This window comes from Ruditapes philippinarum, unplaced genomic scaffold (genome assembly GCF_026571515.1).
Source record: "Ruditapes philippinarum isolate M1 unplaced genomic scaffold, ASM2657151v2 ctg3188_1_1_1_1, whole genome shotgun sequence".
NCBI classification, from domain to species: Eukaryota; Metazoa; Mollusca; class Bivalvia; order Venerida; family Veneridae; genus Ruditapes; species Ruditapes philippinarum.
Window position 1 is genome coordinate 70,885 of NW_026863678.1, and position 68,802 is coordinate 139,686.

At 32.6% G+C, this 68,802-nt stretch overlaps 3 protein-coding genes across 3 annotated transcripts; all 3 read left to right on the forward strand.

Annotated features, from left to right (window-relative positions):
- Positions 1 to 6,929: 6,929 nt before the first annotated feature.
- LOC132722963 (uncharacterized) lies at positions 6,930 to 16,037 on the forward strand. The gene is made up of 6 exons (XM_060707585.1): positions 6,930 to 7,028; positions 7,665 to 7,738; positions 8,034 to 8,075; positions 11,697 to 11,881; positions 15,323 to 15,483; positions 15,813 to 16,037. The coding sequence occupies exons 2-6, from the start codon at positions 7,720 to 7,722 to the stop codon at positions 15,871 to 15,873; spliced, it is 468 nt and encodes a 155-aa protein (XP_060563568.1). The 5' UTR covers positions 6,930 to 7,028; positions 7,665 to 7,719; the 3' UTR covers positions 15,874 to 16,037.
- A 5,146-nt stretch (positions 16,038 to 21,183) lies between these two features.
- On the forward strand, positions 21,184 to 34,857 carry LOC132722968 (uncharacterized). Its single transcript, XM_060707589.1, has 3 exons — positions 21,184 to 21,317; positions 30,479 to 30,663; positions 34,693 to 34,857. Exons 1-3 carry the CDS (start codon positions 21,275 to 21,277, stop codon positions 34,855 to 34,857), a joined length of 393 nt encoding a protein of 130 aa, XP_060563572.1. The 5' UTR covers positions 21,184 to 21,274.
- A 28,215-nt stretch (positions 34,858 to 63,072) lies between these two features.
- LOC132722959 (uncharacterized) lies at positions 63,073 to 68,547 on the forward strand. The gene is made up of 6 exons (XM_060707580.1): positions 63,073 to 63,114; positions 63,466 to 63,530; positions 63,991 to 64,032; positions 66,464 to 66,663; positions 67,013 to 67,173; positions 67,926 to 68,547. Exons 2-6 carry the CDS (start codon positions 63,512 to 63,514, stop codon positions 67,984 to 67,986), a joined length of 483 nt encoding a protein of 160 aa, XP_060563563.1. The 5' UTR covers positions 63,073 to 63,114; positions 63,466 to 63,511; the 3' UTR covers positions 67,987 to 68,547.
- The last annotated feature ends 255 nt before the right edge of the window (positions 68,548 to 68,802 follow it).

Genomic DNA, 68,802 nt, shown 5'->3' on the forward strand with positions numbered 1-68,802 from the left:
GTAACTTTTATCAAATTGTATGGAGAGAAGAAAGATTATTGCTTGATTCCATTACACATTATAATAATGCCTATTAGTAATAAAATAGAGAAAAAACAGAATCTTAACAGAAGTCCAAAACGGAAAACATGAAAATGTTGCAGCCTCAATTTGATTGAGACTGTTCATGGATGGTAGTGATAACTGTAAGCTAACGTCCACGCCTCCTAGCACCGGTTTCAGCAGAATTCACATTAAATATGAACTGGTAAACTTGAGATTTTTTAACATCTGTGGATGTGTTCATATTGCGGTTATCATGGAACCTTCAATGTGACACGTTATTGCCATTCCATGAAAAGCGGCATATTACCCCCAGGTTAAAAAGTTGCGTGTGCCCTCAACGAGAATACAATGAGTGAAACTAAATAAAATGAAATTTTGAGAGAGGATCGGAGGTTATGAAGCCTGCATACCACAGATAAACTGTCAAAAGACACAATTAAAAAGCAGGCAATACCCTGAGGGTGATTTAACAGTATTTAAGTGAGAAATACTGCAACCTTAAAACTTATTTTAAGTTGTAATTTCCATCTAGAATAATGTATTTTGTAAGTATACAAAAGGGTTTGTAACGTTTGGTTTTCTTGGATTTTAAATTTCAACGACACTGATGCCATGTGAAAACATTCCTGCTTTAGTGTAAAGAAAGACCCCAGATACCCTTTGTAAAACATTTTAGACACGAGCGGCCACCTGACTAGAACCACCGACCTTCCATAAACTAGCTTGATAGATTCTCCACATACAAAGAATCTAAAGTCATGATGTGATTTCAACCACAGCAGTAAAGGAAAGATGAATTAAAGTCGGCGACCTTATCCCGACTCTACCACTATTATGTACCTCCATCAGGATATTGTAATTTTCTTACCTTAACTTATACTTTCTTTTTCAGAAACATGAAAACTTCTATACAGGATGTCTGAAATAAAAAAAACGACTTTTAATTTAATAATGACAAAATAAACTTGACTTCATCAAAGAAGCATTCGAAATGACGCCATGATCATGATTTGCTTTGAATGTTTTTTGGTTCGAGATTAAAATAATCTTTAAACATTGCCTTTTTTAAAATCTATATTTTGGGTTTTCGTATCCCCGATTGCAACCGAAACCATTTGAACACCTTTGGTAGAAAGTTACGTAAATTTCATCACATTTAGTCAAGAAGTTACAGAGCGGATGAGATTGCACACACATGTGTACGACAGACGGACAAATAGCCATTGGGCCAGTAAGCTCACCAGTTGGGTTTCTAGAGATTTAAAAGTCTATGTATCATTTATACATTTTACCTAGTATATATAGCAAATATCGAAGTCTAAGCTGTAACCGAAATCTGGGTATAAACTGTAACAAAATCGGATAAAAATCGCTAGATCTATGCTGTAACCCTGTACAAATCACATCGCTCTATACTGTAACATTGTTTATTTTTTCAAACTCATTTAACGAACAGGAAAATAGGTTCAACAGGTCATTTACTTTTATAAACGTTTCCTAACATAAAGGACTAACGTTTTGCAGATTTACTTTTTCTAGGCATGCATAAATAATGTCGGAAGGGGAGAAAAATGTGTTGGTCTCTCGATTCAAATTTTCAAACCGTCAAATCTGCATATTTATGCGACAATATAAAGATAAATCTGCTGTGCAGGGTCTGAATAAATATATGACTAGATACCGGATTATGTTCCTTACAAACAAAGCACAAAAACATCTTTTAGAAACTAAACTACTTGTAGTATGGACCGGAATAAATATCACCTACCTGTCCTCCCACAAATAATCCTCCATCTTTAAAATTCTATACTGTAACCGGAAAACGCACTACTGTAACACTTTCCCTACGGTGATACTATGCATTGCTTTATTTATTCGCTTGAGCATATTTTCAATTGGCATTAAATTTAAAGTAAATGTTAATAGCATGCCAATAGTAAATTTGTATTGTTTATGTTTTACAAAGTAAGAATGAAGGAATTTGAAGTAGTCAAGTTTTCAGGTTATATTATTCTAAAATGAACAATGCAATCCAGTTACATTTGTTTAAATTTCCGTTTGACCCTCATCATCTTTTAAAAATCCAAGTAAAAGGGCTGCACTGATGTTTTGTTGACATGCCTAGCTATCAATCTTCAGTCCAATGCTACAGTGGCACAGAGGTGACATGTGTGTGTTTTAATTAATCTCGTGCGGACAAGATACCATGTTGTGGCCACGAGTTTCTAAATCGTGGATACAAGATACTTAAGTGGTGCGCACGAGCTACTATGTCGTTGCCATGAGTTACTAAGTCGAGGCCACGAGATACTTAAGTGGTGCGCACGAGATACTATGTCGTGGCCACGTCTTAGTAACTCGTGGCCACGACACAATTAAATGGGGCGTACGAGATACATGTATGTCGTGGTCACGAGTTACTTAGTCGTGGGAACGAGGTATTTAAGTCGTGCGCACGAGATTTAAACCAATCAGACCTAGAAACTTAAAAAAAATAGTCTCTCGTGCGCATCACTTAAGTATCTCGTGGCCACGACTTAGTAACTCGTGGCCACGACATAGTTTTTCGAACGCACCACTTATTATCTCGTGACCATCAAACCACTTGCCCCTCACCGCTGTGGGTTCGAGTCCCGACAGGGACTTTGGATTCTTTCATGTGAGGAAGCTATCCAGCTAGCTTACGGAACGTCGGTGGTTCTACTCAGGTGCCCGTTCGTGCCTGAAATAATGCACGGAAGGGCACCTGAGGTCTTCCTCCACCAGTAAAGCTGGAGCGTCGCGATATGACCTATACTGTGTCCTGTGTCGATGTGACGTAAAACCCAAAACAAAACAAACAAAAAAATCTCGTGACCACGACTAAGTAACTCGTGGCCACGACATTGTATCTCGTGTGCACCACTTAGTTATCTTGTGGCCACGACTTAGTATCTTGGGGCCACGACATAGTATCTCGTGCGCACGAGATAAATAGAAACGCGCAATTGTCATCTTCGTGCCACCGTAACAAGCACATCGATGTATGATTTTTCAAATTTATGTTTTTAGGCTTTCGGACCCCGGCAGAATCCTTTCAATGGATTTAACGGGTCTGCTTGACTACTCATATTCACTGCAAAGCGTATTTTAAGTATCGTATTTTTAGTTTTTGTCTGAATATTCGTGAATATTGTGACCGATAAAACATGAACTTTGAATTATGTCAAAGTTTCTTTTATCTATGGTTACGTGTGAAAATAATTAGAAACATGGATTTTTTGTCCTATTTTATTGAAATTTATTCTAAAAGTTGCTTTAAGTGTTGAGAATTGAGTACCACTCAAGCCAGTACTAGGGGGCGATAGGTATGTTGCACGTATTCATTATCCCTCATGTACAGACTCAATCAAAACGAGTCTGCCTATCGCTTGCAATTTTGTTCTGATTAATGCTTCCGAGGGATCACTTTGTTTCTAGATTTTTATACTTCACAACAGCAGGTGTCAAGTGCTGTGTGGCAGCTGTAAAAAGTTGCCCCGTACTTCAATTCAGTGTTGTTATATTTTTCTGGTCCTTCGGGATCATAGATGCCAGCACTATAAAGTGTTGAGAATTGAGTACCGCTCAAGCCAGTGCTAGGGGGCGTGAGGGATGTTGCACGTATTCATTATCCCTCATGTACAGACTCAATCAAACCGAGTCTGCAATTTTCTTGTAATTTTGTTGTGATTAATGCTTCCGAGGGATCACTTTGTTTCCAGATTTTTACGCTTTTTACTACTTGTTTTTGACATAACATTGTAAAAATTAATGTTTTTATGATAGCTTCACTTGCTATGGTAAATGTTGGTTAAAATAAATATATCTAAAATGGCTAAAATTTGCAAAAACGATTTTTTTCCTGTCATTTGAATATTCAATTAACTTTATCAATTATGCTCAGGTTACACTTTTTGAAATACTTCATAAGGAGTCTCTCCGGTTCAGTTTATTTGACATTCTGTTTTTAAACTTGATTTTATTTCTGGTTACTATGATAACTTTACTGACTAATTATCAAAATTCATATTTTTCAATAAACGACATAAATATTTGAACATCTAATCGAACACATGATGTAAAAAGCTAACTGATTTAGTTTTAAATTCGAAAGATAATTCATTTATAATAACTTTCAAATTTGCTTATACTTTGATAACTTTAGATAACATTGTTTGTTATTAGGTAAAATTCATTCAGACTAAATATAAAACAATATGTTAATTCATTAAAAATTAATCAATGAATATAATAGAACGATTTATTATCAATGATTAATAATAATAATTATTATTTTAATCAACCTTTTCAAGCTTATCTTTCATATTATTTATCATTTACTTTCATGCTTGTTTCAGTACAACTTATAATATGAGCCACGTCACGACAAAACCAACATAATGGGTTTGCGACCAGCATGGATCCAGACCAGCCTGCGCATCCGCGCAGTCTGATCAGGATCCATGCTGTTCGCTTACCAACTCTATTACAAGTTGGGAAACTGATAGCGAACAGCATGGCTCCTGATCAGACTGACTGCACGGATGCGCAGGCTGGTCTGGATCCATGCTGGTCGCAAACCAATTATGTTGGTTTTGTCGTGACGCGGCTCATAAATACATATTCTGATAAAAGTTGACGACGATGTAACTGTATATTTAATATGATGAGGTTATTAAACATGGCTGAGTAAAAAGATATTCATCGTTAATAGTATACATTCTTCAAACCACACTATCTAATCTTGCTGTATGACTATTATTTTTACAAAACCAAATACATGTATACGGATACGGCGTAAAGTAGCTCCTAAAGGAGCAGCTGAATATTAAAAATGCTCTTTTTTAAGCATAAAATGCCCTGAGTTTTTAAGAAGTAAACGTCATAAAACATTCACACTAAAGATGCAAAAAAAGCCCCAAAAACAACAACAAAAACAACAAAAAAACCAACAAAAAAAACAACAACATAACAACTATCAATGATGAATGAAATTGAAAAAAAATAAAGAAATAAAAAATCAAAATTTCTTTTGTGAACTGTTCCCCTTTTTTATTCGTTATTTTACATTAAGCTATGTTATTGTCTTGCATGGTAGTTTTGCTTTTAAAATATCTTAAGAGCGGGGATAACGTTAAATGTAAAATCAAACGATGCTGTCTTAATGTTATAAAATCAAATAAAAATGGAGATGTTGCAGGCGCATTTGACAAAAACATGTGACATTATTTCAACCACTAATGATTTTATAAAACAGTCACAATATAATGTATGGCTGTTATTTTATTAGTTATAGAGACAATTCATAAGACAAGTCTTTACACTCTTTCACAGTATGACTGTAATATCTGCATTTGATTTAATTAGCGCGATTTGAAAACATGTTCAAAGAGGAAGTTTTGAAAATTTAAAAATCATTTTCAACAAATTCTAATTTGTAAAGAAGACAATATCATCTTATTCAAATGAACTTTATCAGTAATGTTATATTGTGGCGTGTTTATTTTAGTTTAGTTTATTTTTGATACACCCAGTATATTTCACTGATGATAAGAGGCGAACAAGTTTACAAAAATATTGTTTGCGTTATCCATTATGTGCATTTCAAATACAGTCTTAAACAAAGGAAAATTATTATTTTAAAGGCATGATTGTTTGATGTTTTACAAGTATAAAAGGAAACATACCATATTGCAATCTTACACCAATCAGTTTTCGTGTGATGAAGACATTAGGTTAAGGTAAGGTAACAAGCTATCATATAGATCTTGGCTACATTCAAATTTCTATGGTCATAGCAACTAAAATAGATTTTCTCCCATTTAGATTTGTTTTATTAACAAAACAAATCATATCGACGTTAACATCAGTGTGCAAAAATAAATAGTTGCACGTACGAAACTCTACTTTATTGCGTGAGAATAATGAAACAAAAAGAAAAGAAATTCACGTGTCACGAAGTAGCATAAACGGCATTAAATATAAAATTGTTTCCATGGTATTTAAACAACTGATACCTGTAGATTATCTTATACTTTAATAACGTCAGGACTATTAGAATTAAAGAAATTCAATTACATTAGATACTGACACTTTATTCGGTCAAACGTTATAAATTTACAACAATTATGTGCTCACATCAGTCATTAGGATAAGCAGCAATGCTGCAAATATATCCCCAATTATTTTCTTACATAGAATCCATGAGAGCAATAATAACACGAGAATTTTTTCTCAAACTTCACATCGTCTTTTGTCTTAAAACACTTTAACACATGTAATTTGTTCTAATTTTGGATTGACTTTCACTGAAATACTTAGGTATGATCTGAATTAAAGTAAAGTTTAGTCAATTTAAAATAAGCGTGAAAGCGGCTTGGCTTAGCTCTTCGAAATGAAATTTGGACGGCTTTTGATTTGACATATGTTATAAATGAAGACATAGAAGAAACGTTAGCGACTGTCACAAGCGATGTGCCGAAAAATGATGATTATGCTAAAACTCTAAATAAGCAGAAGATAACTCATAATTGGCAAAATGAATAACTATATAAAATAATTAAGAATGTATTCACATTGTAAGCTATAGTATGAATATGTTTTTGTTTTATGTTAAAAGGCTTTGTAAAAAACAGACAATCATTTCCGAATACAAATCAGATATAGAACAGTTCAATATTTTAAATTCGTTGAAAATTTGTTGCAATAATTTTTACACATATTTTATCTTTATCATCATTTATAACGTATTTCCTTTATTTAAAGTCTCGTTAATCTTGTTTTGAACATCTTCTTGAAACGTATATATCCTGTTATGAAGGTATAAAGATAAAGAAAAGTGCACAAACAACAAACATGAAACTCTTTTGGCCTCGGATTCCTTACAAAGGAAAAATCTATATATTTGGAAAATTTAACTACGATAATGAAATAGTGACTTGAAAACAAGAGGCTACGAACTTGTAAGTACATCATATTTTTCTTAAATTCTGCATTTTTTGTGTGCAATTTTATGTCCTTTTATTTCAATGTATGATACAAAATATTATTTTAGAAAATATTTTTTCTTAAGTATTACCATGAAATAAGATCACACATTTCATTTTGGTAAATAGAAGCGATATATTGTCATTGTGCATTTTTTTCTGTCAATCTGACATGAATAAGTTATAATTTTTTTGAATTGACTTTTATAATGGCGTTGAAACAAAAATTGATAATGATAAATGTTTAGGGTAATATATATATATTTTTATAAATTGAATGTTACAAATTATTTCCGAAGGATATTTTTTATATATGTAGGTTTTTGAATATTCAGGTGGCGTATATCGTAAAATTGAAAAAAAAATATGAGAAAATATAAAGTTATTTTGTATTCTACTAAACCCTTGACCATTTATTGACTATTCTTATACAGGCATAATGCGTCTTTAATACATCAATCAGAAACTTAAAATTAGCACATTTATAGAGGATCAACTCAATTCAAAATTTTAACCAAAACTATTTTTCAATAAACATTTATTTTCGTCATGAGCTAAAACAACACAATAATCTAAAGTAAAGTTGGTAATGATCACACACTTATTTTCCAGAGCGATTACTCTTTTGGTCAGCATTTGTATATTTGCGAATCATAAGAAGTGAAACATGAAAACGTGGTTTCTTTGTGAGTACAATGTGGTGATTAAGATAGAGCATGAACCATTGTATATAATTTCTATTTAGTAAAAGTTAATGACAATTCTAATGATAAATAATGCAACTGCCTTAGATTTTTTTCTTTGTCATGATAATGATTTGCAATTAATAGATCTCGCATTGAAATACCAAGCAGGGAATCCTAAATATGTAAATTAAAAAGGTTAATATAAAATGCTGTTTTTATTTATATAAACCGCTGTATTTACATAAAAACAGCCTTTTTTAATAAAATTATGCTTCACGTATGTTTTGTATTGTAGACTTTTCATTGATTCTACTGGTTTTCCCAGCAAGAGAAACGGGTAAGTTCATTATTTTATTTTTGTATTGCTGTAGTTTGTTGGGGGTATATGTTACGATTTCTGAATATGGTTAAATTGAAAGTTTAACACTTTGCCTCTAAGATGATTATTAGTTATCGGCAAGAACTACCGAGAGGTCTGCTTCTATTTGCTTATTTTTGTTTCTTTAGAAAACGTCAATCGTTACTTCTTAATAAGTGTTTTACAACGTACTTACGTCTGCTACTATAAAGGTATCTTGCATTTAGGATAAAACTACAAAAAGAAAACCGATTCCTCAACCGCAAACTCGATATCCTATATTTTATCATTATGAAAGAGTAAAATTTGCATGTCATCAATTATTGACAAGATAACTTAAGATTTTTTATTAAAAAAAATTAACATGTGTTGCAACACACACGCGCTCGCACGAACGCACGCAGAAAAATCACTCGTCATTAACAATTAGCACGCCACAGCCAAAACTCGGGTCTCTTGATTGCCGGTTCAGTATGGTAACTACTACACCAAAGCGGCCGTTGTGTCTTTGTTTGTATGTATTCTAAGTATAATGGGGGTCTATCCACCAGTAAAGACACTTAATGCAACTTTCGCTGTCGATTACGGACCTCGGACTCCTGTCTTGTATTTAAACGTCAGTTTGATAATGAAGAAGGGAAATAATTAGAAATTAGTTTAAAAATTAAGTTCTGTAATTTTCAAACTTTTGGAAAAGGCATGATTTCGTTCTTTCAGATATTTGTTGTAAAATGGGACTTTGTCAAAATCAACAACGCTGCGAAAATGATGAATATTAATCGTAAAAATTTATTTACTGAAAGTAAATTTAATAAGAAATTAGTTAGAGGCAAACTAAAGTGTAAATTTGAAATGAATATAACTGTATAAAATATTGTTTATTTTATTAAAGCTACTCCATGTACACACCCGGTAAATTGTTGCTCCTCTTCAAAATTGTAGTTTACGGAATAACGAGTGAACGGCACCTCCGAGATCGAGCGGAAGTAATAATAAACATTCTTTGTGCTATTAATGACTTATTTCTTAGTATTTATAAAACATTTATACTGCGTATCTAAGGCAGTAAGGGTAATTGTAACTTATTTTTGGTAACTTACTTGGGTTGCAAGTGCCATTGATAATGTGTTGATTGCTACATTTTGTTACTTCACAAAATTATGCTTTTAAATACATTTTCAAAAATTTCAAGAAAATATAATGAATCTAGAGGCATGCTGCTTTAAAATGGTAATAGTTATCCATTTAATGTGTCCCGTGCTTGGTATGTTTTTTTTCTCTGTTCTGCATCTTGAATATCTAGCTTTTCAAGAAAAATATAAAATTTTGGCAGAAAACAAACGCGTTATACGCACCTGCTCAGAAACATTTGTTCGCGAAGACTGAGAATATTCGATTTTGTCGAATTGCAAGGACACACAATTTTATATGTACATAGCCGTTTCAAAAATCATTATTTACCTAAAAAAGTGAAATCCTGTACGCCATGCATATGATTCAATTAGCATCATCCAGACTTTGAACATAAATATGGAAACTATGGCAGCCATAGGGGACACCTTTGCGATTACATTTATTACGCTTTAGTCGTTGAAAGGATATCATGCTTTATTAGTTATCTTGTTAAGGTATATATAGATATACATGTATACATCTCGAACTCAGCATTTGATCAGGTCTATTTTAACTTATATAGCTTATATTTAGAGAAATTCATAGACTACGCTCCTCCTAATACGCCAAATTAATATCGCCTTGCGCTCAACATCGAACCTTTCGCTCCAACCATGCCCTTTCAAAAAATATCGATATACAATTTTAATAAATCCACCAGGAGTAATTTATGTTTCACGATGGACAAGTACTTATTACGGGATGATATTTTTCTAATACACTTTTTAAAAAAAAATATTCGAAGGGTAGAGCATTTAAATGGCATGGAAGTTCAGTATCCTACAACTCGTCGTTCATCTAGTCAGAAAAACGGTTGTTCCGGGTTTAATATAATTTTCTTTTTGTTACATTTTATATCATCGAAAGCCTTTAACAATCATACACGGAACTACATTTTACATTTTTTCGAAAAAATACAACTTATTTAATAAATGAGTTCCAAGTTAAAAAACATAATCAACACATTCAATTGACCGATGAAATCGGCCTTGGGCTCTATCTCGGAAATGCCGTCTGCTCGTTTTTCCGTAAAAAAACAATTTTTATGTGGAGCGGCAGCTAAGCGTGATGTATTAATCTAACAAAGGCTTTCTCTAAATTATAAAGGGATATAACTCAATGACACAGCAATGGATTTCGTTTAAATTCGATGCAAATCAATTTCTTTCTCAAATACAAGGCAATGACATATTAAATCACGCACATAAGCAGTTAAGATTATTCTCTTTGACAAAATCGATATATCCTACTTTCTACAATTTTCGAATTACTTAGGGTCAGACCTGAAAATGCATAATGAGGAAAGGAGGTCATGAAATATATTTCTAATCCCAAACTCGGACTCTAAACATTAGATTGGTCAATTTACATTCACCAATGGAAACTCTTAACATAAAGAAAGAGCTAAAAAGATTTTTTTACCACAAGACCAGGTTTTGTAAATTATTTAATGTCATTTGATTTCATGCTAAGTTTCACTATAATCCAACCAAGCACTTAAAAGATATGGCGTCCAGAATGGTATTTTTCTTTATTATATTAAGAAGGGACAATAAACTAAAACTTCTAACGTAAAAAGGTGCAGTTCCTTTGCATTGTATCACATTTAAAAGGCAATTACATTTTGTATTTTCGTTTATTGTTGCCATAAATACCTCAAATACTTAAAGCGTTATGGTCTAAACAAAAATGAAATATGAAAAAATATAAAGGAGAAAATAACTCGGAAATCAGAATTACAAATCCTTTCACTGCTCTTCTTCTTAATTAAACCTTACCACATTTGGTATTTAATGTCTATAGTTAAAATAGATTTAGAATTGTGATCCACACGAAAATAAATGAGCCGCGTCATGACAAAACCAACATAGTGCGTTTGCGACCAGCATGGGCGCATCCGCGCAGTCTGATCAGGATCCATGCTGTCCGCTTACAAACCCTATTACAAGTAGAGAAACTGATAGCGAACAGCATGGATCCTGATCAGACTGCGCGGATGCGCAGGCTGGTCTGGATCCATGCTGGTCGCAAACCCATTATTTGCTTTTGTCATGACGCGGCTCAAATATAAATACAAGGAGATAACTCAGAAAAAAGAATTACAGCTTCTTTGTATTATTGCACTTCTTCTCAATGTGATGGAGCCACATATGAAACTTTAGGTTTATAACATTGGAATTTAATGAAACGATAACATGCATTAACCATCTATTGTGACAAATGTTTGAATAAGTAATGTAGAACAACACATATTTTATATGTAGGCATTTTGATGTTAATTTGTCGCTTTTGTTAGTTACATCAACTTATTTTCTACTTCTATCTTATCAACGTGAAATGTTTCCCGCAGTTTTGCAATGTGATGTGCTCACAAAAGATAGGACGATTTAAACAACCAAAAATTGTTTATCATTGAAACTGTTTCAGGTTTTGCTGAGGCGACGACCTATACCCTTTACTCCTGTCCACTGAGTTTATGGAGTTCCCTGTTTTCCTCAAGCATCAGCAAGGACTGTTCAAGCAGCAGAAAAAAGGGCATTCCGTATGGAATAAGACATACCTATATACAAATAGGAACTAAATGCTACGACTGGGGTGACTGGAATTACCCTGTAAGTTTATTGGAATTATGAACAAATCAGTAAATATTTCCAATCATGTAGGAAGATTTAAATGGAGCTTATTTGCGGTATAAATTTGAAAAAAAAATGAAATGGAAATCCACTTTAATGATTTGTATTTTTTTTCTCAATTATTCGTGATGAGTATTGTATTCCGAATTTGAAGATATGTAACTTTTTAAGACTTGGTCAGTTCACGTTCACATCTAAACAAATCAAATGTGGCCATTTGAACTAGATCAATTCAGATATTTGGACAGGGCGAGGTTATAATCTAAGGGTGGCTAGCCACATGAGTTCAAATCAAATAAGGTGCAAGTCGATGTTTTTGAGCAAGACATTTTACACTCATTGCCTAATAATAGGTGGTTTTTAGAAAGTGTTTAATCTTATAGCTTTCTACACACTCTGACTATAATTAACTCTAAAATATAAACCCCTCCTCCCGCGCCCGATGCCAGTTTCGGTAGGCTAGGTAGGCATTTCTTTAAATAACATATTTGTGTTTATGGATAAAAAAAGTTTTGGGATGCTTTGTTTATGTTTACTGCGTAGAGTCAATGTACCAAAGTTTTATCTTGACAGCTACGCAAATCCCGCTACTTTCAGACTGTCGAATACATTATAACAAGAAATAAAAAAGAAATACTACTCCGTCGCATAACTTTCCATTTAAGAATAGAAATAGATATCAGCTTTCCTTGTTGTAGTATATAAATGCACGGTTTATCGTTCAAATCCTTTGTAATAACTCGGACCGATCGGCCTTTGTGATTAAATGTCTGTCGTTTGAACTAGAACAGTGCATTATTCTACAGCTGATACCATTTTCGTTATTCAACTGACATCCCTGTTTGTATAGAATCAATGAAATAAATAAAACCAAAACAAAACAACATGAAACACATAGAGAGAAGTGATTCCCATTAAGAGACTCGCCTTTCATGTTCATTGATAAAATAATACTGTTTGACAATGATTCATTTTCCTGTAGCAGTAATTGATTTGTAAAAGCGGAAGGGGAAACAAACGATAATTTTTAGGCACAACACATACTTTGCGTTTTATATACTAAGTGATTCTGAGAAAATTCCCATTTCCAAAGACATTTTTTCCGGACAAAGTCCGTCTGTTATCAGTTTGACTTTCTGTAAAATAAACAAGGAAGGACTGAATATGAAAATTCTTTTCATTGGTCATTTTAGAATTACAAACTGAAATCGGTGAATCTAATTGGTAATTCTTACATAAAATGTAAAGGATAGTAATAACCATTCTAAAGTAAAATGTAGAGGATAGTCCGTACAATTCTAAAACTAGAACTATCGCTGAATGCGATTCATACCCCCACCAATGTTGACAGAGGACGACTTGGAAAGGTGGTTAAGGGAATAACTTTAGTAGCACAAATACATATACATAAAACGAAATAATCTCTGGTGAAAAAAGACAAATTGTACAGGTAATAGTATAAATATATATTGTCAAATCATGTTCGAAACAGTTACAAGTAACCTTTCATTTTCCCAATGTACTAAAACAAACGAAAGCAGTGAAATTAAGAAAGTAGCATAAATATGTCAAAATGTAATTAAGAAAAAAAGGGAAAAACTTTGCATACTGAGCTTACTTGTGACCCTTCATTTATTATATAGTTTCAAGTTCAGAATATTCTAGTTTCAGAATCATTTAAGTATTAAAGGTTATATCAGAACATTTTCTAAGCCTAAAAGGGGCATAACTTGTGTCATAATTCAATGGAATTATAGAATTTTAGTATTGAGAACTTGCTTGTAACCATTCATATAAATTTTAAGTTTCAAGTAAATATCTGTTTTTGGTTTAAAAACTTAATAGTAAATAAATAAAAAGACATAAAATGGACTTAACTTTGTCAAAATACAATACAAAGTTATCCCCCACTTTTTTTAGTAATGAAACTTGACCTGCATCACTTACTTGCAACACTTCGTATATGTTTGAAGTTTCAAATGATTATCTGTTCTAGTTTTAGAAATATTCAAGTACATGTTAAAATTTCAGAACATTTTCTAAGTCAATTTTTGACCTTCAAGTGTGGCCTTGACCTTAAGCTGGCACAAGGGTAAGATGGGTTCTGCACATTGCCCAGTTGGGTGAACATTTGAGTCAAATTTGAAGAAAATCCTTCTATTAGCATAAAATTTATAGAGCGGACATGACATATTGTCTAGCATTGATTGTATGTAAATTTAAAGACTTAAAAAGTGGCATAATTATATAACTTTGTCAAAATGCACTACAGATTGATAAAACTTGACCTGCATATCTTACTTGTGACACCTCATATATCTCTCAAGTTTCAAGCAAATACCTGTGCTAGTTTCAGAAATATTCAAGTACATGTTAAAATTTAAGAACATTTTCTAAGTCAATATTTGACCTTCAAGTGTGACCTTGACCTTATGCCGGCACAAAGGTAACATGGGTTCTGCACATAACCTTGTTGAGGTAAACATTTGAGTAAAATATGAAGAAAATTCTTTTATTAGTATAGAATTTTTAGGGCAAACACGACATATTGTCTTTTGTTTGATTGTTTGTAAATTTGAAGACTTAAAAAGGGACATAACTTTGTCAAAATGCAACACAGGTTTATGAAACATGACCTGCATATCTTAATTGTGACACTTCATATATATTTCAAGTTACAAGCAAGTATCTTTTCTAGTTTCAGAAATATTAAAATTAAGAATATTTTCTAAGTCAATATTTTACCTTCAAGTGTGACCTTGACCTCAAAGGCCAACATGGGTTCTGCACATTACCTTGTTGTCGTGAACATTTGAGCCAAAATTGAAGAAAATCTTTCAATGAGTGTAGGACTTACAGAACGAACACGACATACTGTCTTATATTTGATTGTTTGATAATTGACCTTCAATTGTGACATTGACCTTGAGTTGACACATGGACAATATGGGTACAGCACATCCCCTTGTAGAGGTAAACATTTGAGCCAAGTTTGAAGAAAATCTTTCAATAAGTGTAGGACTTAGAGGGTACAATAAAATTTATGGGTAGCTCTAGGGATAATTTGGCCACTATAAAAATAAAATGTAAACGATAGTTTCAAAATAAAATGTACAGGAATGCGGTTAGTTCTTAATTGTTTGGTTAATTTGTAAATGATGTATAAAGTCAAGCGTAAAGGGACACCTAAAATAGAAGTTCAGTTGTCCTGCTTTGAAAAATCATCAATATAAATTTGCATGATTATGTTTAAAAAATGAGTATTTAGAAATAACTATTATGTCACTGTTACGCCACGCATTGCTAGCTTGAAAACTTAGAAATAACAAAATTTTGCATGTTAACCAGTTAACTTCGGCCGAGCATCCTTTTTAAAAAGGTACTTTTTGTTTTAAATATTTTTTTATACATTTACTACAGAGGGTAACCAGTTGCTATGGTAGTGCACTTTCTTGTTGCGTTCAAAAACGTCGTTATGTAAAATCGGGAACTACTTCATGTGCTTATAGAATTGATGAGTTTAACTCTGCGTGGAGAGATCAGGGAAGAAAGTATCATTTCTGGTCTTGGAATTGCCAGGTGTAAGTGATTTCATCAGTTACTCAAAAAAGCTTGTAGTTGACATTCCAAAATACAGAACCAATCAATGAAGGTTAATGGCATGTATTCTATGAATAATCTTAAATGGTTTTAAATAATTTTCTTTCTAAATATGTATTTAATATGTTTCATATATTCTTAAAAGTTGATTTATAACACGTTTTATGGCAAACAATATATAAAACACATAAGCAAAGGGCAATACAGCGAAGAAAACTTGAAACAAGTTTATTGTTATTGAATTTTGATAATAAACGCGAGTTAAAAATCTCAAAAGTTTAACAAGTTTTACGATATTTATGAATTTCAGATATTCCGACAAGATGATAAAATTCCTTAATACGTGCAACGTCAATGCGCCTTTTGGATAAGAAACACATCTTGGAAATGGAAAAGTTAATGAACATTGTCACATTTTACACGTTTCAATTTATTATGGCAAACGTACAAGAGGAGAACGTACTCTACATATATGAAAATATAAAATAAAAGAACATTGTTTGTTTGTTATAGAAATAGATTTTATTGACAAGCATTTTGTATTTGTGTTATTTAAATATAATTGAACATTTTCCAACGTACGTATTTATCTAACCATTCATCGGAGCTAGTTATGTGTATTAACATGTAAATGTTACAGTTACACAATTTTCTTGTGGTATGAAAATTATCACATTTCTCTAGTGTCTGCCGTCACTCATGAAATATTTATTTTCATACAACTCGATGAATATAAATCCTGTATTAATAGAAAAAAAACTTGAATATCCTCTATATACGAAAGATTAAAATATTCAATCATTAAATAAGTAGATAAAAAATCGTAGTAGACAATTGCATTTTGCTGAGCTCTGATCGTTAATACTAAATTTAACTTCTTCGCTTGTCATGAAATTATATCTGAACGGATTACTTAATAAACGAAGTCACAATATTGAATCTACATTCAACAATCCTCACCAAATCAAACTCAATGTAATAAAATCTTTCGGGTTTCAATTACGCTCCATGACTTCCAAAAATTTAGCTACATCATTAAACTCCAACTGTTAACTTCTGTCGTTCAGCAAACTATGAAATATGCGGTAGAAGTACATGCTGATAACTGGCTGCTTTTGTAACATGACAGCATATTCCCGTTCAGATCAGGTAAATGCTGTCAAGATTTTTTTATTTGATTGTGAATATCTGTCCACTAGCGGTGTAAAATTGACTGAACATTGAACTGCATGCAAATTTCTTAGAATTCTTTAAAAAAGAATCATCTCAGGTTAACATTTTCAAGCGATATGTCTGAACAAAAGAAAAAGAAACTTCGACGATAATTAGTCAGATTCATTCAACTATGTCGACATCATGTCGACACCACACGTAAACCGTTGTACAACCGGATATTCTTTCTCATTCACTTGAAAACATCGACGAAAGCGGTCGCTTCTTTGCTGAGCTCTGGCCATGAGTAAATGGAACATTTTTACGAATAAAATGTAAATCTTGCATGGATAGTTTTTGAGAACAATTAAACAAAAAGCGGAGAACGCTTAACCTTTCAACTATAAAAGTTATTGTACAGGTTTTTCCATTTAAGTATAAGCTTATATCTGTAAAAAGCCAAACGATATTCTGTCCCGGTAAACTCAGAGGACTTTTTAATGAAATGTACATACTACTTTCTGTTAATTGAAGCTGAACTCTTATCAACCAGCACGTGTTATTTGAAAGAAAATATTTCATTGTTAGCCCCCCCCCAGAATGTTAATTCAATAAACTATACACTGTCCAAAAATACGCTAATGTAAATGAGAATGTGATACTTTTCCTATTGATACTACTAATATAAAGCAACGAATGCGAATTGAAAATATTGAATAGAAAATTCTTACAAATTAAGTTCATTCAGTTTTGAAATCTGCGTTCGCATTTTAATTCAACCAATTCAAAATAATAAAAAAAGAAATGTGAGCCTTAACGGGAAAAGAAATTGTTTTTACTTTTATTTTATCTCTTACATTTCTTATCTAACTTTCTCTACACTTCTTTTGAGACACTTTATTTACCTTTGAACATTTTACTTGAAACGGTTACTTCTTCTATTTTTAAGTAGCTTTTTAGAAAAAAAAGTGCACAAACAACAAAGTTTGATAGAACTTTACTTATGCTTTTCATCCTTAATGCTTATTTATCCATGAAAACTATATTATCTTGATAATTGCACAATGAAAATTATCAAAATATTATTTCACAGTTTTAAATGGAGGGACTCCCTTTTTTACTACACCACTCGAGAAAATTCTATTTTTGAAGCTCTAACGATAACAAGAAAATTCAACTTACTTAAAAACAAACAAATATCCTTTATAACAATGTTAACATTTATAGTATACTATGCAAACGTCAATAAACCAATATGTACAGAAAAGTAAAAACTCTTATCAGCTGAAAATTATCCTCTTCAACGGATCACAGGCTAGCAGGATATATTATGTAATATACATGTATATTAAACAAGATCGGGGGTAAAGATACTAATAAATACTGTTTACCATTATTCCATTAATTTATTAGAAATAAGCACATATTCAGAACAATAGAATAAATAATATGAAATGTTTGGTCAAAATTGAATTTGGAGACCCAGTGCCGGACAGCTCGCGAACTGATTACATTGTCGATCCTCTTGGAGCGATTATTAAACTGCAGCTGAAACTGCATTTAACATTCTAGCGTCTCCACAATTCGACGTTTTCTACCGTTCCTGTCATTCGCCGCCTTTTAATCTCTTGCCCAGCTGAAAGCGAGTGATGTTTAGACGTTTGCATGCATATTTGTTGCCAAGTATTTCCTTATTATTTACACCATGCTATGTCCTTTCTGTCTCTTATTAGTATAATTCTAAGCATAATTGATTTTGAAATTGAAAATGAATTACATTTGTTAATTTAATTTTTAAAAAGGCATAGTGAAATGCAAACTGTTAATGCCAACAGATATGGTTTGCATCTAATGTCTTCATTTTCATATATCCTAACATCTTTTCAAATAGAAACTATGCAAAATATATAAGAACTCATAGTTTGACATGTATCTGTTATTTTGGTTATATTCGGATATTTTGTTTTATAAATTGAGTAGCAAAAAATGTTAAGAACGCTGACATTTACATTTTAAAGCACGAGGAGAAGATATGCAACTCTCAAAGATCAATTATTAAGCACGTGTGAAATAGCAGCTTGAAATTTTATATGTCGCCTGATAAGAGCGCATGCGCGAAATAAAAGATTTTATTTTCATTTCCTATAGATCTACCGTAAAAAGATAAACACTTTATTCCTGCATAACATTACATTACATAACACAATATTTTTTAAGCATTAAATGGTATAACATTCATAGCCATATTAAATAAAATAAAATAGTATACAAATATATAGTTGCTTGCTTGCTGTCATTTAAGCGGATCCAAATCATTTCATTGGATGTAAATATAGGGCAACATCAATGAATTTGTAGATAATTGTATAAATGTTAAAAAATGATGAAAAAAGGCATATGTTCATTTTACTACAAACACTTATTTGGACATTCTTAGTGTATAAAATAGGCAATATTAAATATTGCTAGACAAATTGTAAACGGTCATTATTCTCAGCGTTTTATGCGGACACTGCACATCACTTCAATTATGTGCATATCTTAAAATCGTATGTGCATTATTTAAATACTTTATGAACATTGGAAAATATATAAAGATATTGTACATACGAAATGTATAATGTTTGATTCGGCGATGAATTTGTTGCTGTTTAAGTAGAATCGGACAAAATTTGGTACAGAAATGTCCATGACAGCATATAAAACAAGAAAATTATTAAGTATAAAGTGTGCAGTTTTTTTCTGTTTTAATCTTTTTTTCACCTTATCCATAGGTGTTTGTTTTAATCCTATCCTATATGTATAACAATCAAATTTCCATCAATCGCAAAGTAAAATTGTTGCTTGCATTTGGTTTTGATATACATTGATATACATTGTATACACAAAGAGCAATATAAACAGAATTTAAAAAATATGGATTATTTAATGATAATAAAAAAGGATGCATGAACATTTTTTTTGAAATTTGGCAAGTTTCTTAATTTTATCAGAAATCTGTATATAAAATGTTACAAAATCGGATTAAAGTGGTTTGGTCTATATTGTAACCCTGCGAAATTCACCTAGCTCAGTAATGTAATATTGTTTATTTTTACAAACACGTTCAACGAAGAGGAAATTATGTTTAACTGGTCATTTATTAACGTTTCTAAACATAAAGCACTGAAGGTTTAATTTTTGTAGGCATGCTTAAATGATGCCGGAATGGGATAAAAATGTGTTAGTCTCTCGATTCGAATTTTCAAAATGTCAAATCTGCACATTTACGAGCCAATTTAGAGATGATACTGCGGTGCAGGGTCTGAGAAAACATATGACTAGATGGCGAATCCAGTTCCTTACAAGAGGAACACAAAAACATCTTTAAGAAACTAAACTACTTGTAGTATGGAACGACATAGGTCACCAGCCTGTCCTCCCGCAAATAATCCTTATCTTGAAAAGTCTGTACCCTTACCGAAAAGCGCGATAATGTTACTCGTTCCCTAGGGTGATGTTCATCATGTGAAGAATAAAATCTCTATTAAAAGACATGTTTAGAATAGTGTATATATTGATACTTTGCACTGATTTTATTTCTCCTTATCACATGCACATGAATGCTGAAAAGGCTATTTTAGGTTATGCTTGCAATTGTCAATTGTTACTGATTACTGAATGTCATTGGAAAGTTCATTCCGAAAGCGACAGTTTTTCAATTCCTGTCGCCAATAAGTACATTTTTGTGTAGGATATAACGTAGTAACAATCTAAGGACGGTGTGAATTGCACATAAGGTGTTGGTACTTATCAAGGAAAAAATAAATTATTTTCATCTTTAAAACTTCCCACGATATAGACCCAGTTTGTCTTCAAGGACATGTTTGACATGATTTTTGAAAGTTGTTTTTCGGTACTATCAAGTGTTTATTATGAAATGAAAGATGCTCCTCTCTCCAACATTTAACAATTGTTGTAATTTTGTTGGTAATGAATATATATAAAAATCCGAGAAATCTATTAAAAATTGTATATTTATTATGTTTTAGTATTAAACACATTATTTTGATTCAAACTGTTTCATATAGTATGATCATTTTAAGTGTACTCTATTTCTAATAACGTAAGTTTAAAAAATCATATATGATGATAAAAAGTGATTGTCAATTCTTGTGCACACCTTTTCAGAAGCTTTTGTTCAATTTCAATGTTCTTGGTTGTAAAAAAATGTGACTAATCATTAATGTATATTACTGTTGGGAATTATTTTTTGTCCAATTGGATTGCGGTATTTCAAATAAATCTTAACACATATACTTTGGGAAATCGACAAACAGTGAATCAGTCTAGTAAATCGACTGTTTATAAAATAATTTAAAACTCGAAGCTGGTTAAAATTAATTAGTACTGACCTGACCAATTTAATTTTGTAAACACGTACTAATAAACTTTAGCATATACATACTGTTTTGCACCTGGGAACTAACAAGGGGTTACTTTATAAATAACAGGAGATAAAGCTATCATGAATAGGTAAAACAGTACAGGTTAGTATGTAGAAGTTCAAGATAAGGCAATGTCTATATATTTGTAACCCGCGCTTACCAAATAATATCTTACTTTGAGTTCAACACCAGGATGAAGAAGTTCTTGTTCATCATAGGATTTGCTGTTCTTAGTGGCAAGTAGATATAGAATATACATAACAACTAAATAATTAATTAATTAAATAAATAAATGAATAAATATATAAATTAATAAATAATTCATTATCGACACGCTTTCGAAATGAAACGAAATGGGATATTTTAGATAATATTTTGTACACACATATCCTGTGGTATGGGATTGGACGTTTTAAAAAATGTACATATAATAATGAAATATCTTTGTTCTGCTTTGAATTTGAATAAGCAATTGTTAATTAAAGAAAGCAAATTTTTCATGCAGATTGCCAGAATTGAGTTCTATGTTCTTTGTATTTTTCATTTTGATTAAATTTTCTGCCTTAGAAAAAAAAAATTAAGGAACCAGTGTCTACCAAACGGCATGGCTTTGCAATAAGATACAAGTTCTCACAAGAGATAGAAAATAAGAAAGAATGATTAAAACAAAATGTTTTTGTCATAACAGTAAAAAGATTTCGGATAAAGACTATTCGCTTCTATCTTTCATTTTTAAGCACCAGGCCCCGTGTTCACAAAGAAAAGATCAGGATCAGGATCAAGTGATCCTGATTTTATTTTCTTTGTTTTATATAACTAATATTGATCTTATTTTGCTAGAATTGAATGGTACATAAAGTTAAAGTAATATTTTGCTGATTTGCAAAGAAACAACCCTGTTTTGGGATAAAATAGACAAATAACGAAACAAATACAAAAATAATGGGATCAAAATGAGGATCAATTTTAGGATCAAGATCAATATTTGGATTAACTGTAAAATACCCATATCTTTCAAAAATTACAATAAATTTATTCTTTAATTTCAAAAACATGCTATTTCAAGTCCAGTTTTATCAAGTTAATATTAAGTATCTAATCTATAAGAATTAACAATGGATAATATTTGAGATTTTAGATTTGATCCTGATCTTGATCCTGATCCTAAAATCTTTGTGAACACGGGACCAGCACATACGTCAGCATTTCTCTGAAACAAATGAAAAAGTAATTAACTTCTACATTCCTTTCTGATATAATAACACATAAATAATATAAGTGCAGTAACATTTGATTAAAATAATGAACGTTACAATTAATTAAATAAATAAATAAATAAAAGATTCAATAGAAAATTCTTCTTATCCGTAATCCAGTATCAAAACATTTTAAGCAACTTTCATACCGACAGTAATTTCTTCGAATCCTTTAAATTACAGTTTAAAGCTTCCACACCCTTACATATAAAGTCTAAATGTAAATGCAAAAAATATTACCAATAGTAACGTCAAAAATGACGAGCTAATTTCTTCAAAACATTACGTGAAATAAGTTTCAACGAGTTTTAACCATGTTAAAATTTTAAAATTAGAATGGGCTTATAAACGATTCGTACCGAGCCCTCTACGAACTTCTACTATTACATCGTTCTTCCAAATATCAGTAAATAATATCTTTAATTAAATTATAATTTGTAACAAACTTATGTTCTTAATTAAAATATAGTCATATTAAATCAGACATTGTATTAAATTACTTGCTAAATGTTTAAAAACAATTGATTTGATGCACACTATTTATTCTCTTTTAAAAGTAGCTTAATCATGTGATTTATATTTTGGTTATTACAAACATTAAGTCTGGACATTCTAAAAGTCACAACTTTGTGATTGACCTTATCGTAGCTGAAAACCTTCTCTGAAAACATGATAAACAAGGAAAGAACTTTACATTTACGAATATGACCATCCATGTTCCTACTGACTTAAGGTACTCAGCCCAGTTACCACAGTCCTCTCGGAACATTATTTTCTATCACAAGACAATGTCATTTACATGAAGGTCTCTAGACTCTATTTGCCACTTTTTCTTTTCTTGCAGGGTTGCTAAATATTGGTCTTGTCACACCAATCTCTTGATATAGTTGTCTTCACTTTCAGAAATACAGACTTGGATACAAAAACTAGAATTTATGTTAAGTGTGAGTGCTAATGGGTCTATCGTATCACTTCTTATAAATATTACGCGTTAGTTAACCTTATCATGCATTCCCATGACCCGCCGATGTGACTGGCATAGAGTGGATTAAAGTGCCAGTCTACAGGATGCTTCACAAGAAGTTGTCCGATTTTAGACTGGTTCCTTTGTTTAATTGTGCTTTCTAACATTTTGCCTCCGCTAACAAGAATTGTTCCCTTATCGCGAAATATTTTTTTCTGGGTAACCTCAATGACTCGTTAAGCGTTTAAAAGCAGCTCGTTACACTGTGCTATTTCTATGTGGACTGCTCTTGTAGTTTAACAGACAAAATGACATCCGTTTCTTTTTAAGCGTTTTCTAACTGATTTCACTATCAGTCATAGGAGAATGGGGGGTTAATCTGGAGTAGTCTGTTCATTGATCAAGAGCGCCATTCGTTGCCTTAGTGACAGTGTTGTTGCTTATATATAAAATAATCTCTGATTTCTTTCTTATAATCACTAGGTTAGTTTTAATACCCAGTATTATGTCCGTGTTTCAGCCAGCACAAGTTGTTTATCCATACGTTCGTTTGCTTGTATTAAGGTAATGGCGATTAATCAATTCTGTCATATAACTTTCGACCGGAAAGATAATCGGGCACGTATCATTTTTTATGACTGATTCTTTCATACACACAGATTTGTGTATCAAATATAATAGGGTTCAATGTATTAATCTGCTGTCTCTTTTAACTCCTTTTGTTAATATCGTTCAGTTCCTGTTTAAAGCTTGAATTCTGTATATGTAAGTTGTGTTCTTTAAATTGGAAACGGTAAGATTGACTCATTTTGGTCAGGTGATGTCGTCTGCAAATTATTCCTCAGTAACCAAGCAAACACTGTCAAGTCGGAAAAAATAGTTGATGGAGTAATCTGTATCATGTCCTGTGTACGATGCTTTGGTGTTAGCAGGCATCTTTTCCTGACTTTGAAATCATCGTCTGCAATTTGACCATTAACGCCACTTGGATGACTGCCCCTGAAGCAATATCAGCTTGGCTCGAACCGGAGTCGACAAACCGCCGTTTTTCAAGGATATAGTCTAATATGTGCTTATTGTATTTCATACGAATGTCTGAAAACATCGATAATTGTTGCAAATATGACCAAGTAAATCATACAATCCGTCCAGAATATAACTTGGTCAACCTTTGAAATAGAGGAAATGAGAATCCTTAAAGAAAATTCACAATGGTAAAATTGAAAATGTTGCAAGCTCTCTTTGATTGAGCCTGTTCATGGACGGTAATGTCAAGTGCAAACCAACTTCCACGCCCCCCTCTCAGTACCAGTTCTTAGGCAGAAATCAACATTTCAACAATAAAATGGTGAAACCTTGAATTTCGTCAGAAGAGTAAAGAAATAGAATAAAGTTCATCAAGACGAGACAACGTTACAGAACGCGGCCCCAGCAGAATCCGGTCACACCAGCATGGCAGCCAGAAGGCACCGAACCAAGTACTAACGACAACAAGGCATACAGGCGGCATGCCATAACAGCATCACACACTTCTTATCTTAGAATGGATTTTCCTTTATTGGTGCTTATCTAAACTAACCAAAAACGAAACTGCATGAAATACGATAAACACGATCAACAAGGAAAGGCGGCGTTCAACGATTGCAACCCCAAAACGACATAGCAACAAGAACCAGCGATAAGAAGCCCTGGAGGACCCCTTACAACAAGAGCCATGTAAGCATGGCCATGCCCCACCGAATGTGTCCGCTGATTGAAAGAATGTATATGAAGTAGAGCAGAATAATTCAATTTAAAGAGGTCTTTTGGTAATGGAAACTGGTGGCTGAAGTGATTACAGATTTGAAACCAATGTGAATACTGATGGCTAAAAATAACAATGGGAATTAATTAATAGAAAGAGCATCGGGACACGAGGCGAAACACGTAGCCCCCACCCCCGAGTATAAATCAGGTTGCCGTGTGTTTTGATGTTCCTTCTCTTTTGTATCATAGTCAAACATTAAAACACGTTTCCAGATACCACAATATGAAACCCCACAATAAGTAACCAATGAACGAGCATCTGAACTTGACATTTCCATCCCTATCCCTTTCACTGTCGTCACAATTTATAAACCCCGGACAAAATGAACCAATCAATGGGCATGCTCTGTAGTGCGGGTAACTAAAATATGATAAACAAGATCAACAAGGATAGGCGGCGTTCAACGAATGCAACCCCCACCCGACCCAGCAACAAGAGCCAGCGGTAAAGCATCTGCTCCAGTAACTGTGCATGTATATGTATACGTATACGATTAACTCTGTCACATTTTCAACAGAAAGGTACCCAAACTATGAAACAACTGCAAAGTAATACAGGGTAGGTTATCATTCTTGCGTGCAAGTTGATACCTCGAACACTTTTTGAGATAAGCTCCGGACAAAAAGTATGAAAAATAACAAAGGGCAATAACTCAAAACTTCTAAAAGGTAGAGCTATTATTCTTGCACACAGCATTCTTCTTCAATAAGATCTATCCATCTATGAAGTTTCGTGTTAATATCTCAAAGGCTTTTTGAGTTATGCTCTGGACATAATTAAGTTTGGAAAACAACAAAGGGCAATAACTGAAAAATAATGCAGGGTAGGTTATCATTCTTGTGTGCTGCATACCTCCCCAATGAGATCTATCTACCTATGAAATGCCATGTCGATATCTCAAAGACTTTTTGAGTTATGCTCCGCTGAGGATAAAAAAATATGAAAAATAACGAAGGGCAAAAACTCAAAAATAAATACTAATAGAGCTAACCTTTTTTAAGCATTGCACACCACCTGAGTGAGATCTATCCACCCATGAAGTTTAATGTTGATATCTCAAAGGCTTTTTGAGTTATGCTCTGGACAAAATATAGTTTGAAAAATTACAAAAGGTAATAACTTAAAAATGATACAGGGTAATGTTATCATTCTTGTGCACTGCACTCCTCCCTGATGAGATCTACCCGCTCATGAAGTTTCAAGCTGATATCTCTAACACTTTTTGAGTTATGCTCCACTCAGGTGAAAAATTATGTATGAAAAATATCAAAGGGCGCTAACTCAGAAATTATGAAATCATTCTTGTGCACTGCACACCTCCTGAGTAAGATATTTCCTACTATGAAGTTTAATGTTAATATCTCAAAGGCTTTTTGAGTTATGCTCTTGACAAAATTAAGTTTAAAAAATAACAAAGAGCAATAACTGAAAAATTATACGAGGTAGAGTTATCATTCTTGTGCACTATACTCCTCAAGATGATCTATATACCTATGAATTTTCAATTTGATACATCGAATACTTTTTGAGATATGCTCCGGACAAAAATGTTGGACTGAAGGACAGACGGACGGATGGAAGGACAGATGGACGGAAACCATTTCTTCATCACCCGCCGACCTTCGGCGGGCGATAAAAAAGGACTAGGCGCAAGGCAAAGGTTCTATTCTAAAAAATGGTCAATCGCAATAACCTGTCTCTGAGCCATCACGGAACAGCAGATGTACGTTCTTCAATTTACTGAAGTGGACGGAGACAACGGTTAATGCTATTCTTTTCTAAATATGGTAGATTTGCTGGCCTGTATACTTTAAATCTGCAGCAAGTTTTATAGCATTATTTTATAAGTTCAACAGACATTAGACAGTCGTCTACGTAAAATGCATTTGCAAATCTCTCTGCATTGTCATTGGCCTTTTTTCTTCACAGCATACGCAGCGCAGCTCTGGGAAGACGTTGTACCAAATAAATAAACCAGGCAGCATACAATAACTGTTTTAGATAAATCCCCGCATATACACAAAAGGAAGCGTAGTGCATCACTATCCTCACATTCAAGTACCTGATGAAACAACGCCTTTATGTTAGCGGAAAGAGCTACATTTTCTTGTCGGAATCGGGTTAATACGCCTACAAGGCTGTTCATCATATCAGGGCCTTGTAAAACGTTTTAGTAAAATACTTTTGAGCTTTGCTGTACAATAAATTATAACAAGAGCCATGTCAACATGGCCATCCCCCGCCGAATGTGTTTGCTCATTGGAAGAATGTATATGTAGAAGAACAGAATAATTCTATTTTTAGAGGTCTTTTGGTAATGAAAACTGATGGCTATAGTGATTACAGATTTGAAACCTATGTGAATACTGATGGCTGAAAATAACAAAGTGCAATAACTGAAAAATAATGCAGGGTAGGTTATCATTCTTGTGTGCTGCATCCCTCCTCAGTAAAATCTATTCACCTATGAAGTTTCAAGTTGATACCTCTAATACTTTTAGAGAAAAAATTGAATTGAAAAATTAAGTATGAAAAATAACAAAGGGCAATAACTCAAAAATTATAAAAAGGTAAGAGTTATCATTCTTATGCAGTGCACACCTCCTGAGTGAGATCTATGCACCTATGAAGTTTCATTTTGATATCTCAAAGGCTTTTTGAGTTATGCTCTGGACAAAAATTAATTTTGAAAAATAACAAAGGGCAATAACTCAAAAATAATGCAGGATAGAGTTATCATTCTTAAGCACTGCACTCCTCCTCAATGAGATCCATCCACCTTTAAAGTTTCAAGTTGATACCTCAAATACTTTTTGAGATAAGCTCTGGACAAAATAGCATGAAAAAAAACAAAGGGCAATAACTCAAAAATTGTATAGGGAAGAGTTATCATTCTTGCGCACAACATTCCTCCTCAATAAGATCTATCCACCTATGACATTTCATGTTGATATCTTAAACACTTTTTGAGTTATGCTCCACTCAGGTGAAAAATAAGGTATGAAAAATAACAAAGGGCAAAAACTCAAAAATTATGAAAGGTAGAGTTATCATTCATGTGCAATGCACACCTCCTGAGTGAGATCTATGCACCTATGAAGTTTCATGTTAATATCTCATAGGCTTTTGGAGTTATGCTCTGGACAAAAATCAATTTTGAAAAATAACAAAGGGCAATAACTCAAAAATCATGCAAGGTAGAGTTATCATTCTTGTGCACTGCACTCCTCCTCAATGAGGTCTATCCACCTATGAAGTTTCAAGTTGATAACTCAAATACTTTTAGAGATATGCTCCGGACAAAAATTCGGACGGAAGGACGGACGGACGGAAGGTCGGACGGACGGACAGAGACTATTTCTATATCCTCCGCCGAAAATTTTCGGCGGGGGATAACAAGCACTTTCAGAAGAATAGATAAAAAATTAGAATCCCTAAAGAAAGCTAAACACGGCAAAATTAGGCTAAATATTCGTTAATTTAAGGCCAATCTGTCTTTATTGTAGTTCCATCTCATAGTCCCCATTTATATGAGAAAGGGTCAGCACTTTGATTGCGTTTGCTCTCTTTTTTCAACTGACATGGAATTTTTCTTATTATAGGATACGTCATTTAAGTCTGACGTCAAAATACGGTCAACATTTTCTAAAAGCGATCCCCGGAAGCATTCAAATCAATCAGCAACATTATATGAAAATTGCTTATTCGGTTTGATAACGTCTGCACATGAGGGATAATGCTAAGGTACAGCATCTCTCACGCCCCCTAGCACCCGCTTGAGTAGTACTTAATTCACGATACTTTAAAATGCTGGACTCAAAGACCACAAGCCGTAAGGACCACAAAAATATAACAAAACAGAAGAGAAGTATGGGACAACTTTTTACGGTAATCAACAGACACCTGCTGGTGTGATACTCAATTCTCAACACTTAAAGGTGCTGGACTCGACGATTTCAAAGGACCAGTCACTTGACTGACCGAATAAATGTTAATTGGCTCTCTTCTGTTGTCTGTTTTATTATGGTCTGAATTATTGCATGGTATTGGTACAGGAAGAGCCCAATTAAGTTGCTTTTGTACTGCATATGGCGCATTACTATATCCCGTGTGTATCACAAGTGGAATATATGCGATGTACCTGTGCCCAATGAATTACACGACTTCATTTGTGTCTCGTTTAAAATTTCCAAGTCAAATAAATATGTCATATTTCTAATATCATCGGCAGTAGCTGCAGATCACGTAGAAATAAGTAATTGCTTTACTGCACAGACTCTGTGAAGTTATCTGCACAGTTCCTGTGAAGCTTCACTTTCATTGGAACGAGGACTCACAGTTAGGTCAACTTCAGGTGTCAACAGCGGTGTCAAGTGCCGTGTGGCAGCCGTAAAAAATTGCCCCGTACGTCACTTCAGTGTTGTTTTATTTTCTGGTCCTTCGAGATCATTGATGCCAACACTATAAGGTGTTGAGAATCGAGTACCGCTCAAGTCTGTGCTGGGGGCGTGAGGGATGTTGCACTTATTCATTATCCCTCATGTACAGACTCAATCAAACCGAGTCTGCAATTCTTATGTTATTTTGTTGTCATTAATGCTTCCGAGGGATCACTTTGTTTTTTTTTTAGAATTTTTCCTTCCTGTGTACTGCATTCCAGGGGTTGCGTTTATTGAGCGCCACCTTTCCTTGTTGATCTTGTTTGTATCATATTTTAATTTACGGTCGGTATCTGGAAAATGACTGGTCTAGTGATATATTCTTCTTTTGGATAAGGCTTCCGTTACACTGGGTTTTGTCTTCGTCATCGTCCATCACGGCATACGTTGGACATTCCCTACCCTAAACAATTACAGGTTTAATCTAGAAAAAAGAGCCATATGTGACCGTACGATAAAATGAAAGTTACTTTACATATTTATCAGTAATTTCCGAAACCTAGCTAAGTAACAGTGTATGGTGTAGAACAGGTATAGAACATATTTCTGTTTCTTCATGCGCCAGACATATAATTGCGTTAAGGAGTATTGAAACACAACCTGTTCTTTACACCATGTTTCTGTTCGTTAGTCATTTTCTTATAACTATAACATGATACTAAGTCTGAGCAGGAACCATAATGCTAAGTCTGAGCAGGAACCATAACAGCTATAAGATTTTTTTTTGGTTCTTGTGTGTAACCTTCAATATAAGACAAGTTAGTTGCCTTGCCTTTTACAGAATTATCAGACACAACAAATTGTTGGTGTTTCCTAGCCTGAATCTAAACTGTAATTGAAAAGGTTTCAATGTTAAGGAATATTTGGTCAAGAATTGTAAAGGACTTCTGTTGTTTAAGTCCATAATCAATTTCAATGACAATAATTTCAGGTGTTGCTGAGGCTACACACTTTTACGTTTACTCCTGTCCACTGAGCTCATCGGCATCCTTTCTTTCCTCAAGCAACAGCAAGGACTGCCCAAGCAGCGGAAAAAGGGACATTCCGTATGGCATCAGACACACTTACATACAAATAGGATCGAAATGTTACGACTGGGGAGATTGGAATAATCCAGTAAGTTTGTTAAATAATTTGACACGAAATAAATTTGAATAATACTAAAGCGCAAAAATTTAAACATGATTTATTAAAAAAATCTGTGTAAATAATAAGATAGTTCTTTTGTCTGCTGGCACACTTATTGAAATAGAGATAAACAGAATCCCTAAAGGGTACCGAAAACGACAGAATAATGCAGAGACGATTTGTTTGAGCCTGTTCATGGACGGTAATGAAAAGTGCAAATTACCGTCCATGCCTCCTATAACCGGCATTATCCCTCATGTACAGACTCAATCAAACCGAGTCTGCAATTCTCTTGTAATTTTGTTGTGATTAATGCTTCCGAGGGATCACTTTGTTTCCAGAATTTTTATACTTCACAACAGCAGGTGTCAAGTGCTGTGTGGCAGCTGTAAAATATTGCCCCGTACTTCACTTCAGTGTTGTTATATTCTCTGGTCCTTCGGGATCATTGATGCCAGCACTATTAAGTGTTGAGAATTGAGTACCGCTCAAGCTGGTGCTAGGGGGCGTGAGGGATGTTGCACATTTCCATTATCCCTCATGTACAGACTCAATCAAACCGAGTCTGCAATTCTCTTGTAATTTTGTTGTGATTAATGCTTCCAAAGGATCACTTTGTTTCCAGAATTTTAAGTAGAATCCAACATTTTAAGGTGAAAAACAACAAGCACCACAATGCGAAAATGTTTTCATACACTAAGAATTGATGTGACATGATAATGAAATATGGAAGTTAAGAAAAATTGATGCCGTTATTTGTACCAACACAGAAAGTTGGACGGTTGACAGGACCGTCCATGAAGAGACTCAGTCAAACCGAGCCTTTGACATTTTCAATTTAACCGTGTTGGGCTTTCCTTATGGATTCTTATTAGTTCAAAATAAAAAAAAAAAAAAAAAAACAGATACCCGAGTATCAATGCCAGGCCGTATTTTGATGTAAGCTACACACATGCCAAGTTAAGTATCAAAAGGTCAAAAGGTTTGGTGTCAATAGGCCTAAGCAATTCAAGTTATTGAGCAGGAACTGAATTTCTGAACTGAAAACCGAGTCTGCAATTCTTATGTAATTTTGTTGTGATAAATGCTTCCAAGGGATAACCTTGTTTCCAGATTTTTTCTATTTTTAAGCAACAGTAACATTAACCTTGATCACAGACACATGTGAAGCAATCTCAAGCTACCTTTTTACATAAGCTACCCATACAGCAATTTTGGTGTCAATAGGCCTCAGCAAACTCATGTAATTGAGCGGAAACTGAATTGTCATTCCTTTAAGGGCCCGTTTTAGTTGATATTAACTCACATTACATGTCCCACTCCTTTCACCCTTGTGTCCACTCTGCCTCTTGATATTAGCTACCTTTAGACTTAGACCATGAACAGGCTCAATCAAACCGAGCCTGCAACATTTTCAATTTTGTCGTGTTGGGCTTTCTTTAGGGATTCTGTTTTTATCTATTTTATGATCACATCCGTGTTATTTGTGCCGTGTGGCGGCTGTAAAAAGTCTCCCCGTACATTTAATCAATGATGTTATATTTTCGATCCTTGAAGATCGTTCAGCACGACATTATTGTTGTGCTTGTGGTATTTTTAGTTTTAACTTTTCGGCATTTTCTAGCCGGGTGGTTCCAATATTCCTACTTGAATAATGTTGAATCACCCTTAGGATATGTTGCCTGTTTTTTAAATTTGTCTTTTGACGTCTTATCTGTGATATGCAGGCTTCATAACCTCTGATCCCCTTGCAAAATTCCATTTTATTTAGTTCCGCCCATTGTTTTCTCGTTTAGGGCACACTCTTTCTATTACTTGGGGACTATACGCCGCTTTTCATGGAATGGCACGGAAGTGTCACATTGAAGGTTCCATGATAACCGCCGTATGAACACATCTGCGGATGTTTCTAAATTCAAAATTTTACTATTTCATGTTTAAATGTTGAATTCTGCTTAAGCCGGTGCTAGGGGGCGTGGACGGTAACTTGCACTTTCCAGTACCGTCCATGAACAGGCTCAATCAAACCGAGCCTGCAACATTTTCAATTTTGTCGTCTTGGGCTTTCTTAAGGGATTCTGTTTTTATCTATTTTATTGGTATCAATAGGCCAAAGCAAACTCAAGATAGTGAGCGGAAACCATAAGTTGACGCCCGCCCGCCGAATTTGGCATTATAATAACCCGGTTTTCGTTGAAAACAAGGTTAATAAGATAAACAAAGAAGGGCCACGTTCAATGAACGCAACCCGAATACGATTCATCAACACAATGCCACCGACAAGGAGTCCAGCAGGATTCCAAACAAAACAGGACAGGTTACAAAGCGAAGCACGGACATGATCATTATTTAAATAGAATAATATTAAAATTGAAAATAATAGAAACCGACAAGGAAACGGAGTCTTCAATGCGACTTTATTTTTGACTTTTTTTTGTATTTTAAGTTCTTTCTATTCGACATTTTTCAAGTTGGGGGATCCAATATTCCTACTTGAATACAGTTTAATCTCCATTAAAATATGTTACCTGCTTTTTTAATTTTCTTTCACAGCTTATTTGTGATATGCAGACTTCTAAACCTCCGATCCCCTCTCAAACTTCCATTTAATTTAGTTCCGCCCATTGGTTTCTCGTTTCGGACACACATATTCCTTCATTTGGGAACAATATGCCGCTTTTCATCGAAAGGCAATATAGTGTCACATTGAATGTTTCATGAAAACCGCCGTATGAAAATCTGGAAACAAAGTGATCCCTCGGAAGCATTAATCACAACAAAATTACAAGAGAATAGCAGACTCTGTTTGATTGAGACTGTACATGAGGGATAATGAATACGTGCAACATCCTTCACGCCCCCTAGCACCGGCTATGTGTATTAACACATCTGCGGATGTTTCAAAATTCAAAATTAATCCATTACTATGATTCAATATTGAATTTTGCTGAAGTCGAGGCTGGGTGGTGATGTTGATGGAAACTTGCACTTTTTAGTACCGTCCGTGATTAGACTCAATCATAGCGAGCCTGCAATATTTTCAGTTTTGTCATTTTAGAGGTCTTTTAGGGATTATTTCTATTCTCTATTTTTTTCCGTGCTATTCCGTGGTCCCAAAGTAAAAGACAGTCTGTGCTCTAAACAAGAAAACAATGGGTGAAACTAAACAAAATAGAATCTTAAAATGAGATCAGAGTTTATGAAAGCAGCATATCTTAACAAAAGACGTCTAACGACAAACTTAAAAAAGCAGGCACTATATCCATTACAATATTTAAGAGGCAATATTGATAATAATAATTCGTATTGTACGTTGAAACCAATTATCAGTTTATTTTCACGTTTGATAACTATATTCAATAATAGTACACTGTTCTTAATTAATCAATACATATTTTAGTACCAAAAATACATGTTAATTGAATAATTGTTTCATTGAGTTTGTAAAATTATATACATGTACTTGGCCAGCATAAAGAGACAAATTGTTCAATGGTCTTACATATATACAGTTTATTATTGTATCAAATTATTTCTTATTTGTACCAAAAATATTTCAATGTTTACTTAATATGCACTTCATTTAATTTGGCAAAATACATACTTAGCCAACTAAAAGAGAAAAACAGTTCATTAGTTTCATACAATCTGTTACTGTATTCATCACTTTTTTGTGTACCAGAAATACTTAAATGCTTACTGAAAATGCATTTCATTTACTAATGTTAAGGAAGAAAGGGAACTTATTTTTACCTTTGCACTAATGCTCACCATTTGTATATATGGATGTGTATTGGAAAGTTTTCATCATTTGTTGCTATAAACATTTGTACAATGTTTAATGCTAAAAAAATCTATTTTCATTGTCAATAATAAAACTTGAACCAAAGGTTGCCATTTTAACGTCAGCTAGATAAGACATAGATTCCAAGATTTTAAACAGCTTTTTACTCACGAATAAAAAATAAAATTTCCGTGTGTAATTTGACTATACAAGTTCAGATATTTTAATTACAGAGGGTGAGCGATTGCAATGGTAGCACACTTTCTTGTTGCGTTCAAAAACGTCGCTATGAATCATCCGGAACTACTTCGTGTGCTAATAGAATCACTAACTTTGAATCTGCTTGGAGATCTCAGGGGAAATCATATAGCGTCTATTCTTGGAATTGCCAAGTGTAAGTATTTTTCACAGTTACTCACAGAAGTCTTAAAAATAGCAAAGCAAAATATAGAAACATTTGTTAAACGGTAAATAGAGGAATTCCCTATACAACAATGCTTTAAATGCTTTTCTTACTTAAAATATATTTCGTATATGTTTTAATTATGTTTGCTTGAATCACTATTTGTTTACTATTCAGTCGGACTTTATGCTTTAAATTTGCAAAATCACATATACATGTATTATTAAATTTCATAAATTGCAAAGACATAAACAAATCGTAATACAATTACGTTAGCTGGAATTAATAACATATGATAAACGTTTGTTAAAAATTCTTAAAGAGTAAAACATTAAGAGATACGTATATCAATTTATTCAGATATTCCCAATGCAATGAAGGTTTTCCTAGAAACATGCAACACAATTGCCACCTTTTGGAATAAGAAATGTGAAAACTCGTCAAAAACAAATGGAATTTGATGAAAAGTTAATGAAGTTGTTGTTTTCAATTTTTAAAACCACATTTTAATCACAATTTTCAACGACTCCGTATTCCAAATACAAGGGGGTTCATACTATGCGGGCGCATCCTCAAAATTCTGATACCGCAACCGTTTCAAACGGTTCTTTGAACAAAAAAGAGTCATGTGAAGCAATCGGAATAGATTTGAATTTAATTTTTTTTGCAAACAAGATGTCCTTACTCCCTAGTTATTTAATATTCTAATGCTTGACACAAGTCTTATCCTTTCTTGTCAGTATTTTTGCGTTGAAAATGCGAATTTTTTTTGATTTTCCCCTGGAAAATTATACTTTTGCACGTGACTACCGGCGTTTTGAAATTGGTACAGAAATTGAAATTTTTTCTATTTAAACCTGAAAGTTTCACGCACCTGCGGAATTTATTTTATTGTAGAAAAACCTGTTCATGAAATATCAATTTTTTTCAATCATTTTTATGCCCTCACATGTGGGAGCATATAGACGTTTTCAGCTTGTCCGTCCGTCGTCAGATCTGTCAGTCCGTCCGTCCGTACGTCCCCCGAAACTTGATTGAACGCCTCCTTTTAGAACCCGGATTGTCAGATTTTTTGCTTAAACTTACAGGGAATGCAAAAACCTTAATGTGCAGATGGGTAGTATAAAGGACAGGAATTTTCGCTGCGCCAAATTTAATAGAAATTATGGCCCTTTTTTGATTTTTTCACTAGCTATATACTATGGGTAGAAATTTTTAGTGAACCAAATCCTCTTAAACCCCGGATGGAGATTTTTTTGCTTTTAACTTACAAGGGAATAACAACCTTAATGTGCAGATGGTAGTAAAGGAAGGGAATTTTTTTGGCTGCGACCAAAATTTTACAGAATATATGGCCCTTTGTTGATTTTTTCAGTAAATATACTATGTAGAAAGTTTGTTGAAACACAACTCCTCTTAACCCCGGATGGCAGATTTTGCTTAAAACTTCCAGGGCAATGAAACAACCTAAATATGTAGATGGCAGTAAGGAAAAGGGAATTTTTGCTGAAACAAGCGCGTTTTACAGAATTATGGCCCGTCTTGTTGATTTTTAGCTTTTCCAACTTTGTAGGCACATGTAGTCCAAAAAAATATTTTGACCCTAGGTCATAAGATTGACAGAACCAGTGGCGAGGTGGGGGCATCCCTGTCCTAATGGAACCATTTTTAGTTTATATTTCTCCAAAAATGTTTTAAAACCATTAGGGAATAACGAGGCTTGCTAAGGGCGCGGAAAGGGCGAATAAATTTCCCATCTGAACCGCCCCAAGACCTGTCAATATTTATTCTTGTTTTATTTTTGCCAAAATTTTTATCAATATCCAAAAAAGGTTTACTTTTAAAGAATTAAAATTTGTTTAAAAGAAAAAATTTAAATTTTTTTTTTCAGCCGTGAATTAAATTTTCTTACAAAAAATGTTTTGAAAAATTTTCAACTTAAATTTAAATTTCGGGGGAAAAAGAAAGTTATGTTAGGGAAAAAAATAGGATTCTGAAACGCCCCCCAAATGACTTTATTTTGAACGCGGGTTCCGGGAATAAAATGCGCTAAAAAGACGTCTTTAATTTTAGCACGCGACTCACGGGCACCCTGGGCCCCATGAAATTTTTTCCCGCTAACCCAAACTCCAAGTGTGGGGGATGTAAAAAAAATCGAAACCCAAAAGAATATGACACTTAAATTCTGAAAGAACGATATTGCAAATGTATTTGTTGGATATTCCCGAATTTATTTGAGACGACCAATGTCCTAAATGTCATTAAAATATTTTGTTTCGTCGAGACATTTTCATGATATAACTAGCAAAAGTTTAAGACGGTTTTAATTTTTACACCTAAACAAACATCCCGTATTTTGTGTGTGACAAATATGTTTCAAAGTTATTCAATTCAATATTTTGTATGTCAATTTTATTTAATAAGTATTTTACTATAAGAGAAATCTGAAAGAAAAAGAAAATCCGCTGCTGTTTTTCTTAATATTGATAACGCGTGGTTCAATGAAAAAAAAAAACAACAACAAAAAAAGAAAAAACAACAACAACAAATACGTTTGCACAAAAATAAAGACAATGATTGGCGAGTGTTGAGAAAACATTCTATACAATGGCGTTGTAATATATTTGTAATGCATTTGAACATTTTTTTTTAATTAGTTCTCAATTAAAGATCATGATAAGATCGTTTCAAAATTCGTTTCTACAATAATTCAATTTATTAAGCTCAACTTAGCTTGCTCAGCTTTTAAAGTCGTTGAATGTCCGTCGTCTGTCGTCTGTCCATATTTGTTCCTTAACAAACTAGTGGTCACATGTTTGTCTCAATCATCATTAGACTTTGTAAGGATGCTTGTCTATGTAATTTCTTGGATGAGTTCGAACATTGGTCATCTCGGATGAAAAACTTGGTTACAGGTGTTAAAAATAGAAAAATCTAGTTAACACTTGAGTGGCTACTCTTTTGATCCAAATATCCTGGAAAAATTTGTTTTTTAAAAATGTTTCATTGATGATTTCCGGGAAAGGCCAAATTTGAATAAAAGGGGGCCCTTTGGGTCAAAACCCAAAGGGCACCCCTCCATAAAACTGGGAAGACCTTTTAAAAACTCTAGTTTGGGCACCTTTTTTACCTTCCCAAAAATCAAACAGACTTGGGCCCCGGAAAGGGTCTTCCCAAGGTAAATTTCTGGGATGGGTTTTGAACATGGGTTTATTTCCCGGGAAAGAAAATTGGGGTTTTTAATTTTTTTTTTGGAAAGATTTTAGGTCAAAAATGAAATGGGTCAACCCGGGGTCAAAAACAAAGGGATCCCCCAAAATATGAAAAAAAACCCTTTTTAACAAATCTTGTTTGGTCCCCAATTTTTTACACGACTGTTATTAAAACTTGGTTGGATGTTGTATAGGGAATTTTCTCGGATTAGTTTTAATGGGTTTAGGTGAGCGATCCAGGGGAATCTTGGGCCCCCTTGTTTTAAAAAAATTTAACGCAAAAAATCAAACCCCTACAAATACCCAACCCTTCCTCACATCACAAAAACATTTGAAAGTTTTTTTTTCTGTTTTCCCCTGTTTTTCCCCTTTCAAAAAAAATTTTTTTATTCTCACCCAAAAAATTGTTTTTCTTTTTCTTCTATTAGTTTTTAAAATACTTTTTATCAAAAGCCCCAAATTTTTTCGTCAATAACCCTTTTTAAACTTTAGATTTTTTTTTGTAAAGTGTAAAATTCCTAAGACCCTTTAATTGGTTTTTCATGAACCCCCCATTGTATTTTTGAAAGCCCTTCCTGGCTTTTGAGGGAAAAGCATGAAATGCCTGTTGTTCTGCCTTTATACCGACTTACAACGGTTTTTTTCATTCCTTTCTGAAAACAACTGAATTGGCTAGTAGCATTACCACCTTTTTCATAAACTGTGAACTGATCAGCTCTTTTGAAAGGTAAACAGTCGAAAATGATTTTCAATATGATGTTTGTTTGATACACAGCTTAAAACAAATGGAAGCAAAGTAATTATAATGCTGTTTTCAGTGTTATAACTGTAGTAAATTGGCTATAAGGTTAATTGCAACACTGGTATTCAATGTTTATTTGGCTTAAACAATTAAAAATAATAACAAAAAAAAAACAAACAAAAAAACATGAGCTGTCTTAACTGGGATTTGAACCCCACAACTCTGGCTTCCTAAACGAGCGTGTAACCCTTGAACCACAGGAAACATAAAAAAACCTGATGCAAACCACATTATTAATTAGAGTTTGTAATCCTTATTGATTTCGAGGTATTTTCTTCACTTCTTTAGCAAAAAGTCTAAATAACAAATGTGTTCATTTAGGCGATCACAATGATCCGGAGCTTTACGGAAATAGCCAAGCAATTTTAATTGATTTACGATGATATTCCTCATGACAAAATTATTTTAATATATTACCGGTAATTTGCGGAAATGTTAAAGAATTATACAATATTAGAAATCTTCGACCAATCAGGAGCTTTTTTTTCTTCCCTGAGGTTTGACAAGTAATGCGCCTGTCATTTGACAATCAATATGATGTGATCTCCCTTTATTTTTTCGGCGTTAGTGTACTTATAAAGAGAAGTAAACGCTTCCAGGAGTACATGACAGACTACTTGCGGATTTTGCAAATAAGCATATCAGGGTCTGTAATTTCACTACCATTATTTGTTTGGTTTGACGGCCCAAATAAATAAACTAGAGGGCCCCGACCCATCAATCCATCCAAGCAATGTCTTAAACAAGCATCATGGCCAAGTTTGATGACAATTGAGCCACAAAAGTGACGACCTCTAGTGTGTTAAAAAGGTTTTTCCATATTTTGGCAGTGTGACCTAGTTTTTAACTGGAGATGATCCATATTCAAACTTTACTTCACCAAAACCACTTTCCTTACAAATTTCCAGAATATTTGGATTAAAGTGCTAATAAGATTTTTATACTTTTAGTCCTGTGACATAGTTTTTGACCGGATATGACCCGTCTTCAAACTTGACTTAGAATTCATTAAATCAACCTGCCTCACAAATTTCCAGAATATTTGGATCAAAACTGCAGCAACAAGTGTTAAAAGCCTTTTTCTATTTTTAGCTCCTGTGGCTTAGTTTTTGACTGGAGATAACCTATCTTCAAACTTGACCTATAACTCATCAAAACAACCTTCTTGACAAATTTCCAGAAGATTTGTATCAAAACTGCAGCCACTAGAATGTTAACAAGGTTTTTCTATTTTTTTTTCTAGTTGACTTGTCCTAACATTTTTTCATGATTTCAAACAGTAGTGTTATGTCAAATTGTCGTTTTGGCTTTTCTAAAGTGTGTCACATTATGTCCACTATTCGCGCCATTTTGTCAAAAGACAATCAGATCCTTTGAAACATTAATGTTCTCTTGTCTATATATGTTGTTGACTTGTCAATGTTCTGCTTTATTTTATCAAACTGCCAAAATACGAAGTTTAAATGCCTTAAACTTGTCTTATTTTGTCTAACAGAAACGTTAATTAACAAAATTAGACGATTTAATTGTCTTTTTATGTCATATTTTTGCATTATCTTGCAAAAATGGGGTGTTGACTGAACTAAATCATGCATTATCATGATAAACTGTATGCTATTTTGTCAAAATGAGGTGTGTACTTATAAAGAAACTAGTCGTATAATGTCAAATTATCGCGGTATCTTGTCAGAATTTGGTATTTTCTTGTCAAAAATAATGTTTTTATAGGGTTAACGCACGTTTTTCCGTGTTATAACGTCTGCAGAGTCCCGAGGAACGGTTGGCTCGAGGTTGGTAGGGCGAGGGCTCCAACAGTTCCGAGAGACTCTACAGACTTTATAACACGAAATAAACGTGCGTTGACGCTATTATAGCATAAAATTTTAAAACAGATTCATGATGTATATTATATATAAAACACAAACATTAAATCCTTGTGCTTGAACGGTATTTATCCAACTACACATGTTTTACGTATGCGTTTTATTTTTCCGGGGCCAACAACTTGAGAACCGAACGCAAATTTCGAATTTGAATTGATTTAACAAAGTTTAACTTTGGAGATATATTAACTTAAGAAAAACATAACATTACTCTAACCAAGACAAAACAGACGCCTCAGAAATTCCTAGAATGATTACAGATTGGCGGTAGGAAAAAGATCAGTGACATCAGATTCAAATTCAGAATCGGTTTTTTTTTAAGCACACAAGTTAAAAAAAATCAGGCAATAAAAACATTATTCTCTCAAAGAAACAACAAACATTTATCAATATAAACGTCAATAGAACAACGTTTTCTTATATTCATTTTTGTGCTTTCCATTTTTGTAAGTTAATCGGGGGATTTAAGAACTGAATGACAGATTCTATTTGTTTACATTGACAACTGTCCGTTTCTAAGAAAGGGCGACAACCAAGATAAGCGGCGATGTCTATACGCCGTATTGAATGCTGCTCGCCGTTATGCGACTGAGGCCCTCGAATTAATAATTCCAATATAACAAGAGCGCATGACTCTGGCAAACAGGCCAAATCGTCATTTTTTGTTTGTTTACTGGGCCCTGTATGTATTGCGCATAGGTAAAACCGGGCTATAACAAGAGCGCGTGACTATGTTAACGCATGATTTTGGCCCCGTTATAACATGGGCAAAAGAGGGAAAAATAGCCGATTTTATTCTATAATATATCTAATAATTGTGTTATCTAGTCCAAATTAGGTTCTGATTTGGCGCTGTCTGATTTTGTTAATCCGTCCCGTTATCTTCCCTAAAAGCATTTTTAACTTGTCCAAATCTTATTTTGTTAAACTTCCGTGTTATTTTGTGTAAACTCCGTAAACATGGTAAACAGTCTTATTATGTAAAATGACCGTGGTATTTGTCGGAATTAATTGCTGACTTTCTAATAAACTATGTTATCATGTCAATCAATCAACCCATGTGAAAATAATACAAATGTATACTCTATATTTTATTAAAGGCTCAAATTATATGTTTCGACAAGTAAATATTACTGTTTGACATAATAATACGAATCTAGACAAGTTAAAACTGCATTTGGAAAAACAACGTGACAGTTTGACATATCAAATAGCGTTTTAGCAGTTCATAATCATAATTTGTATAGAGACCACCACCTTTGCACATAATAAGGGTGTTTAGACAGGTTAACATAAAATTAGGACAAAAGGCATGGCGGTCTGAGAAAATAAGGCAGTGTTTAGATATGTCAATACTACCTTTCGGCAAGTTAACAATACTTAGTCTAGTTGACATAATAAAACAACGTTTGCACAAACAAACATAAATTAATGGTATATAAACACCAGTATTTCACATAATAAGTATATTTTTGACAGGATAACAACAGTTTTGGACAATATAACATTTTGTTGGCACAATTAGACAGCAAAATAACACCAAATAATACAAACCAACATAACAGTTTGACAAAACCGGACACTATTCAGACAAGACATTGTAAAGGTTGAACAAAATATCACTACATGTCGGCTTAATTAGACATTAGTCTGACAAGTTGGCACCAAGTTCCGACAAAGATAAATATTTGACCCAATAAGACTTCGTTAAGACAGGTTAACATAAAACGCTGCAAGTCAACACTACTATTATACATTCTACGGAAAAAAACGAAATGTTACAGCACGAGGAAGCTATGGCGTTCCATAGAAATGTTTAACTGTTTTTACATTTAACTGCACAGCTGGACGAGCAGAATTTATAGATAATAATTGAAAAGCGAGAGACTATGAACCTGTAAGTACATGATTTTATAATTCACTCAAGAATTGTTGTGTAAGTGTGCAATTTTTCATGAATTTATTTATATAAATGACACAATTAAGGAATCTTACTTTTCATACAATAAGATTGTATTTGTAAGTTCATATATTTAATTTCATCTTTACATCATTCTTTAATTTGAAATAAGCACACGTATAAAGGATCTTCACGATATTAAATTCAACTCAAAAATCTTCATATTATTTCGATAACAACTCATCCATTTAAAAAACATATTGTCAGTATAAATGTTATATTGGGTCCCACATTTTTGTTCCAGAACAGTACTTTCTTGATCAACATAGTCAAAATGCGGAACATTCAAACGTTGTTTATTGGTGAGTTAACTTTGTTGATTATGAAAGAACATGTTATATATGATTTAATTCATTTCGTTTACATACCACGTTGATAACAATTTTAATGATAGATTAAGTGCAAGCGCATCAGTTAAATTATTGATTGCTGATAGATATTTTTTTCATGAAAATAGCTGTCACCTCACATCCCATGTAAGAACTAATAATTTTTGTAATTAATAAATTTAATTTATCAAGGTTTAAATACCAGAATATATTATTCAAGTGTGTAAAGTTGTAAGTAGACATGCAGATACCAGCAATCATAAGAATAAATCTAAATTAATCGACCAACAGCCGGTTGAAATTTGTCTTCCAAACGTCTTGTTACATAATATAACTGTCAAATTTACTTTTTTTATTTACACTTGAAAATTCTTTCATATACCCATATTTAACATGTATGCAATAAATAAAGATTTGTTTCCAGTTAATTGAAAAATACCGACACAACGCAACGTCTATTGACTTATCTTGTACGGTTCACGTGCTCCTACAAGCTCCAAACAGGGGTCACGTGACCCTCAATACCCTCCATATTCTCAAAGAAATAAATTGCACACAAATATCCCTGATGTTTTATTGATGTAATTCGCTGTTGTTATGCTTATAAAACTAACATCTTTTTCACAAAATATTGATCATTTATATTTAAAATTGTAGGTATTTCGTTGATTCTACTTGTTTTTCCGACGAAAAAAGCAGGTAAGTTCAATTTTTTTCGCATTTTTCTGAACTTAAATAGTGTTCATGGTATTTTGAACATATTTCTATATCTGGACTTGATTACATCAAAAGTTATGTAGAGTATAATACTTGGCTTCTAAGATAATTCATTGGTTGACGCGAGGTTTTCCAATAGGTTTGTTTCTATTCAGTTTGTATTTCTATTGTAGATAAAGTGTTCTATAAAAAAAAACAATAGCCATGACTTCGAGCATTTCAGATTTTAAGCGTTTTTTTTTACAGTTTTGTCTTCGCCTGCTTGTATATAGATCTCTTCTAACTATAGGTAAAAAGACGATATTAAAAACTGAATTTATTGAATGAGTTGAATAGATTATTTTAGGAAAACCTCTGACACTGCTTTTATTTGCTACACTGTAAAAAGAATCGACGATATTCACAGTTGTAAAAGGTACATGTTTTATGAAAGATTTGATTTGTTCTAAATATAAAGGGCATCAGAATGAAAAAGAATGTTCTGATTCAACATTTTCTTAGAGTATAATTTACACATGCGGTCAATTCCGTTTGTTTTTAGCTCACCTGTCAGTGACAAAGTGACATGGTGAGATTTTGTGATCGTTTTTCGTCCGGCGTCCGTCCATCCGTAAACTTTTAGTTTAAACGACATCTCCTCATAAACGGCTAGGCCAATTTCATCCAAACTTCACAGGAATATTCCTTTGGTAGTCAACTTAAAAAGTTGTTCAAAGAATTTAATTCCAAGCAGAACTCTTGTTACAATGGCAATTAAAAGAAAAAACTTAAAATATCTTCTTTTAGAAAACCTAAATTATAAACATTTGGCATGAAACATCATCTAGTCAGTGTTTATCAAGTTTGTTCAAACAAACGCCCTGGAGTCAAAATTGGCCCCGCCCCAGGGGTCATTGATTTTCCATATTTGTATATAGTAAATACTTGAAAAATCTTCTTTTAAAAAGCCCAAATAGCTAGAGTTTCGATATTATGCATGAACTATCTTCCCGTGCGTAACTACCAAGTTTGTTCAAATAAAAGCCCCGGGGACAAAATTGGCGCCTTCCAGAGGGGGGGGGGGGGTTCATTTTTTTCCCTATATGTATATAGTAAAAACTTAAAAAAAAATTCTTACAGCTAGAGCTTAGATATTTATCATGAACAACTTCTAATGGGTGTGTACCAAGCTTGTTCAAATAAAAGCCGCTTGGTTAAACTTGGCGCCGCCCCGGGGCCTATTTACAGGTGAGCGATTTCAGGGCCATCATGGCCCTCTTATTTGTTTATGTCAAGAAAATTAGAACATAAAGTAAAACAGGACAGTTATTGATGTAAATTATCCTCCTTTAAAATATCAATATCTTTTTCGAAACAAAACTGTGCTTTTTCTTCAATATTCAAGTTTTGGTATATTGCTAATATATTATAAAGTTGTGATACTCTTTTGCAAATTGATCACTTGTTTTTGTTAAATAACACATTGAAATTGACGTTGACAGCTTGCATTAACGCACGTATGACAATTGCACATTGTTTTGTTTAAGTTGGTGATATTTATTGTCAAGAAAAAAAAATGGTTTCCCTTTATATTGGATTTTTGATATGATGATACAATTTAGAAAAACACTTATGTAACACAGGAATGCGACAATAACGCATTATTCGTGCAAATAATAACTGGCAGGATTTCCAACGCGCTTAGTTAAGTCGCCAATATATTTTTTTAACCAAACTGAAAAAAGGAATAGACGCTGCGAAGACAATATACTTTATCCCTCATCAAGATTATTTCCACGAAATTGCTGACTTTTCAAGATCATTCGTAAAAATAATGGCTTGACCACCGTTTTGAGTGTGTTTCGGCCTTTTGTCGACTCTTATTAGAACAACAATGTATATAATATCATATAATTTCGATTTTGTAGGCAACTGACATTGAATAAACTTTTTGTGACACAGAAACGTGCAAATAAGCTGATAAGATGTAATTCAAGCCGTTTTTATGAGGTAACGCCGATGTACATGCATAGTTCTTCGCGGTAACGCCGGAAAATCTGATTTTTTCATATATGGTACTGAATTATTACACAGGTTTAACGGTTTTTATCGGCGAGTAAGAGCACTTTTCAAATATATTTTTGTGTGGAATTCATTTCATAAAGAAATTATTTTATTTTATTTTAGTCTGATTGCGTAGTAAATGTAGACACCGAGTAAAATAATAATAATAATATTTTTATTTAAAGAAGGTTACACATTAAGAACATACAATATAGCAATCATATATATCTTATTTCCAATGCGGCCTTCTGAAATAGAAAAACAACAACAACAACAACAACAACAGGACATGCATAGGTAGAAAAATGAATGTATAATATGTAACTTTTAGCATAAGACAACTCATACTTTCGACAGACACTCAACAATTTTTTTAAACATAAACGTACATTGCATCATTCGTACGTTCGTTCATTCATTCGTCTGTTCATTTATTCATACATTCATTCATTCACTCATTCATATGAACATCAAGATATGATTTGTATTTTTCTTTAAAACATTTAAGGTTATTAACATTACGAATATTTAAAGGTATATTGTTCCAAATGTTCATACCATAATAAGAAAATGTGTCTTTAATATAATTTGTTGTAGGTCTTGTCCATAATTCAATATCTTATCGTGACCTAGATCTTAAGTTATATATTTTGTTGTCAGATAAAGTCAACAGTTCTGTCATATAAGTCGGTGCCATGTTATTTAAAGTTTTTGAAATAAGCACTGCCGTGTGGTATTTACATCTGTCAGGGAACGATAACCAGTTAAGAGCTTCGAATAGCTTCATTGATGGACATCTTTGTGGTTTCTGTAAAATGATTTTAGCAATTCGTTTTTGTAATTTACAAACATTATTTATGTAGTTTGTGTTTCTTTTACCCCATATAATACAACAATAGTCCATAATAGGCAATATATATGCATTGTAAAACAATAATTTCATATCAAAGTGCAAAAACACGATATTTTCTCAATAAGGCATTTTTTCCGTTAAGTTTTTTACAAACGTTGTCAATTTGCAAGTGCCATTTTAAATTGTTATCTATGCAAATACCCAGGACTTTTTGATTAGTAACATTTTCAATAACTATTTCATTTATCTTTAGATACAATTTTCTCATATTTACTTTTTGTCTTGTTCCTATTACCATACATTTTGATTTATCTGGATTTAAGGCCATATTATTTATTTTGCACCATTTCTCAATGTTATTTAAATGATCCTGAAGTTTTACTTCTACTTTTGATATATTTTCTCCGGACTCATAAAGAGTAGAATCGCCTGCGTATAAAATAACAAGAATAAAGATCAACAAGGCAAAGGCAACGTCCACAGGACGCCGCCCCCGGACACACCCAAGCAGGACACCCAGAAGGCACCAAACAAGCACCCGGATTGGACACAAGGGCGAAAGGGGCGGGACATGTAATGTGAAATAATATAAACAAAAACAGGCCATAAGAGAATTAAAGGAAAAGGGCTGTACGGGTGAAAAGGTGGGGAGGGGGGTTAAAAATGGAAGGGGGGGGGGAAGAGAAAATACCTACCGTCAACGACAATCCAACGAGACAGACATCACAAAACATGTAAACATCCAAAACAAGTAACACTACAGACAAGAAAAACACGTGAAGGAACACAAAGGGGTACCGCCTTGGAACGGTCAGTGGTAGTTAAACCACTGGGGAGTTTTAAACCGGTTTTAGGCGCGCCAAACCTCACTCTTAGCCCCACTATGTTCCTGAATGACACGAAAATGTATATAAAATTAATCCCCGCCAAGTGAAATTCTAACAATGTCATGGTTACATTAGACAAAATAAAATAAAACACATACAAAATTATGTAAATATGTAGAAAAAGTTACTGCCTAATGACCATTACCAAAAGTACTCGATGCCCTTAAAGGAAGGCAGAGCAACAAGAAAATCACCTACAAGGCCCGACGAAGCAAGGCAGAAGACGAACATTAAGACAATTCAGTCCCCAAAGGGCTTTAAGAACTGTCCATCATAGAGTCTCCCACTTGGTCCGTCAGATGTAATCAAAAGAGGAAAGCGTAGCGACCAACTGTAAAAGGGTTGAACACCAAGCATGCGGTATGCCTTAAAATAATTGGGTCATAACCTCTTTTAATAAACCGTTTGATAATTTTAGTGAAGACGGCAGAAAAATTACTATGACCCATGATCCTACGAAGTTTGTAAACCACATCTCCATAGAAGTCAGGCTTGGTAATACCTTGTCGTAAAAGAGTTTTTAAATTACAATTAAATTTTAAAACCAAGTCTGATTAACGATGGTAAAACTTAGTAAAATATTTACGCAATTTATGATAGCGATAACCTTGTTGAAGAAGTTTGTTAGTAATAAATAAATTGCGTTCATTAAAATCATCAACACGACTGCACGCCCTAGCAAATCTAATTAATTGAGAAATATACACCCCATATGATGTAGCATGAGGTACATCTCCATCTAAATGTGGGTAGTTAACAATATTAAAATCAAAATCATCTCTTTTATCGTAGATTTTAGTTACTATAGTATTGTTAATGATAGAAATGTTTAAATCTAAAAAGATCTAAATCAATTTTTATATCATTACCAATGAAAGCTATGTCATTTATGTATATAAGAAATATTAAAGGTCCTAATATTGAGCCTTGTGAAACACCGGAAATTATTTTCATTGTCTGAGATTGAAGATCACCTATCTTAACCAGTTGTATTCTGTTAGAAAGATATGACCTAAAAAAACTTAACGGTATTTTCAGAAAAATGATAAAGCTTAAGTTTATGCAGAAGTATTTCATGATCAACCAAATCAATGGCTTTCTTTAAATCTAAGAATACAGTCCCGAAAATGTTTTTACTGTCAACATCGTTTAACCAAGTATCTATTAAACTAATGAGTGCAGTATTACAAGAATGATTTTTGCGAAATCCTGATTGTTTATTATAAATAATGTTGTTTTTGTCAAAGAATGAGTGCATTTGTTTGGCAATATGGCGCTCAAATATTTTGGATATAGTTGACAAAATTGATATCGGTCAGTTCTTGAACGATTCGTAATTATATGTATTTGTTGAAGTGAGTACGAATCAATGCGTGAAAAATTTCTAAGTAAAGAAACAACGGTGTTTGAATCGTTCATCATAAATAGCAATTTCTCAGTATCTATTGAGGTGGTAGTTATGAAAGTGTGCTTTGTTAAATTACAGTCATTACATTGTTCTCGCTCTTTATGAATTATACTACATAGAAAACATGTAGAAGTTCACTTTTAGAACTTCATGGCATGGATAAATAAAATCGTCCACAAATATATCTCTCATGATAATTTCTATGTAAAATATTGTCTGAATAAAAGTTACTTTCTTATAAAAGAGAAATATATACTAGTAAATTAAATAAATAATCCATTTTCATAGAAGTCTACCAGGCAAATTGCTGTAACCAAATATTTGATTTGGTGGGGTTACACATCACGCTAACACAGATAAGATCATAAGGAGACTTTCAAGCTGTACTGGTGCAATATTTCAGGCATAAGATATACAGACTCTTCTCTGCCTTCATTGATTTATATTATTTTTATTTTCAATTTATTTACAAAGGAATTTTATTGATCTTATTTTCTTACAAGCTTAGAAGTTTGCAACATATGTTTGCAAATAATTATTTATTTCAGGAAACATTTGTCAAATTGTTTTAAGTTACAATATGCAATCAAAATGTTAAAAGTTTGTCAAGATCTAATAATAATAAGATGTTTCATAATAGGTGACGAAGATAAAACATTGAATAGGTGGCAAAACAATTGATTATAGTCGCCAATCAAAGGCGTTAAACCTTTGTAATAATTCAGTACCATTTATGGAAAAAACAACATTTTCCGGCGTTTCCACGAAGCACTTTTCACGAACATCGGCGTAACCTCAAACAAAAAGGCTTGAAACACATTTTGTACCTTATTTTCAACTTTCTGTGTCACCAGAAATTTAGTGAATGTTGTTTTGCCTACCAAAAATCGAGGTTAAACGGTATTATATGCATTGTACCACTAATAAGAATCAACAAAATCACACTCAGAACTGTGGTCAAGCCATCATTGTCACGAATGATCTTGAAAAGTAAGCAATTTCGTGGCAATAACCTTGATGATGGACAAAGTATATTGTCTTCGCAGCCGTATGCGGCTATTCCTTTTTTTCAGTTTGGTTAAATAAAATGCATTGACCACTGTACTTACCGCATTTGAAATCCTGCCAGGCACCCGCCATTTATTGCACAAGTATGTGTTATTTTCACATTCCTGCGTTACTGGATAAACACGGTGATTTAACAAACGCTCAACGAGAGCAATGTTTACCCAGTAAGATGTTGCACGGGGTATATCTTCCAAATGCATAAACACCACTTGAACTTTTGAAAAACATAATCATGACAGGTTATACATTACGAAACTTGACAAATTTAGTTTAAATTCCATTAATTCACAGCGAGATAATTGTTTTATTTCCCGGTGAGAAAGACACAAAAGTCCCTCTTTAAGTTTATAAAAATACAGCATGTGAATCAGTTAAAAGTTTATGTTAAAATTAGTGTTTTAAAATACGACAAAAAACAGTGATTTTAAATAAAGGTCAATAATTTGATTTTTTTATATAGGTATATACCAATTACTTGTATGCAAAATTTCAGATCATTCGCTTACTCTGTTTTTCAAGAATAATAATTTCAAATATAAAAAATGAAAAATGTAAAAAAGAATCGGATTAAGCAAAGCATTACAAACTAGAACTATCGCGGAATGCGATTCATACCCCCGACAATGTCCTTGACAGAAGACAACTTGGAAAGGTGGTTAAGGGAATAAATTATGTGGCAAAAATACATAAAAAGAAATTATATCTGGTGAAAAAAGACTAATTGTACAGGTAAAAGTTTAAATATATATTATCAAATCATGTTCGAAACAGTTACAAATAACCTTTCATTTTCCCAATGTACTAAACATTTTATTTATAAGTCAATTTTTGACCTTCAAGTGTGGCTTTGACCTTAATCTGGCACAAGGGTAAGATGGGTTTTGCACATCGCATAGTTGGGGTGAACATTTGAGTAAAGTTTGAAGAAAATCCTTCCATTAGTATAGAATTTATAGAGCGGACACAACATATTGTCAAGTATTGATTGTATGTAAATTTGAAGACTTTAAAAGGGGCATAACTTTGTCAAAATGCAATACAGAGTAATGAAACTTGATCTGCATATCTTATTTGCGACACCTCATATATCTTTTAAGTTTCAAGCAAATGCCTGAGCTAGTTTCAGAAATATTCAAGTACATGTTGAAATTTAAGGACATTTTCAAAGTCAATTTTTGACCTTCAAGTGTAACCTTGACCTTTAGCCGGCACAAAGGTGACATGGATTCTGCACATTGCCCAGTTGGGGTGAACATTTGAGTAAAGTTTGAAGAAAATTCTTTCATTAGTAAAGCATTTATAGAGCGGACACGACATATTGTCTAATATTTGATTGTATGTAAATTTGAAGACTTAAAAAGGGGCATAACTTTGTTAAAATGCAATACATAATAATATGAAATAATATGAAACTTAACCAGCATATCTTAATTGTGACACTTCATATATATTTTAAGTTTCAAGCAAATACCTTTTCTAGATTCCGAAATATTCAAATAAATGTTAAAATTTAAGAATAATTTCTAAGTCAATTTTTGACCTTCAAGTGTGACCTTGACCTTAAGCCGGCATAAAAAGTGACATGGGTTCTGCACATCCCCTGGTTGAGGTGAACATTTGAGCCAAGATGGAAGAAAATCTTTCAACTAGTGTAGGACTTACAGAGCGGACATGACATACTGTGTAATATTTGATTGTTTGATATTTGACCTTCAATTGTGACACTGACCTTGAGCTGACTCATGGGCAACATAGGTTCTGCACATTCCCTAGTTGAGGTGAACATTTGAGCGAAGTTTGAAGAAAATCCTTCAATTAGTGTAGGACTTACAGAGCGGACACGACATACAGTGTAATATTTGATTGTTTGATATTTGACCTTCAATTGTGACCTTGACTTTTAGCTGACACATAAGCAACATGGGTTCTGCACACCCCCTGTTTGAGGTGAACATTTGAGCCAAGTTTGAAGAAAATCTTTCAATTAGTGTAGGAGTTACAATGCGGACCCGATATACTGTGTAATATTTGATAGTGTTTGATATTTGACCTACAATTGTGACCTTGAACTTTAGCTGACACATGGGAAACATGGGTTCTGCACATTCCCTTGTTGAGGTTAACATTTAAGCCAAGTTTGAAGAAAATCCTTCAATTGGTATAGGAGTTATAGAGCGGACACGAAAATGGAGACGGACCGACAGACGCGACAAAGCGAATCCATTATAGCCCCCCCCCCCCCACATTTTGTGGTGGGGTTATAAAAAGATTTTCAATTTATTTCTGAGTACATTTGTTTATTATCTCTTGCATATTTATCTGTTTTAGTGCCCAAGATAGATCCATATAAAAATGCAAATTTTATAGACATTAGTGAAGACTTTCAGTATCATTGCATTGTGTCACGCCAAAGAAGTATAAATGTATTTTTAACTTTTGCCGTTGATACCGTTGATACTTACTTATTATGAAAGCATTATGATTAAAAAAACTTGAATATAAAACAATAGCAAGGGGAATAAATAAAGATACTGTAAGTAGGAAAGAAACAAATCTTATACATTGTACTTTAACTCAAGGAGAACGAAACAACTAATTCCTAACAACTTAAAATGTTAGTTATATAACTTTGAATAGTTTGTTGTAGCCCAAGCAAAAGTAACATAAAATTATAGGGAAATTTTGCAAAAAAAATGACTCATATATTATGAAGTGATGACTTATAGTTGCTATGCTCTTTGCTAACGAAATGTATATAGCTATTTTTGTTCTGCTCGCTTGCTTGTGCTTCTATAAATATTTCTTCGCAAAATGCAATGGCCCTCCATACTGGCCTTAGACTTCACAAGCATTTTAGCATTTTGAGTATCTCAATTTATATGTACGTATATTGGATTTGCATTTATCTCTATGAACCTGGTAGTGTTTATACGGAAACAAATAATTTAAAATTAAATTAGATTATTCTTGAATTTTCAGATAGTGAAATTATTTGAAATGTTCGGATGCATGTACACATGCGATAGAACATAAATGAGAATTATTAAAACCAAATGTGTTTAATTCAGGTTTTGCTGAAGCGAAAAGCTATTACCTGTTTTCTTGTCCACTGAGTTCGTCGCAATCCTCTCTTTCCTCGAGCAACAGCAAAGACTGCCCAAGCAGAAGAAAAAGAGACGTTCCGTATGGCGTTAGACATACCTATATACAAATAGGAACTAGATGCTACGACTGGGGAAACTGGAATTATCCCGTGAGTTTGTTTGAATTATGGACATATCAAAAGGGTATAAAGCTAGCTATGATATCATAACACATATTTTCGTAAAAATCGATAAACAGTAAGGTTGTGTTGTTTTCTTTGTTATATGAGCGAATCTTGAAACAGTTTTAACATACTATCATGCCTTTGCTATTTTAGACCCATTGCACATTTACAAAATAAAATGCGCCGGAACTAAATACTGATTTTTAAACACTAGTTTTTATCGATCAATTCATGTTGACATTTGTTGATTAAATTCAAAATTAAAAATCAATTGTGGCAAATAAACTTGTATCTTTATCAAACGTAGACTTTCCGACTAATATTCTTTGCATTTGACTAATGCATTCAACCCTTACTCTTCATAAACGTTTACTACAGCGGGAGGGCGATTGCAATGGTAGTGAACTTTATTGTTGTGTGCAAAAGCGTAGGCTAGAGCTCACCGGAATTACCTCGTGTGCTAATAGAATCAGTGAGTTTGAATCTGCCTGGACAAATAAAGGAAGAACATATAACTTCCTTTTTTGGAACTCCCAGACGTATGTATTTCAACAGCTACATTAAAAATTAACAACAATTCAACGACAATTAGATGCAATATATTTATTAAATTAATTTTTATTGATTTTCTTACAATAAAGTAAATTTTTATGTTTTAATTATATAATTTGCCATAGTCCGTTATTTAAATATTCAACAGAAAATATAAGATATTTAGACATTAGAAAAGAGTAATACCGTGCCTAATGCTATAATAGGCTTAAAATGTTATGTAATATTTTGTAAATGACAATAAAAATGACTTAAATGAGTCCATTAGATCCTAGAATAAAAAATATAAAAACAAAAATTTTAAAAAAGTCAAACGGAAAATTTAAAAAATTTGAGGCCGGTTGAAACCTGCTTTGGGGTACTAAAATCAATTTACCTCCCACGCCCCAAGAGGAAAGATCACATTTCTGAAAAGTAAAAATTTTGAATTTAGAAACATCCGCAGATTTTTATAGGCGGTTTCAGGAAAAATGTGACACAAATGAATTTGAAAACCAAGGCCCCCAATTTTTAAAAAAATGGTTTCCAAAACGGGAAAAAAAGGGGCGGAACTTAAACAAAATAATGGGGGGACCAAAATGGCATCGTTATCACAGATGATCAAAAAAAAAATTAAAAACATGAAAACCCTAAGGGTGATTCAAATATTATTCAATAAATTTTTTTGGAAAAAAAAGAAAATTCCAAAAATTAAACAAATATACCCATTCACTAAACCTACTTTGCAACCTTCTTAAGAACCGTCCGTATAAAGATGTATAAAATCTTCATGTTCTTCCTTAATTTCTGGAAACTTCTTTTTGAAATGTACAGGTGAATTTGATGTCTTTTTAAATTTGAAAGGTCAGTATTCATTTTCGGGGAATTTTCAGTCTAAGGTGGGACTTTGTCCTCGTCATTTTGAAGGATACTCTCTGGATTAATTTTAAGTTTATCTAAATCATCTTTTAAACGTTTATGGTTTAATTTCCTGTTGGTTTGTTAACGAATTTTTTCAGTATAACTTGGATTGAAAATAATAATTTTAGTTGAATTTTTGCTATTAGATGAAATTCTAGTTGCATATTATAGTGATAGTTTTTTTCGACATAGATGAAGTGACGGTTCCCAAGCTTACGCATATAGACTTTCTACAGTTGAGGTGCTAAAAGCACCTTAAGCTAATCTTAGACCCTGCTAGCATTTGAATATATGATTTTCTTGCAGACCCATACACTACAGACCCATAATCTAATTTTGATCGGATAAGACTTCTGTATAATTTCAATAATGTGAAGAATTTTATCCCAAATTTGTACTTGATAAAACCTTGTGTAAATTTAAAGCTTTTGGACATTAAGTTTTCAAATGTTTAATATGTGGTATAAAAGAAAGTTTTTTTTTTATCAAATATAATTCCTAAAAACTTAGCTTCATCAACAACTGGAATTCTAAAAACCAGATATTTAAAGTTCAGGGTCATTATGATATTTCCGTAATCGAAAAAAATGAACACATTGAGTTTTTGACTTTGAAAATTTAGAACCATTTTCTGTTGCCCACTTTTGAACTTTATCTAAATTTTGTTGAAATTGCCTTTCAATTGTTCTCATGATTTTTGACCGATAGCAGACAGGAAAATCATTTACATATAGAGAACAGTCTATGCCTGGTGTACGTCCGGTAGCAATATTGTGTATTTTAAGGCCAAAAAGTGTAACAGAAAGTATGCTTCCTTGAGCAACACCTTGTTCTTGTTGGTGGTCCTCAGACAAAGTTGAACCAAATCTTACTTTAAAGTATCTATCGTTAAGAAATCCAGAAATTAAAAGAGGAAGTCTGCCTTTAAGTCCAGCATGATTTTGATCTTTTAGGATACTATATTTCCAAGTCGTATCGTAAGCTTCTCAAGATCAAAGAAAATTGATACCAGGTGTTGTTTATTTACAAAGGCTTCTCTAATAAAAGTTTTCAGTCGTACAAGATGATCGTTTATTCTTCGTTATTTACGAAAACCTGACTGAAAATTAGTGATAATTCCATTAGATACTAGATACTAAACTAAACGATTATTTATCATTCTCTCGAGTGTCCTGCAGAGTTAACTTGTTTGTGAAATTGGATGATAATTTGTAGGGTCTGTCGTATCTGTTACAGGTTTAAGGATAGGAATAACCAACGCATTTTTTCAAGTGTTTGGAACTCCATATACCCAAATCTTGTTTAAATTTCAAGAAGCAAGTCAATAGTTTGGAGTGATAAATTTTGAAAAACTGGTAGTAAATTTTGTCCGGCCCGCAGTACTGTCTTCTGCAGTTTTGATCGAATAAATTAAGTCATCAATAGAGAAAAGGGAATTATAGTCTTCATCGTTTGTTGAAGTAAAATATATATGCTCTTTCAAAGCTTTACTGTTATGTTGTCGAAATTCATTTGAACAATTTTTTTATAAATAGTTCTTGTCAAAAGTTTTAGCCAAAATTTCTGCAATATCCGTTTTTGTTTTGGATTATTTGCCATCACCAGTTTTTAAGTGAACAGTTGGACTACTTTTATACTTACCACTTTATTTTCGTACTGCATCCAGGACTTTCTTTATAGAAGTATTTGAATTAATATTCAAAACATATGATTGCCATGATTGGCGTTTAGATTTACGAATTGGTCTTCTAGCTTTGGCTCTAAATATGCTGTAATTGTTGTAGGGCGATGTTCAAAATTTTTAAGTGAAGCTGTACGTATACGAACGGTTTTTTTTTACATTGATCGTTAAACCATGGTTTTTAATTTTTTGTCAATGGAATATATTTGCAAGCAATCGTATGTAATGTTGAAGAGAACGTTTCAGATATATCAGCAGAAGTGAATTTTAATTCATTTTTTTTGTTAGATAAACAGAGTTTTGTGAATTATAGTTTAAGTTAAAGTTCTAAATGCAGTATTTTGATATTAATGAATTTCAGGTATTCCAAGAAGATGAGTAAATTTCTGAACTCATGCGACGTCAGTGTACTTTTCGACAAAGAAATACATATAACTTTGTAACATGTAATGAAATTAAAGAAATGTATGAAGTTGTTACTTTCATTTTATCCCTTTCAGTTTTAAATTTATAGTACAAGTGCACTAGACTGGAATATGTTGATGAGCTATATTGAGATAAAAATTATTAAGACAGTGCACGTATTGTAACAAAATGAGATTGTTACCAAACTATCATAGTTTGATTACTTTCTTGATTTATTCAATGTTCTCAATCCTTGTCATAAACTGCGTCAATATTATATATAAGACATAAAACAAAAACATTAAATATATAATAGCCATTGTAAATAGAATTACAGTAAACTGTTTATTTCTAAGAGGGACAACTCCACAAACCATATATGAACAATTTACCGTACATATAATTGACTCCCTTAGCTTCTCGTTTTTGACATTGTCATTATCATTTTTAAACAAGTTATGTCATATATTTATTTAAAAACACATAATGAAACTGTATGTATACTGAAACAATTAACAAACACAACTTTATACATAGTTAGTTTTTCACTACGGACCTACTTCTCTTGAAGTTTATAAAATGTAATGATTCTACTAAGTATTTTATGGGATGAGACTTAAAATCTTTCCATCTATAACTTCGCAATGTCAGTATACGCATTGAATTTAGAGCAGGCATTACAGATTTTTACAAATACACTTTGACGTATATCATTTTAAAATGTTACAATAGAGAAATGCCTGCTTTTCATCTTCTATCCCATCTGTACGTATAGAACATAATATTATCATAAATGTCCGATCGTTCATAATGCCCCGTCTCTAGTTTTATAGGTCTACATAACATATAAATTTTGCTAAAGTAGACCTTAATCTCCAACAAAAGCGCAACAGGCTGACTAAACTATTGTGAACGACAGTACACAAAAATGTTTGTTTGTAGCGGGGTTTTAGCTTGGAAAAAACAGCAAAAATAAACCAATAAATAAAAACAAACTACTCATTTGCCGTGTTCCGGATTACAATAATTGTGCTACCTACTTAAAAAATGTGGATGAACTTTTGCGCGTGTAGATTTTCTTTAGCAATCCTGAAAACGACGTTGCGTAGCATTGTTTCTTACTATTAACGAAAACACTTTCAAAGTTTATTGAATTTATCTGTATCAATTCAAAATAATTGAGCATGCATAAAAATATATATCTTCACAACCCAAACTAACCTTAATGAGCAAGGTGGCGCTTTATATATGATTATCCCTGCTTGAAAGGAGATAATACAATTGAGATATTGGAGAACCTAATGTCAAAGGTTCTTTATTGTCAAGCAGAACAAGACATGTAAAGAATCATGTGCCATTCTGCATCGCTACAATGAAGAGATAAGACCTTTTTTGTCAAGTTGTCTGGATAATATATAGAGAAAAATTAAAACATATGGCATTCTGCCTCTCAACACTGAAGAAGCTATATTTCTCTTGATATTTGTTTTTATCTTAATTTTAAAACTGATGTATAACCGATGGATCATATTTGTTAATGAATTTGAACTTGAATATGTACTCAAGTATGTTTCTCATGTCCCTTTTACTAGACGCTTGTTTTGCATTGGTTTTAGAATCTTGCCTATGTGTAAAGGTTATGTGAAAATAAACCTTGCAGTTTTTTCAACTACTTTAAAATGATACTTAAAGTTGCTCCTAATTTTGTTTGTATTAATTGTTACATTCGATTGCTAGATTGTTAATGTTCAGTAATCAATACATTTGTGCGTATATGATCCTTTTTCTAAATTATATTGTTTTTTTTCTTGTCTGCCAAAGATATTTCATTATTCTATGCTGGATTCATCAAACGTTTATTACTTTTAAATTAATGTTCACTTTTTGTATGGTAATATCTTGTGAGCTTCGGTTCTTGTACTTTCTTTTAAGTATTATGGCAATATACTTAAGATATATAAATTCAGTTCCCCAACGGCAATGCTGCTATTGCATTTCGTAGTAGAAAATGAATTTTCTTTGTTTCATATAAATACAAACAAATCTTATATCAGTATTCAAAACTAAAAGAAAAATCACTCTATTTTATGTTAATTACAATGTAATTTTGGATGGCATTTTTGACATTGGTCTTTTCAAACAAATTCGCAAGTATCCCAAAGAATTGGTTCTTCATCAAATTTTCGATGATAAATTAAACTGTACTATATGCTTTCTTTAACTCTGTTTGAAAAGAAGTGAGATTGTTTAACTCTGTATTTAAGTATATAATACTTAACCACTTAGTTTAGGATTAGATAAAGTAAAATAATAAAAGTTGTTTAATTAAAAAATTGATTAAATTTTACTAGTTCATGTTAAATTTTGAATTCTGCTTAAGCCAGTGCTAGGGGCGTGCACGGTAGTTAGCACTTGACAGTACCGTCCATGAACAGGCGCATTTAGAAAGACCACTTTGTTTAACAATGGTCAGCTTTGTTAAGCAACTCATCTAAAGAACTTGGATGTAACTTCTTTACAGATATTTTGTTTACAATAAGAAACTTACAAGTTATCATTACCATGTACTTTAAGGACTTGCTTCCTATAGTTCAATTACTTGTTCTCCATACTTACAACATTAGTTTGTTAAACTCTTTTTGACACGATTATATTATTTGTTTTTACTGCTTCGAAATTGATGATTGTATATGTTCACATGTGTTTTACTTATTGTAAACTGTGATTCGGTCAAAAAGTTCTAAATTTAATTAAATTGTAAAAGTGTTTGAACACTTGAGCATGTAGAATGTCTTATAAGACTAAGGTCATTACTCTTTTAATTAAACGATTATTTAAATTAGAAAAGAAAGCAGACAAATAACTATAACCCAAGATCTAACTAAGTGTGTTTGCATTTATTCATTATCCCTCATGCACAGACTCAATCAAAACGAGTCTGCAATTTTCATGTAATTTTGTTGTGATTAATGTTTCGAGGGATCACTTTGTTTCTAGACTGTTAATACCATCTCTACATAAATTAGACTGGCTAATCCCTAGTCCCATAAGTGTCCAGCTTTATTTGTCATCCAATGAAAACGGTGTAAAACTTCTGTGGGAAAAAAAATCATTGAAGAACAAAAGTCGATACTTTATCAAATTTTGTTCATAGTCGCCCTCTATTTTTATTAGTGCGTCATAGAACCGCGTTCGTAAAAAAGTCATTTGCACGCTCACGAGGGTCAATTTTGTATTTATGGATGACAGATTTACATGTAGTTCAGAATTAAGATATCAACCAAAACAGAGGGTGTACTCTTTGATAATGTATAAATATGACATCCAGAGGAAAGTCAAGTTCATTTTGGTAAAATTAGGATTGAAAATATGTATTGCAATTGCAATTTGTATAAAAAAAATTCCCACTGATGTAATCAAATCCCAATAAATGTCAACAGGTATACATTTTGTATTCGGTTTCTACAACCAAAATAATAATAACATTGTACGTCAATATTGCATTGTATTTTTTGTTAATCACTGTCATTGATGTGGTTCCATTGTCTGGCCAGACACTTCAAAAATGTTAACAAAAATAAAGTTCCATAAACAGCATTACCGCCCACAATCATCCCCATTTGGATTGAAAAGGTCTTTTCGCGCGGAGTGATGTAAATTATGCAAATTTATAAGGTCAATTTTAAACCAACTATTCAGGTAATTGTTGAATCTAACAAGTGACGAAAAAAGTGAATATAAATGAAGCCTTTAAAACCTTCTAAATATGTAAGTATTCACTCGTATATGTTCTACAGAAATTAGAAACTGTCTCCAGTCGCATTCGCCGTTGTCGGAGTTTCTAATTTCTGTAGAACAGCACGGATGAACACTTACATATACGAAGAGTTTTCAAATCGCTTTAGAATTTTGAAATTAAACCAAAACTACGTTAATAAAATTTAGTAAATTATTTCCGTAATATATCATAACGTAAATCTTGTCTGAAAACTATATTTATATTTTGTAAAAGTTGCGTCTATACAATGTAGAATTTTTCTCATGCCTTATTAAGGAAGTATTGAAGTAGTTTAACTTACTTTCTTATTCAGCTTGAAAAACGGAACAAAAAATAAATCACGTTTGGAAACCTTCAGCAAATCGTAAAACAGTAAAAAAAAAACAGGAATAGAAAATCAAAAGAACACTTGACAAGCATGTTATTTTAATAAGACAAAGACATGATAACGAAAAAAGTTGAGAGTTAAAAGTTTCCCCGCACTTCAGTTCATTATTATTCAAATGACGATGAGGATGTTCCACCTTGGACTTATAATTCCCCTGAAATAAATATCAACTTTTCAAATATACAAAGTTATCAAATTCACATGAACATTTCAAAAAGAAAATTATAGCAATTAAGGAAGAACATGAAGATTTATACATATTTATACGGACGGTTCAAAGGACGGTTGCAAAGTAGGTGCGACTGTGTTTGAAAATAATTCAACATCTAGTATGGGGTTATCAGATAATGCAGCAAAATCTATAGATTTAGCATTGTCATACATAGAAGGGCATACCCATGATAAATTTGTTATATTTTCTGACTCGCTTTCTGTTTTAATATCCATTAAAAAATTAAAAAATAACAATATCATGATGAAGAAAACTTCTTTTACGATTTCATGATATACTTAAAATAAAATCTGTTAAATTATATTGGATTCCGAGTCATGTATGTATAAGAGGAAATGAAAAAGTAGATGCTTAAGCTAAACAATCATTAAATTTACAAAAAAACTGACTTATTGTTACCTGCTTGTGATTTTAGAACGGCTATAAGTAAACTCGTTTCATCTGAATGGAAAGCAAATTGGGACAATGCCGTCTAATACACATTTCATGATAAAAACCAATCTCTTGATGTGTCACCATCTCTGTCTTTGTCAAACCGCCATGATCAAACAGTTCTTCTTCGATGCCGCATTGGACACACTTAAGTCACCCATTCTTATCTCCTCACGAATGACAATGCCCCTTTCTGTGTAGCTTACAATGAAAATTTTACTGTCAAGCATTTTCTTCTGGAATGTCATAGTTTTTTACAGGCCCGTTATATATTTTATAATGTAAATTAACTTAAAGAACTTTTTAATACAATACCATCGATTATTTGAAAGAGATATAAGATATTCAAGGATCTAATTGGCTCCTTTTATTATCATTAAGTTTTACATAATATTTTAAGCCTGTTATAGCATTTGGAACGATATGGCCATTTATGTGTTGACGTGTCGCAAAATCCAAAAAAAACAAACAAACAAACAATTAATATGTTTTTCTTGTCTTTCGAGAGTATCGATTCAAGCACATTAAGTTTTGAAAATTGAAATCCGTTTTTACATAAACTTACAACCGAGTTTGAAACTATTATGCAATTTTGTGGTTTTTTTAATTGTTTCCGAAATGGACCGAAGGGAACCGAACTACTCATGTTAAATTGATAATACGCACTGTAAACGATAAAATATTGTCTTTTGTAAAAACAATCTGGAAAAAAAGTGTGATCCATCGAAAGTTATAATCGCAACAAAATAACATAAAAATTGCAGATCCGGTTTAACTGAGACTGTACATGTCGGAATAATGAAAAGTGCACCCCTAGTAAAGGTTATGAGGAATTTTGAAAATTAACATTGAAAATATATTTAGTATGATAATGCATACTGGAAACAACATGTACAGTAATAAATATGCTTATAATTTATCAATTAAATGTGTTGCTATTCAATTACAAAAAAAGTTGAGAACGCTCAACCTTACAACTATAATGATATTGTAGAGATTTTGCCATTGAAATACTGGAAAAGTCATACGATATACTATGTAGGAGGTTAACTCGTTTTTTTTAAATACTTTTTGTTTGTGGAGAAACTGTACTTCTAACAGTTGGGGCTTAACCAAAAATCGATTAATTGACACTTTTCATTTGAAAGAGAACAGTTCATTGATGGTACTCCCCCCAAATATGTCCTCAGAATGTTTATACTTTTATTTTATCATTTACAATTCTGTCATTTAAATTTCTCTTAATTTCTTTTTGAAGCAATTTATTTATTTTTTAACTTGAAACTGAAAACGTGTTTTTTCTATTTAACGTAGCGTTTAGATAAAAAATTACACAAACAACAAACAATGAAACTCTTACGGCCTGGACAGTTTCAAAAAAGAGATATATATATATTTGGAAAATTAGCCTACGATAACATAAAAGTGATTTGATCACAAAAGGCTACGGACCTGTAAGTACATTATAATACGCATAACTCTAAAGATTTGTTAATTTGTTGTATTTTTTCTGTTTGTTTGCTTTGAAAGCAATTTTCAATTTTAAGTCCATTAATTTGTCACGGTTTCTGAAAATATTTTTTGAAAATCAGAACCTACCTTACAATAAGATTTCATTTATAAGTTCATATATTTCGTAAATCATTGGAAAACAAAAAGCACTCGTAAAGACACGATAACAACGATGCTAAATCTTAACTTTTAACTCAATTTTTTTTTTATTTCAATATATATTCTTTGGCATCAACACAATGGTCTAACATAATGCAGGTATGAGATTCATATTGAATTACATATTGTTCCAGATTAAGTACTCTTTCGGTCAGCATCTGTAGATTTACGAAGGGCAACATGGAAAAGTGGTTTCTTTGTGAGTACATTTTGGTGATTACGATACAACACCAAACATTAGAGTAAAAACGTTTTTCAAAAAATACATTGTTTATCACAATTATAATGTTTGATTTTGTTTTGTTTGGTTTTACGATGCACATTAAACTAAAAAGCAAAAACATGGGTAAAAACCACATCACCTGCTGCAGCAAAGGAGATGCATCGATTCCAGTAATTCGCAAATAAACCATGGCTGAAATTCTGATGCATTGCAACATCTCAGCCACAAGGGGTAATTTTAATAATTGCTAAAGTATAGTAGCCTCGGTATATATTTCGACTGCTGAAAGTTAATATTTTATGATAATTGCTGTCACTTTAAGTAAAATAAATATAATTCACGTTTTAAATTGATATTTTTCAAACCGCTTTATAACATGAATGAAAATCTACAATTTCTTTTTTAAAATATGCATTATCTCTGTTTCAAATTGTAGATGTTTCATTGATTCTCCTAGTTTTCCCAGCACGAGACACTGGTAAGTTCATTATTTAACAAAATATGTACTGCAATAGTGTCTCATTTCATTGAAGGTATATTTTTTTCACTTTTTACGACAAAGAGCTTTCCTTAGACAGATCTTATTGTATAACAATTTTTGGAAAAAAAAATAAAAATCAATGCGTACATACAACAAGATGTTAAACAATTTCAGCCGTTTCAACCTTAGTTAAATTGTTTTGCATGATTTTATGTCAGTTTTGCGTGACAAAAACATTTTTATTCATACATGCTCAACAGGAGTTAAAGGAACGGGAAGTGTTTCAACATTTTTATATTTAACACAAATTGGACAAAGAATTGCACATTCAAACGATTTTAAATCTAATTATCAGGATATTTTTATTACCTTTTGCAGATATTTTTATTTTCAAGTGCTTCATTTGGTTGGTATTTACATTTGTTTTTAGGCTTTTTTAACTGAATTGAGCTCCTTTAATGCCGTTTTCTTTATACTTGTCTTTCAATTAACGTTGAACAATTACATTTTATCATAATTTCTGCAGATGCAAATTTAATGGTAAGAAACAAAGTAATAAAAATTATAATATATTATATAATTATAGATAAGTATTATTTAATTTCAACTTACTTTAAAGTTTCTTTCAATTTTTATTTATTTAGCTATACACATATTCACAGATATAACAGTAAACAGTGCAATATTTATATACATGTACTTAAACTTATGGTTGTAGAAACCAAAAGCACAAAATGTCAAACTGTTGACGTTTTTTCAGATTTGGCTATATAAATAAACACCAGTGAGCATTTCTAAATTGATTATCATTGTCAGACACAGGTTCAATCGTAATTTTACCGGATTTTTTTTTCACGGATGTCAAATTTATACATTCGTAATACATGATCAAAGATTACACCTCTGTGTTAACATTTAAAACCACACAAGTAGAGCTACTTTCAAGTCCATTCATTATAGCCAATTCTGTATATAGCTGAATATATATGTAATTCGTGTATTTGATGTTTGTTCACGAGTATGTAATATGTTTATACCGAATAAGACCTTAGATATTTTTGCACTATTTTTACAGTTACAGGGTAGATTTCTATAGCCTTATACACATACTTGCGTAACTATAACTGTCTTTAAATCTTACCCTGTGGATATGCAATGATTTATAGATGAATTATTTCTGACGAGGATATTTTCATCTTTTCAATGATATGTTTTAAATTATTAACAGAAGCAAATCTCACCAAAAGTCAAATACGTGTTTTTATTCAATACAAATGACAACATCAAATAAAAACCTATAGAGTATTAAAAAACAAAAGCCTATAGATTGACTTTCAAATTCAATTTTTAAAAATTTATACCATTTTGGTTAGAAACCTCTCAGTGATTATTTGATACAAAAAAACTCAAGACACAAGTGGAAGTTTAGTTCCTCATATTAATTAATTCCTCAACGCTTACCTTTTAGCCAATCAGCTTCTTTGCTACTGACTAACCTATTATGTCCAGTCATTTCAATAAACTTTTGCCTGGCACGATATTGAATCATAAAAAATACTACTGTATACATTTGAAAATTCACCGTCGAAATTTTTCAGGATTCTCTCAATTCTCAAGTTTCTCTACGACAAGTCTCTATTGTTGTTTATTTTCGTAGCCATTGTCGAAGTATTCTTCAATCGAAAGATTAATCAATGAGAAAAACAGTTGACATGCTTCTCAGAGGTGCATGCGGTTCTATTGGTCGAATCGTGATTATTTTTCATGGCTGGATCTACATTGTAACATTTAAAATAACATGCAAACAGCAAAACATTACATAACATGAACAATATAAAAACCAAAGTACACCAAGTAAAAACTTGCGCTTTTTAGCTGGAGTATAATCCCGATAAATTTCAAAGGTTTTAAAAACGACAATATCACATTCAGAAGAATATTCTTATTCATACTCCCAAATCAGATAATTTCAATGACATATCAGTGTCATATACGGATCTGTGTATTGCCAGTCTTTACCCAGCTCTATCCAGTTCCATAAATCCTACTTCTCATATTCAGTCATCGAATGTGACAAGTATGGTCCAGAGTTTTTGATGCCAACCGCATGATATAACACTCCTGTTTATGTGGAGTTATTATTTGTTTTTAAGGCACAGCAACACATCTAGGTCATATAAAACAAAAACAAAATGTACCTAGAGATACTGACACAAGGGTTAACGTGACATGATTTTTTTATATCTTTTTAACTATAATTATAAAGTTAAAAATAAAATGTTCAAATATGGAATGACAGACTGTAAGAAAAATTCATGATTAAAAAACTGTTCTTAATCATATTTCGTTTACACTAAAAAATTTTCATCATTCACAAATGATAGAAAATAATATTAATATAAAAAAACCTTTATAATCATTACTTCAGGTTTTGCTCAGGCGACAATGTATTTACTTTACTCTTGTCCACTGAGGTCTTCGGAATCCTCTCTGTCCTCTAGCAGCAGCAGCAGCAGCAACGACTGTCCAAGCAGCAGAAAGAGAGACATTTACATTCCGTATGGAATTAGACATACCTATATTCAAATAGGATCTAGATGCCATGACTGGGGAAACTGGAATTATCCTGTGAGTTTGATTAATTTGTTGTCAACTTAAAAAGTATTCAATCACAGAATGGTATTAATCAGAATATGAAAATTTTATTTGATTTAATAAAACGGAAAGTAAGTTTTATAATATGTTAACTTTTCGGATGAGTACTATCAATCAGAATTTGGTATTAAACAGTTGACAAGTTTACATTTACGTTAAACAATTATTATATTCAAATATGTTAATTAAAGCAAAAGTGGCAAATTTAACTTCAGCTAGAGCAAACCTAGATTTGTTTCCAACTTATCATTCTTTGAGTTTGATTCATTAAATAATTCTGAAAAAATACCAGTGAGATATCACAATAATTGTTCGTCCACAGCGGAATATCAGCTGTAGTAGTACAGAACTTTATTGCTGCGTTCAGACAAACAATCTAGAATCATTTGGATGGACATTGTGTGCTGATAGAATCCGTGAGTTTGAATCTGCTTGGACAAATGTAGGAAGAAGCTATAGCGCAACTTCATGGAATTGCCAGGTGTAAGTATTGTAACAGTGACCCACCAAAATGCTCTAAAAAATTGCATTACAATATATCGAAGCAATCATTCAACGATTGTTACGATGTAATAGGATGATTTCTTACTCAATACATATTATATATGTGTTTTCCCGTACATTTAATCAATTATGTAATATTTTCGATCCTTGAAGATCGTTCAGCACGACATTATTGTTGTGTATACATATCATGTGGTACTTTTAGTTTCTTCTATTTGACATTTTTTTCCAATTTGGGTGGTTCCAGTAATCCTAATACTATAGTAATACTTGAATACTATATAATCACCCTTTGGATATGTTGCCTGCTTTTTAAATTTGTCATATTGAAGGTTCCATAAAAATCGCCATAGGGACACATCTGCGGATGTCTCTAAATTTAAAATTTCACCATTTTTCGTGTTTAAATGTTGAATTCTGCTTAAGCTTGTACTAGGGGTCGTGGACGGTATCTTGCACTTTCCAGTACCGTCCATGAACAGGCTCAATCAAACCGAGCCTACAACATTTTCAATTTTGTCGTGTTGGGCTTTCTTTAGGAATTCTGTATTTCTCTAATTTTTGTTCATATTTGTTTAGCTGAACAATTTTACCGATGATGGCTGAGAATTTTTAAAATACATAAACATTAGCATAGGTCAATATATTGGCGTGAATAGGAATTGAACTTTGATAATGAACGTTTTTCAAAATTCGGAAACATAATGAAATGAGATACTTGTGAATTTCAGATATTCCGACAAGATGAAAGAGTTCCTAGACACATGCGACGTCACTGGACTATTTTGTTAAGAAACAAAAACTTTGTAAAGCAAATGGAAATTAAAGTTAACGAAAGGGGTCGATTTCATATTAACTTGTTTTCAGCAGTCATTTAATATTTATTACAGGCTTGCTTGAGTGGAATGTTTAAACATACATATAGCTAATGAACATAATTCTGGAGGTATGCTGCTGTAGACATTATTGAAAGCTATCGTAAGGCTTTTAAATTAATTTTGTATCACAAGTATACTCGCAATGTTTAACTTTTTTGAATAACTCAACATTTTTGCTTATGTGCAAGCATGTTTTATAATAATTTATGAAATAAAGTAATAGTTTAAGGTTTATGCTAACGATCTTTCTAAACACAACCACTTTTTACTGTTAAATAAATTAACTTTCTACAATGTAATTTGTTATTTTGCTCCTGTGTTTTGTTTCGACAAGGACAATATACACGAACACGTGTGAATATGAATGTTTGTAATTTATATGCACATGATATGTATTATTCTAAATTTTTCATGCAATGTATGAAGAAAACATCGGTTTAACTTTTTAATATGTTTTGATTTTGATAGCTGTCAAATATAACATTTAATGTTTTTATAATTTTTAATACCTTCTCCGCTTACATGTGTTATCATCAATATTAAGGTGACAACAGAGTCAATTATCACTGAAAATACCTAAAATGAGATTTTTTGCTAAGTAGATTAAACAACCTTTTCTGAACACATTCGTGATTTAATTTTGGAAGCAGTTAGTCCAAAAAATGTGTTTTTAAACGTTTTAAAACGGTACCTATACTATTTGTATCTGCTATTCGCGTAACCTGTCGAT

Excerpts from the sequence above, each read along its gene's own strand:
- LOC132722963 (XM_060707585.1), top strand. Across the intron at positions 8,076-11,696 it reads TTTCCCAGCAAGAGAAACGG|GTTTTGCTGAGGCGACGACC; the intron begins GTAAGTTCATTA and ends AAACTGTTTCAG. Across the intron at positions 15,484-15,812 it reads TGGTCTTGGAATTGCCAGGT|ATATTCCGACAAGATGATAA; the intron begins GTAAGTGATTTC and ends TATGAATTTCAG.
- LOC132722968 (XM_060707589.1), top strand. The coding sequence starts at position 21,275 with ATGAAGAAGTTCTTGTTCATCATAGGATTTGCTGTTCTTAGTG. Across the intron at positions 21,318-30,478 it reads AGGATTTGCTGTTCTTAGTG|GTGTTGCTGAGGCTACACAC; the intron begins GCAAGTAGATAT and ends CAATAATTTCAG. Across the intron at positions 30,664-34,692 it reads GGGGAGATTGGAATAATCCA|AGGGTGAGCGATTGCAATGG; the intron begins GTAAGTTTGTTA and ends TTTTAATTACAG.
- LOC132722959 (XM_060707580.1), top strand. Across the intron at positions 64,033-66,463 it reads TTTCCCAGCACGAGACACTG|GTTTTGCTCAGGCGACAATG; the intron begins GTAAGTTCATTA and ends TCATTACTTCAG. Across the intron at positions 67,174-67,925 it reads ACTTCATGGAATTGCCAGGT|ATATTCCGACAAGATGAAAG; the intron begins GTAAGTATTGTA and ends TGTGAATTTCAG.